The following is a 72,089-nucleotide window of genomic DNA, read 5'->3' as shown; positions in this document are numbered from 1 at the left end:
TCTCGTATGCAAGCAAAAGACATATTACTTTCAGTTTGTTTATTTATCCTCTTGTACAAATAAAATCATGACAAAATCAACAATTTTCACATGAAGGTATTTACAAGAGAACTCTTGCTGCACGCTCAAAAGAGAGGAAATTGGTCGAACAACGTTATTTCAACACTTTCCATACGCTACTCGAAAACATAATATTCAAATAACCACTGTTTTAGTAATCAAGGGATTATGTTAAATAAAATAAAAAATATCGTCTTTACAGGAAATGCTTGACATAATTTTTCCAATTAAGAAGAAAAAAAACAACCTGACGCTCAAGGTCTATAATAAATATGTTTGTTATCAGTGTCTTTGATATTAAGAAAATATCAAGAATATGAGGGTATAATCATAAAAAATAAAAAAAAAAACACGAGGTTGGAAATGACCGTTGAAGGACAGGGAAAATCTGTGAATATAGTGACGTTGCCCATTGCCGTGCTAAAGATTATTTCACAACATAGGACGAAAGAAAAGAAAAGTTTTTTTTTTCTAGGCCTAAATACTACAGGATACGGTTTACTGAGGTAGAGACGATTGTTCGTGGAAAACTTGACAGTATGATATTAAAAAAACTTACTCATACTTCCGGAATTCGTCATTTCAGTCAGCAAATCAGCAAATTTTGATACTTTTCTACCATAGTATGTGGAGCAGTGTCACTTATAACCATTGTACGACAATGTACATAATAGCTGTATAGATTGACACAGGAAAAAAGAGACGACTCTGGAACATGAATAAGGCTTTCAAGTGACATTTTCTTTGCTTTTTTCTTTGTTCTTTTCCAATGAAAAATCTGTCTTTAAAACTAAAGGTCGAGCACTGACATCTTGTGCCAAGCATGTATGCCAGGAGCGTCAACGCGTCAATCTCATCCGACAGACCGCTGCTTGACATCGGGTCGTGTTTGTTACTCTCCAGCTCAAACCTGTGTGCAAGTGCAAGCGGTCTTGTGGCGTTAACTCAATTTTAGGAACAAAAGAGGAAAAAAAGGGGGAGGGTGGGGTAAAATAAAAGGTGAGTCACGGCCGACCCTATAGTCAACACTAAATGGTTTGATTGTCGTCTCTGCAGCATGTTTCTGACATCTGCCGCATACCTATGGAAGTGAAATTACACCAGTAATGCGTCGAGATTTGAGCATTGCTATAAAGCTAAAACTAACTAACTAAATATTTACGAGTAATCTCTTATTGTGCTACATATAGATGTAGGCCAATCCTGGAGGAATAAATTCTCTTCGACCAGTAGCCTAAAACTGACAGGTATAATGACACTATGCCTTGTGACGGATAGAAGGTCATAAAATTCAACTCGCCTGAGTCGACTGATACTACTATTGTAAGAGAGTTTAATCGCACAACGAGTTAACTTCATTCTTGTCAGGTTGAGATATTTGCAATTAAGCTCTTAAACAACAAAATGACAAGATAATTAGGATACCCCATGTTACATCACAGGTGGGGTATCACTAGAAGGGATTTAATTGCTCTTATCTGCTGATGGACTTACTTTAAAATGCTTAGATATGGTTTCTAGCCCATTTTGCAACCAAACTCTTCTTATTCTTTTGCCCCTTAGAGACGGTTCACCAAAACGCACAATGGTGACTATAGCCTTAGCTGCATCATAAACGTGTCCACATCATCAAAAGTAAATAGCATGTGCACTGTGCTGACAATCCATACTGAAAGGGTTAACTATATGAATTGTACGTGCCAAGGCGGTGTTTGAAAGGAAATCGTCTAAGAGGGTAACACGATGGCAACCGGAGGCCCTCCCCCTCATCGCTATATACTTTTCGATCTCCCGCAAGTTGATCTGTAGACACAGCAATATTAAAATCATCGGAAGACCATGTGTCTGTTATTCTGGATCAAAATGAGCAAAGGAAAATATAAAGGAAAAGCAAAGAAAATACTTGTGGGAAACTCAGTGAAAAGAAAGGGAAAACGTTCTGAGGATTTTTTTTTCCTTGCTCACCAATGCGCATAGCAACCTCCAGTCGTCCTAAGTAGTTACCGGATTTTTTTTTTTTTTTTTTTTGGGGGGGGGGGGGGTGATGTTGTATGTTTTTTTTCTTCAATCACGTATTCCATTTGACCACGCATCAATAAGATATTGTTGTAATAACACACGTCTGACGTCGGCGTAACGGAATACTGAGTAAACTGTTGTCCCAATGGGATGATTCCCTTTGCGATGTGATGACCCTAATCATGCACAGACATCAGCGAACGATAGCTACTTGACTGCAATCCTTGCACGGTGCCCCCTCCTTTTTTCCCTTTCTTTCCTTCTTTTTCTTTGAAGAGTATCGACATTCGTTCTACGCCAACGTGGCGAGACGGTATAGGTACTTCAGCGTGTCCTTCAGCTGTATAATGAATGTACAGTCACGACGCGAATAATTAAGAACCGGCTGCACTCTGAATTAAACACGGGTGACCTCAGCATGGCTGTAATGTCTTACTGCGCCGTCTTATTCACGAAATAATGACCCGAACCCGTGTAGGTAATCCGAACTTAAAAGCTTCTATTTACATTCGCTAATCAAGGCAAAAGATTTGCGAAACGGCTTGGATTTTTAAAGCCTCGTTTTAAATGTGACCTGATATTAAGCCTCATTCAGCAGCGGGTCACGTGACTTACGTACCATTTACGAACCATTACAAAAATACAATTAATGAGCAAAGAAGAAGAGCAATATTGCGCTTTAGTCACAGAGGGGTGGAATTTTAAAGGCATTGAATATTTTATCAGCGTATGTGCAAAGCATAATCGCTGTGTTGAGTCACACATCAAAGTAAAACGGATTACTCTATACTTCTTTACTGGAAAGCTGGAAAACCTCATCTGCAAAAGAATCACGAATTATCTTTACCATCGACTCACGGGTAGGCCTTAGTGATGACTTATACGGCGTTTAATAAAATCATGACGTCATAATTATTCAGCTCACAGCTCTTTCACCACAGTCACTCTTAAACTCATATCTTACATGTCTTTTTTTTTTTGGGGGGGGGGAGGGCTTATGTTGTTATTCATGTAAAACAAAATGAGTTGATGTGTATTCATAGGCAAATATGAGAACATAACGTCACACTATCAGCTTCATGTCTTCTTTGACGCAAGGCATGATTATATCTATTATAGCCTATTGATAAAATTCCATATATCATATAGGAGCCTATGCGATTAAAAGAAAAATGAACATGATTATGAACAGACGAGGAAGTGCTAAGGCAGTTGAGGTTGAGGAGGAAGAGAAAGTGAAACAGACTGAAGATGATGTCGATGTTAAGTAATTCCTTAAACAATCTTATTTCGAGACAGGAAAGTACAGACAACAATGGACATAACAACCGCCTGTCAGTGTCACTTGCCCTTTGTCATCAACGCAAATGTTGTTTTATACCCTCGTCGACAATGTAACGTGTCAGTGCCCTATAGGCCTACTTAGACCCCCCCCCCCAAAAAAAAAAAAAAAAATAAAATAAAATAAAATAAAAATAAATAAATAAATAAATAAATAAATAAATAAATAAATAAATAAACTAAAATAAAATAAATAAGTAAATAAATTTAAAAAAAAAATAAAAAAATAAAGGTGGCAATTTATCACCTAACCATGAAGTTTTAACAGTTTCCATTGAAAATAATCATGTTCTACACTTGGAATGACGGCCTGAGAATATCATACATCTGATAATGTAAAGATGTGTTTTCTTTTCTTTTCACGCTGTGTTTTTAGCACCTCGATAGCCATGAGCTGAAATGTGACGCGAGCAATGCTGATACCGAATACTGCCGCCGAGAGGGGGTATACCTAGCGCTAAAAGCCTCACATCTGTTAGTAATTATCCATAGAGGCACGAAAGTAAAAGATACATGAATGAGTCGACGTCTCATATGTTTCACATCTAAATTATTTAAATTAAAATTCCCATTAAAGCCCCAAAGAAAGTGTGCTTAGAGGTTCATAAAGAGGACATGCCCTTGATTATCCCTCATAAAACACATGGAGCCATAATGGCTGTAACCATAATGGTATGGCAGGCCCGTAACTATATGGGGAGGGGTTCAGGGGGACGGGACCCTCCCCCATGGGGAAAATAATGAAAGGGGGCTTGTACTAGTGGCACCAGAAAATTTCTTACACTGAAGCCTTTTTTTCTTTGCATGTCGGCTGATTAAACCCAGAAGTGGTCCACTTTTTCCTCATTCTGAACCCCCACCCCATAAAAATCCTAGTTACTGGTCTGTATGGCATTATCTTTTCACAAGTTTTTCCAAATCTTTTTTAATTGTTTAAAAATTCAACATTTAATTGAAATTAAATCAAATTTGATCAAATCAAAATGTGAATTCTTTTTTATTGTTTTTTTTTTCACCATCTTGATGCAACAAAAAAGAGTGACGGGGTTTCGGTTAGTTTATTAAATTCACAGAATTAGGTTTAGGTGTGAAACCTAAAAGGATCTGGGCTAGTGTTTTGAGGCCGTGTTCGGGTCCGAGTATTACAAATGAAATCCAGCGAATCCCGGAATTCCTTTCCGCACGCCCCAGTGCTAGTAGTATTATGCAGTTAGCCGGGACCTCAGCTGGCTTACCGGCGGGACATCCCGACATACCACCCTACCACCACCCCACCCCCATCTCTATCACGGACGTGGAGTTTTATGGCCTTGCGCTTGCCTTGTTTCGTCTGATGACGGTCAAGGAGGTACTTGGTCTGAACAAGGAGGTACTAGGCCTCCTTGGTCTGAATCTTATACAGCTCATTCTACGTACATTGATCGAAACTCTTGATAGCAATATTATATGAAAGCTTGTCACATCGGACGGGATAAATACTTTCTCATATGTCTCAAGGAGCATTTAAAGTTGTACTTAGTTTTCAAAAGTTTGCTAGAAATATGAGTAGAACTCTTGGTAGAGCTACGACGCATATGAAAATCCAACACGATATAATAGACGGTTAAATTTTCCCTTCTTTTCTCCCTTTTGCAAATCGATATTGTGGAATAGCTAGTATGTAGTAGTGACTAGACGGAACAACATGGATCACAAAACGCACTGCCAATTAAACGAACACACAGTGGATTTAGTCTATGTAGTGGTGGTAGATTACAGAATGTTAAACAGATAAGGGATATCAAAGAAACTCACCAATTCACTTCAGGATCGTTCTCTTTTGATATATTCCTGCGCAGTGATCTTTATGATGGCGTGTATATTCCCCCTTTAGTCCTGTCGTCACAATTACTGTGTTTGTTTTTTCCTTCTATGTTCGACTGACACAATTTTCGTTCTTTTCGAGACACAACCTCCAACACGGAAGCACAGATAACCCGCAAGTGCCAGACGGACTTACTGTTAACAGACTTCGCATGGACTCATAGATCGCCCCGGAGCGAGCAGCAGGCGACGCTTGCAATAGTGGTGGAATGCCGTTTGAGTGAGCAACAAACTCGTGCAGAGAGCGAAAAGATCAAAGAGCAAAATCGAATTGCACTCTACAGTGTTTCATGCACACGCCCACGTTCATCTGTACTGTGCCACCGTTCGTTCGTAGTGTCCTTGTTGGCATTATTCTCCAGGTTTGCAATGAATGGCACTATGGTTGGTGCGCCATCAAGTGGCGGCGTTGGGCCAGGAGTGTTTCTGCTTGTCGGCAAGCTAAAAAATGCGAAAATGATTTTAGTACATATATTGAGAAAATTGTATTCGTGCTTGGAAACGAGCTCATAAGCACATTGCACTATTCAAGGTCATCTGCCTGCTCCTTTTTCATACTGGCATCGATCATTTTACTTTTTCCTCAGGCTCGACCTCTTTTTTTTTTTTTTTCTACCCGCCTTTTTTTCGTTACCCTGAGCTCGTGGTCAATAGTTACAATAATGGTATTCGTGTCAAGGCATTTCCTTGCTTACAAATCTACGTCCAAGGTCAAGAGCCGATCACATACACTAAAAACACCATCATTAACAGCAACAACAATAATAACAACCACAATAACAACAACATGAAATTATGGCATTGCCCAATAAGAGCTCTTATGGTGGGTGTTTAAAGAAAAAAATCCACCCCCAAAATAAATAAACTTCAAAAGAAAGAGAAAAATATTCCCTACAAAATGATACCAAAAAAATGACAAAAGTGTGATAAGAAGTAAGGAAGAAATATTATTATATTTTTAAGTTTCACGGTTTTCTTTTTCAGAAAACATTAAATTTCTTTACCAGTTCTTATGAATATTCAAATGAGCGAGTTGATGATGTTGTATACCCTCACAATTTCAATGTAATTTTTTTTTTTTAAATAAAATTCGGGGGAAAAATTGTAATATTCATTCATTCATTTTTTTTATTTCATTTCCGGCCAAAACATACAATATGACAATTTCATATAGGCAAATTAAGTACAATGTAACTAGTACATTTCCAAATGAAATTTAGATACACGTCATTTGTTTACATGACTCAATAAACATACTAGTTGAAAAAATACATGGGCAAAATGTGACTGAATCATAAGAAAGAAAATATTTTGCTCATACAAGTAAAAGCATGTTCTCATACCAAGGTATGTCGGAGTTAACATTTTGTTCTTATTTATTTGGGTAGTTTTTAAGGCAAGTTTTATATTTATACAGCTGAAATATGAGATTTTTGTCATTTCTGTTTATGAATTGAATAAGAAATTGTGACAGCATGACATTATCAACTTGCTCATTTGAATATTCATAAGCACTCTTCAAGAAATGTTTTCAGAAAAAAATGTGAAATTTCAATATCTTATATCTTCCTTATTTCTTATCCGATTTTCATCATTTTTGCATCATTCTATTAAGAATATTTTTTTCTCTTTCTGGGGTGGATTTCCTCTTTAGATATATTGTTTTACAGATTAGTTGAGTCCACGTTGACATGGTATGAATTAAAGGGAAACACCAATGAACATAATTATGATAAAAGCGACTTTGACGCATGTATCAAGACATCGGTCACAATCACCCATGTAGATTAAATTAGACTGCCTCATTACTATTATGATTAGTAATCAAAATCATTTCATCAGAGATAATATAGGTTGCTTTTGTCAACATTTTAGTAATACGTTCCTCTGCCTTTACAAAAAAAGCCACAATGAGCTAACTCATCACAACTCTCTAGAATAATTTCGTCTTCACTATCACTTGAATTCATGTAAAAATTATTTTGTTGTATATGAACTGAGAAAAGTACCATTTAACATGATTTTTTAGTTATCTTTAATACAAACACTGTCTCATCAAAACATAAGGTTATCATTACGGTAATTATTAAATTTTACTTGTTTTTGAAAAAGTAACGTCATTGAAACCATAATTATTCAGATTAAATGAGGACAATGGCATTTTAATGAAACGCACGGATACTTTCGACTTGTTACTGACATATACTAGTATTATAGGGGAAAATATTTCCTTCTTCCTTCTGAAAGAATAAGTCAACGCCTGGAAGTCAAGTGTTCTTTTACTTTGCTAGAAAAATGAAATTTATGTTGAATTCTTTTTGTAATGATTTTCTTTACATCATTGCCCTACTTTCGGAGCATCACGAGTTATTGTAGTTTTCTTATCCGAGCGAAGCTGACACATGGATTTAACAGATTTTTTTTTCTTTTTTTAAAGAATCTTTAACTTATTAAGAATTTTAAACTTTCGGATGGACTGCTCCATAATTCTCCCCAAGTTTCACTGAGGCGTACTACTATTGTACTAGTATTTTCTTAAAGGACAAGTTCACCTGTGGGTTTTGTGAATGCAGCAATATTAATATAACACATCAGTGAGAGTTTGAGGAAAATCGGACAATCCGTTCAAAAGTTATAAATTTTTGAAGTTTCTGCTCAGTCACGACTGGATGAGAAGACTACTATAGCTTGTGATGTCACATGTGTACAACGACATAAAGAAAGTATAAAGCAAATGCAACAAATTTTTATTTTTCTCGCGTAACAAAAGAACACTCGACTTCTCTCTTTCAGAAGGCAAGGGGAAAAATATTACCCTTAACATACGTCAGTAACAGGTTGAAGAAATGTGCACTTTATTCAAAACGTAAAGTTTTGTGAAATTCTCTTTTTATTTTCCTTATATCGTTGTACGCATGTGACATCATACACTGTGGTAGTCTTCTCATCCAGCAGTGACTGCGCAGATACTTGAATAATTCATAACTTTTGAACGGATTGTCCGATTTTTCCCAAACTTTCACTGATGTGTTCTAATAATATTGCTGCATTCACTCAATCCACATTTTTATAAAGGTGAACTTGTCCTTTAATAAATCCATCATCGTTTTATGTTTGGGTTAAATTTCAATTTGATACCAACAGCGTTCAGGACTGTTGTAACTCTGGCTTTATGCGTCAGTGTGTATGAGTGTGCGTTGTGGGTGTGTGGAAACCTTACACAGTATACAATGTATGTAGGAGTTTGAATGCAAAAATCATATAATATTACGTGTGTGTATGTGTGTGTGTGTGTTTTTTTTGTTTTTGTTTTGTTGGTAAGATTAATTTCATTGTTAATATGGATTTGATATTGATTGAAACTCAAAGAATATTATAAAACAAAAAGTGTGTGTGTGTGTGTGTGTGTGTGTGTGTGTGCGTGTACATGTATATTATAAATATGAAATAGCTGAAATCGTACCATTGTGAACTTCAAAGACACCACAGTCACACCGTGCAGACCCAGAAAGTGATTTTTATATACAAACAGAGGAATGTAAAAGAAAAGAAGAAAGAGTAAATATCACGAAGGAACAACAACCGACAAAGGGATGAAAAGGAAGGACCAAAAAGATAGAGACGAAACAAGAAGGAGAAGAAGACGAAGGTAATAATGAAAAGGAAAAGATACTGAAAAGAAAACGAGGATAAGAGACGAATATTGCCCCAAAAGACTCTACAAGACACGTAATTTAGTAAAAAGTTTACAGTTTAATAAATCTATGATAACATTAATGACATGTGAAGTGCACCAGACATATTTTGCCCTCCAGTCTGTTGAGAATTTACCATCATCATCGTGGAGGGCGCCATGCAGAAATACAACAACACGGTATAGCGCCGCCAGCGCTCATCCTTGTCCGAGCCGCTCGAGGTCTTTTATGACGAGGTTAGATAATCAACATATTCTACAGTTATCGATTCCTCACTTTTCTTTGCACACGATGGATTCCTCAAAGTGTTAAACTGCATGTCACGTAACACTGGCGCATAGTCAGAAAATTTCATCTTATTCGGACAATTTAATCCACATATAAATGATAAAGTATAAAGTTCGGAAACGAAATAATTATATAAAATACATATTGCAAAACTTCGTTTTTCTTTTGCGATCACAGATGAAAGAAAAGTAAAATCTGAGCCAGACAACACAGACAAGTCAAGTCCTCAAAAGATGTTCGCAAAAATAACTCGAGTAACAAAATAACAATTCTGACGTCAACATCAATTTGATACACAAAACAGAAGTATAATTATGGTACTTCTCTTAAATCACAGTACAGTTGTATTAATTCTCTTTAAGAGTTCAATGATCGCATCACTGTTACATAGTCCAAAATTGTCATCGTCTGTCACCTAATTTGCAAGTCCACAGGCACACTCGATATATCAGGAATTTTGAACAATGAGCTATTTAGAGCAAAATGTAGCCATTTTCTTCTCGAGGTGGCATTTGCTGTATAAGTTACTCTTGGCTTCTTCTTTTTTTCAAAGATTAATATCTTCATCATGAAATTATAATATCAAAAATACAACTTTCGATAATGGAATATTTTCCGGCAATGACCTGACAAGTAAATTAATATATTGCATGTTGGCTATGATATGGACATACAATCCCAAACGATAGGAACCTACAGTGTAAGAGAGAGAAATTCTGCGGAAATAGTTTTTCATTAAACCGAGTTCACATGGACGCACAAGATCAGAACATTACGGCGTGGACAGACAATTTCATTTGACATTATCATGATTATAATCCATTTCACAATATTGTTACGGCAACATGAGACTGCCTTTATCAAATGCTAAACGTCACAGAAACGTAGCCAATTTGTGTGTGTGTGTGTGTGTGTGTGTGCGCGCGCGCACGCGCATGTCTGTGTGCATGTCATGTGTCGGTGTGTACCGTAAACGACTAATTACATTTACAATACATGACATAATTACATTATGACCGCTCTGGTATGACAAGGACAATTAGAACATAAATGAAATTAACTGTACACGTATCAACTGACAAGCGGTCTGGGTGTAAACATGAAGACACTTTTTCCCTATGTTTCCAAGATGAGTAATAATATATTTCGCATACTTCATAAAACGGTCACTACCGCAGCTATCTTCCTTTTCAGTATGACTTCTAACATTTTCTCACATCTTCTACAATTGCCATGGAATTTTCTTTTGATAGTGACTACAATAATCTACGGTCATTGTTGACAATAATAATAATAATGGAGAATATTTTTCATGTCGCACACAACAAAATACATGTACGTGAAGATCGATGAAGTCTTGGTAAACTTCGATCATCATTACATGTACTGATCATATTAAAATGTATTTCTTTCCAGGCCAATCACTTCTCAAAGTGGTAAAATTGCACAAAATAAGAAAACACGCATTACATTCAAACACACATATGCATTCAACCTGTAAAACGTTACTCTCCATGCGCAGCAGCTGCCCTGTTTATGTTCTACTAGTGACTATATTGTGAGATTTGGATTGTAAATCGTCGCAGCGAAGTATAACTATAATAATGCACTGATGTACAAAAGAAATAACTAGAACGGAAAATCCGGCTGAATAGATACACGCAATAACAGCTGATTTTTTTTTTTATTACTTACTGGATAAATCTGTTTCTTATTCGCTATCCGAATAACACCTAAACACCAAAAACAGCATAGTCACAACTGCACCAAATAAGACCAACAGCCCGAATTTACAAAGGTATAATCAAAATTTAGTCCACGGACTGACTGAAACAAGCAGGAAATTAAAGGCGTACGGTGCAAATCCGTGCCACAGCCTGCGAGCTGTACACTTCCAATGTGTCAGCTGGCGTATACGCAACGCGACATGGGTACTTAGTACTAACGCGTTTATTCGCAGAATTCATGGACTTATTTTAAATTACCCTTGTGAATGTCGGTCTACTTGACTGTCTTCTTGTGTTTTATTCTCTTTTTTTTTTCTTTTTTTTAACATGACACGCGCTTCGTTAACACATACACCGACTCATAATGGAAGAGCTTCGATTTGAACATCAATATCGCCTCACAGAAAAATCAAACAGTTTGTCAGATGACGGTAAAAAATCAAGGAAGGGAAATATATGGTACTCAACCTACAAGGAGAGCGGGGGTACGATGTGATAGGAGAAAAAACAAAACAAATGAAATCAAAACAAACATAGGACAAACTTGAAGACGCCAGGTCTGAAGATGTTAATTAGGAAAAGTTTCGCATACCTTTTGTGATGCGGTACTCAAATACGCACAGGATACTATTTGCCAGAATAATATTTTAGTATAATGTATACAATGTTTCCCTACATTGGAAAATTGTATTAGCTGCAGAAATGCTGCAATGTACTGGAAATAATCGTTCTTGTTCGGCATGTATTGATAAGTGTAGATGACCATCCCCTCCACATGAAGTCAGCAAATAGTTATACAAACAGACAAAATTTCCAAACCGAATATGAGTGATATGTCCTTCGCGTGACTGTAGTTGTATTCAGTCTTTTCACACTAAATCTTACAGTCATAATGTAAATTAAACAATAGCTAAATATGTGAATTCTTGAATAAGGGAATGACCAGGGCTAACAGCAAAACAACGATAAGGACAGGCACATCGGAAAGGAAGGTTTTACTTTAAAAAAAAAAATCAAACAAACAAACAGCACTTAAAAATGTGCAAATCAAAATCAATTTGATGTTTAAAATCACTTAACTCCGGACAAAGATTCCGATCGTGTACCGGAGAAACAGTTTGTTTAGATCTAGCGACTGTTCTTATCCTCCTATAACAGTTAACACAAAGAAACCCCAATAATAACACAGCACTCACGAAGCGAGTAAGCAAGCTGAAAAGCAAGCAGGACGAAAAAAAAAAATGCGTGCGCATCGTATTATTACGTCATTATGGACGAAGAATAAATAATGTCTTTTTTTTTAACCATAATATGGTAAAAAAAGAATAGAGAATATTATTCTCTATGCTACCCTCGGTGCAGAAAAAAAAGAACCACAAACAAATTGAAATGTACAAGATTTAGATTCGCTTTACAATGAATAGCATACCGTCGCAATCACGTATTCAGCATAGGGGACCTACTCTAGAGAAGAAGTTTTGGTAAGTTCTATAACCTCCCAAATTCTTGCCAGCTGGGCTGATAAAATGACATTGACAGAGATAGCATATGCTGCCTTGATTCTTCTTCTTTCTTTTTTTTTTATAGGTGGGAGGGGGTGTAAATATCATACAGACACTATAAAACATTGAACATAAAAAAGAACGAAATATCAAAATCAATCTCTCTGTTCAGGCGACCCGTTAATACATAAAACAAAAATCATATTTCATAAACATAAAACTTGCTCTTCGAAATGACATCGTGACAATAAATGATGATACAATACGTGCACGTGGTTTACAGACAATTACAGAGAACATACAACAGTGACACATCATCAATCATTGTTCATTTTTTTTTTCGTTTACATGAATAAATATCTTGCATCGCTCACGCAATACACATACTCTTTCCATTACATCTATACAAATAGTACTTTTTTTTTTTGCTTCTAGGCAAGCGACGCTATGTGTCACAGACCGTGCAGAAAAAGATGAAAAAAGAGGAAGAAAGAAAGAAACAACACCAGCTGTCCGCTTGACCGAAAAAATACAATTCAATAATCATTCAAAAATCATTTTTATCTACATGGTGAAACGCTTAATAATTTTAGCCACCGATTTAAATTTTCATCTCATACAAAAATACGAAAGATAACAATATTCAACCTCTAAATTGCCATTTATCTTATTTACCATTTCTTACAAAGCACAAAAAATATCAACTAAATTCTGTCATTGTTGTATGATGATAATATATATATAAAAAAACAAAAAACCAAGCTACCTCCGTGGCTAATTTGATACAAAATATGACGTTAACAGCGTGATTTCCCTCGTATTTACATTGTGTACACTAATACACCGTGGGACAGACACATAGTAGCTGCAACATCAGATCTACAGCCGTAAACACACCTCGTTAGCAAAGATTGGCCATAGTAGTCTTAATTCAGTCGTGCTTGAAGATAAAAAAAAAAATTAAACGCGAGTGAAATGATACTCTTATTTGCTCTTGGCATATCAACAGTCGAAAAGGTTCTCCAGGAATTTCGTAATGTCTTTTTTTTTCACAGTCAATTCCTTCTTAGAAGTATAGTATAGTAAACGTATTATGCCGAAAAAGATTAGCGCCAAGTACATAAAATATAGAAAATTTGGCTCAAAGTCTTTCTCATCAATTTTGCAACTACAGATAAAGCTATGCATGAACCATTGTTTACGATACATCTACATTAATACGAAGACACCATTCGTTCAACCAATGAAGTATCAGGCGAGCTCCTTGGTTCAACTACAAAAGGCAAGACAGATCTCTCACATCAGATTGTTCATGATAAAAATATCCAACCTAGTTGACAGTCTTACATCAATACATCCCATGGCTTTACTCACATGAACGTACAGCAAACAGCTCAACTTGATTCTTCAGCTGTGCTGGGTTGCATACGGCATTGCAGAATGTTAATCGTCTTTTTTGTAGTCAATAAAGCAGATAGTAAATTCGGACATTATCATTCCATCCATTTAGTGGATATATCGCGGACAACAAATCAAAGTCCCTAAAAGTCTGGAATTTTTGCTAGAGTGACTTTTAAGGCAGCTAGTCTAAGCCAGCTTGTGCCGTAAAATAGGCCCAAGATTGCAAATTCGTACTGTTTAGCATTAGTCACCATTTGGCGCATGCGCACACTACGCGACGCACCGACACGGTGTATTAAGTTCGGGCTACCCGTTGAGAACAATATTGGTTCAGCTTTCGGAACACGCGATTGCAGTCCAGTAGGTAAATACAAACTTCATGAAGACGTAGCGTTATTTTCCATAGACAGGATTTGCGAACGTTGTTGTTGACGGTTTGTAGATCGGGTTGTCCATCTGCAAAAAAGCAAACAAGGAGCAAAAAGGTTGTTATGAGTACGTTGAAGTGCAAATTCATTTTAAGTGCTTTCCTGTTGGAATTTATTCTTCATCAAAATGTATTTCATGAATTACCTCATATCTGCATGAGGGGGTTATACAATGTAAGGGAGTATGTGTGTGGAGAATGGACTAACTTGACCACCCGCTTGATGAACATCTAAAATAAACGTTTTTGATAATCGTGACTAGAGACAGATAACGAGATAGACAGATAGACAGATAAATGAATGAATGAATGAATGAATACATAAATAAATAAATAAATAAATAAATAAATAAATAAATAAATAAACAAACAGAGAGATGGAAAAACTAACAGTTGAATGCAGAGATAAATAGGTAGATTGTAATGACTGAATACATGAATAAACATATAAGAGTTAGAAAGGCAAATAAAATTATATGTGTAGATAGACAGATAGATAAATAGATAGAAGTAGATAGAGAGATAGATAGAAGAATAGATGGATGGATAGATAGACAGACAAACACAGAGAGATAGATAGATAGATAGATAGATAGATAGATAGACAGACATTAAAATAGATAAGAGAAAGAGGGAGGGATTGTTCTTCATCTTTTGGTAGTGGTGCTGCTGTTCCGCTTCTGATTTTAAATATCAAAACATCAAGGAGCTGATATTTTTGTTGCTTCTAAGTTTCGTAAGCATTTTTTTTTTCTGTGCCTCAATTCGATGACCCTCTCCTCACCTTATCCCAGTTGGCCTTCTTACACTCCTTCTCCCACTGGGCGAGCTCCTTCCGGTCCTCAAGGTATGTGTAGATCCTCCAGGCGAAGACCAGGATCATGCCGATGAGCACCACGCTGAGGATGATGCCGATGACGATCCAGCGTATCTCCGCCTCGCTCAAGATCTTTTTCCGGCTGGCATCAGCGCATTCTATACACAGCGAGAGAAGAAAAACGACATAACTATGACAGTGACTATACTAAATCAATATATTCTTATTCACTTTTTCACTTCTGCACTCATTCTATTAATAGTATCTACATTCAATATACAACTGGCCACCTGTCTCTCAAAAGTATGCTATTCTTCCGGCTACGCCGGGAAACCAGCATACTTTTGAGAGACAGGCGGTCAGTTGTATCTCGTAGATAAGAGAATCACTTCCGATTCTTCTGATCACATTACTAACGTTCTACTCGATTTTTCTGAACACCTATTTAGATGATTTTAATTTAATCTTTATTAATTTGTCTAATAATTTTGTCATCTACGGAACTGTAATAATTTCAGCTGCCTATCTTGCATTCGTTCTTTCAAAATTCGTCAATCTATTAATTGATTTATTGATTTATTCATTCATTCATTAATAAATTAATTCATTCATTCATTCATTTAGTCATTAGTTCAATCAGTCATTTATTCATTTGCTCATTCCCACTCAAAACAAAGTTATGATAATAATCAAGTGAGTTTTAGTCGTTTTTGTCGTTTTGGACAGTTTGGGGCACGTATTATGGGGTTAGGAAAAAGTGGCTAGGGAGAGTTGGGGATGGGCTTGTTAGTTGCAAATGTAGCATATATCACTTCTTATTGTAATGTTGCTGTATTACATTCATTCCACTTGTTACAATGAAATATGCAATTGCTGTTTCAATCATTTCATTTGTCAATCTCTATTTCCAAAGTGCAAAGTATTACACACTTAAGAAACTGTTTTGTTTATTGTGATCAATTAAGAACATTTGTAAAGTACATGTAATATCAAACTAAATTACCAGCGTTTGGTATTAGCTAAATGGAAGTGAACACTTATTATTATCAAAAAAAGATATTCTACTCACTTTGCTCTGTTTCCACGTATACAGTGAGTGTTTCATTCTCGGAGAATAAGGCAAAGGTGAAGGTACACGTGTTGTTCTCTTCGGGGAACGTGCACGCCTGAATATCCTGAATGACTGCGACAATTTGATACACAAACAGTGTAAACTTACTATACAAGGATTTTTAAAGATATGATTAAAAGAACTACAACAAACCAAGGCTACCACAATGGTCACGGCACTTGGAAATGGATAGTAATAAAAGATTTAGATGTCATAACTTAAATATCTATTCAAAAGCAAATTTTTGTTTTGTTTTTCAAGTTGATGGTGGAAAAAAAAAACATGCTATAGAGCCGAAATCAAAATGGTTGAGGACTGCAACGAGTGTCAGCTAATGCAATTCATTTCATTGTAATTATTAGATTCACGTCATCTTTTCACACTGCTAAAATTATCCCCTCCACACCATATCAGTACTAGAGAGTTACAATGTCTGAAGCGATGTGATTTTAATTATTAAAATCTCCTATTACCAAGAATTTCCCATTCCAGACATTTACACTGTATAGTATTTTTCGCTGTATAGTTGCAGATAGCATCATAAGAGTTAACACTCACAGCATTTAAAACTTGCTGAAGTTTAAACGGAACTCATTGAATGCTAAATAATCTTATGATGAGTGTTCATCGTACTCACATGGCGTGACGTCAGTGACGTTGACGATGTCAATGTTACACATATCGCACTGTTCGTCTGTCAGACGTCCGGTGCCGAACATCTTGCATTGCACGCAGTCTCTGTGAATGTGGCAATCACCCATGGGACAGGTCTAAAGAAGACGTAGAGGGCGGGCAGCAGAATAGAGGAGATTATAAACAATAAACAAAAAACAACAACGACAACAAGAACAACAACACACAAACAGAGAAATAAACAACAAACAAACAAAGTTGGACCCAAAGGGTCAAACAGTCATGTTGTAGCGGACCCTTGATCCTGCATAGCCTCACTTCATAGATTCTCATTCTTTTTTTCTTTCGAGACGAATTGGTTGCATCATAGTCTCACTTAATAATCAAAACAGGAAATGTTTATGTAGATTGTATAATGACGATAATGGTGTGAAAGCACAAATTGACCAAAAAACAAACAAACAACAACAACAACAACAACAACAACAACAACAACAACCCAAAAACAATTAATAATTTAATTGTATTAAACTGCTAACGCCCGTAAGGATGATAATTCAAATAAGAGTAATGGAATTAGGTGTAGTTCTGCTACTTCTACTTCTCCTACTTAACTACTAATACTATTACCGACGATAACGACAGTAATGATACTAAAAATGATAATCAAAGTAATGTCGTGAATGCAGTTATTTTCATGAATTAGCCTACTTAAAATGTGACCGCAGATATCATCAATACCACTACTCTCGCAGTACACTTAACCCTAAAAAGGCCGGGAAGGGGGGGTTGAATCAACACCCCCCCCCCCCCCCTCTCCCCCACCCCGACATTTTCCACGACCATTCTGGCGCGATTTTTTTTTTTTTTTTTTTGACCGCGCCGCTCGCTGACTTTTTACTTTCAAGTCTCGCACATCTTATGACACCATTTTCGCGAAAATCGGACATACCGTTACGACGCTGCACGACCTTTTATACAGGCTTGTCAGACCGAAAATGGCTCAAAAACGTGATTTTGTGTACAAAGTCTATGCAAATAGAGTTTTCTCACTTCATTCCAAAAGATATGATTATTTTCACTTTCAATGGTTGAAATCAATTAATTTTAGCATAATTATGCTTAAAATAGGTTCTGTGATAAATTTTGGGGAAAAAACGAAAAAAAAAAAAGAAGGTCGAAAAATAGAAAATACATAAAAAAAAAATTTAATAAAACAATAGAATACATAACCCTCCCCTGGCCACAGAACAGGCCAAAAAGCCCGGCCTGGTTAGGGTTAATAGCTGTCATAACAACATCAATACAATACTACTTAGAAAAATGTTGTTCGGTATTTCCAACGCAGAGGGCATTTCATGAAGAGTTTTGTCTGATATATTTTTCTGACAAATTTCCTCTCAGCCAATCAGATTTCAAAGATTTCAGTACCTTATAACAGTCTGTCAGAGAAAACATCTGACAAAACGCTTCATGAAATGCCCCCCCCCCCTCCAAATTAGAAGAAGAAAAAGAAAACGAAAAATACACACACAAAAAAAAAAAGCATGGTCAGGTATCACGGGAAACAATAAAACACGTGACTCACGGCGCATTTTTCGCACGTGTTTCCCTGAAACTGCGAGTCCGCGTCGCACTCGCACACACCGCACCTACACTTGCCGTGCGCGTTGCACTCCAACTGAGGAAAGAAGGTAGAGATAAGGAAGAATGAGAAAGTCGTTAACGAAGAAGAAAACAAAATCATACGAAGGTGCTATTTCACAATCTTATAAAGTGAATACGTATTGCTTGACTGGATACAAGAAGGTCGTACAAACTGAAAAAAAAAAAACACGTAAAGATTTCCTTTTACAAAATAACCGTAGTGCATACAAAATAATTTGTGCCCTAGCATGAGCTATACAAGATGGTCGTAAAACAACATTTAAAACTTTAACAATAGGTTTTCTTCTACAACCTAACGCTGTGACTACAAACTGGTGCGCCGTTATTGAACAAGACGACTCGTTTTGGCAGTGTCACAGCCAGAGTTGAACTCATATACATTGTAACTGTAAGTCGTTGAAGGATTAGCAGATTAGTCAGAACTTCATGATCTGTGATGCCACAATATGGTTGGCCATCCATGGGCATAATGAGGAGTGTCGAATGCCCAACCTTGGATATGTTTAATATAGCAATGGAAACCAAACACAGACAATTAAAAAATAAAGATAAACTTGTAACGTCTCTGTTAAGTCTAATTGAAGGCTAAATTGCACTGCACATGACGTGCCAATAAGCTGATCCATCTCCACCAGCCGTCACTCACCCCGTTGCTAGATCGACACGTGTCCGTTCGCGTCGGGCAGTCGCAACTGTCTCCCTCGTACCCTGCCTTACACTGACACTTCGGTTGTCTGCTCGCTACGTCACACACGCACAATCCCCTTTCCGGTCCTGCAGGGTATCAGACAAGAGACAAACATCGCACATTATGGATGTCTTTCAAACTTCAGATATGTCAATGTTGAAGTACTGTTGTCAAACCCTTTAAGTTTTTTTTTTTTAAGAATTATTTATGTATTAAGAGGGACACAACATAAACGAAGAATTTCCCCCGTATCCTTAAATAATTTTTTAAAAACAATATAATTGCAATAATGATGGTGATAATCATAATGACTATGATTATGATAATGACAATTATGATAGTAATAAGAATAAGAACACTAATGATAATAGTAATTAGAATAAGAGAAATCAGACTGTTAAGAGCAAGAAACTCATCAGTATCACTCTCCTCACATTGAACATTAAGATAGTTATAATCGTTATTACTTCATAAGACATATCTCAGGAGCCACTCATAAGACACTAAGGCCTATGTTTTAAAAATCCCTATCCTGCTTGCGCGTTCTGAACGGGGGCGTGTGCACAGCCAGACTAGTACACCCCTAGCCACCCACATATTATCAAACGGGTCATATCCAGGGGCGGATCCAGGAATTCGGTAAAGAGGGGATGCCTTTACAAAATCAAAGTGGGGGGGAGAGGAGGGCACGCACCCCCCCCCCCCATTTTTTCTTTTTATTTCTTTTGATTTAACAAAACATAAAGGGGGAAGCGCGCCCGGTGCGCTCCCCTGGACCCGCCACTGATAGCCGTGAGGAATCTGATCATTGACGTCAATTCATCCCATTCCTAGAGGCTACTTTGGTTCGGACAAGTTCGGTAACTACAGAGTGTAAATTGTAATACCAGCACAATCAACATTTTCTCAGTCCTATCCTGTAGCTCAGTGTGCTTTCTTGATTGAATTCATGCGTGAAGTTTGCTAGAACTAATCTGATGCCATGGCGGTTCTAGGTATGTTCTTTTTAAAGGACGAGAATAAAATATACAGGACGTGATTATGGTCTGTTACTTAGACAATGGATATTCCATGAATCAAGTAGATACGGGGAACTTGACATTGAGACAGGCTTATCAGAACGGATGAAATTGCTTGTATTGATGTGCACCAAATAGTCGATATTACATGGTCATGAATCATTGATTATACTGCTGTCGAATTCTTCAAACCAAACTGATACATCACGTAGTTAAAATTATTCTAACATCCCCCTGTGTAAACGAGAAGCTTTCATTCACTGTGCAGTTGAAACATAAACTTTTCCCTTCTATACGCAACTTAAAGGTATTAGCCCACATTTGTAAACCTGTAGCAATTGGTCTCATAGTTAGCATGGAGTTTGGGTATGATTGCAGTAACACCTGTGCACAATTTCGTTCCAATTAGTCCATTACTTTCATAAAAATAAATGAAAATGCACCGTAATCCGTATGCATGCGTATAACGCTCGCTAGCTCCGGTCCACGTACGTGTTACATGTACAATGTACGTAGCTATAGCCCGCGCTCGTAATTCGATTTTGGGTCGGGTTGACCCGGTTTGAAAATTGATTTTAAAACGATGATTTCTCTCTTTTATCGAATGGTATAGACAAAGAGCGACAGGTGAGGTATGTTACTGTTATAACTTGTACTTGAAGTCATATTGGACCTGTTTTATGCAGTTTTGATTTTCGTGGGTTTGCAAATATGGGCTAGTACCTTTAAAGTACGACAATGAATTAAACCGATTGCAAGGTGATCTGCGGTGGTTTCGTGTAACGCGGGCGGTGGTAGGATTTAGAGGGCGCTTCTCTCGCAATGTTCGCCGTATAATTATAGTTAGGCAGTACAACGTATAATATGATAATTACGAAGGCTCGACGACGATTTCCGCCACACCAGCAACAACCGTGCTATTTGGCCCCGCGTGTAAAATGTAATACAGCAGTCAAACACAACCGATGACAGTCCACCCACCATAATAATAGGGACACACAAAGTATGGTAGAAACCCAAGCGTTCGTTCACAAGCAGTCGGTGCTGCTTCAACAAACGTTTGTGTGGGCAAATCACGCCTGGTTCGCACGCCGGCACGCGCCGTTCAAAATGAAATTATTTTAATACAGGAACATCGGATTGTACGGCCAGCAGGGCGTGCATTATTTTGTAACACTACCACTGCTACATCTCACCCTTCCCCTTCCCCCTTCCCCCTTCCCTTCCTACGAGACCTTAACCCATGACTTACCTCCGCATCGTAGCCCCCTGCTGTATGGACAGTTGAAATTGTCGCACTCGCAGAACAACCCCGAGATTACTTCGTCTTCGTTCTGATAAAAAGAAGACGAAGAAGAAAGAAAGACAACGGTAATTTTGGTGCACTGTTATTCCGAAGTCTAAAAATGGTGTTTTTGTATTCAAAAAGGTTTTTTTTTGTCATGTCTACAAAATAACTGATACTGCTAAAAAAAAAAAAAAGGCATGCCATTTACTATCATTTACACTATGTATTTAAGGTATATGGAAGCAAACATTATTTTGTAAACTCTGCAATGAATAATAAGTTCATTACAATTACATCAAAGACACTTTACATCTTGGTTTCAGGCAAGCCTATAGCTTACGCGACTATGACATATAAGTATGGAACCGGATGTAGTAAATGATATGCAAACCAGCATATGGAAAATCTTTCTATTTACGATTTGTCGGTCTGTTTGTTTTTTTTTACATTACAATGGGGAAATACATGATTGACACCGCGACAGCACATTTTGTTTGTGCGACCATGACATCCGTTTGGCGGTTGGCAGCGTGACCATAAAGAGATCGAATTCAACTGGTCAAAACTAGTCGTACTTCATAAATATTTATCTTTGTCTAGTGTTTAGTGTCTCAGTCTAAAGATTGTCTTACGGTACACCGAAACATAGATACGTTGTCAATCGAGGACCAAACGAAATGACAGATTTGGGGGCAAAGTTTTCTGGGTCTATAGGCGAACAGAAGCACAATGTCATCTCCTGTAGTATGTTATATGGGCCCCACGTGGAGACATTTTTTTTTTTTTTGTTCTTTGAGTTCCCCTATGGAAAAATTTATTGCTGTGAGCTTCCTCGTGGAGACATTTTAGTTAGCAAAGGTTTGAATAAAAACAACGTTTGATCTGCTTATTATAACGTTTGATTTGATATCAGTATCGCATGGGGCAAATTTTTATTCAGTATAGGGCCCCCATGTATTTTTTTTTTATTCAATGAACAACAACAACAACAACGACAACGACATAAGGGAACGAAATGAGAAAGGATGCCCTCACTTACCCCTGTCTTGTCGCACACACACTTGCCGCAGATACACTCGCCGCGGCCGGAGCATATGACTGTAGTGTTATCACTGCATAGGAGTACATTGGGAGATTGGCATTATCTGCACATGACGTAACTGACATACTGAAATTTTTATGACCCATTCTCGAATGACACCATCAACTAGCGGGAAAGTTTGATCTCTCACAAAATGTAACAATTTTCAGGTCGAATTGTTGGTAACCAGCTAGAAAGACTCGGAAAACGAGACGACGTGATAACGAGGATAACATTTCCCTATCATATCAAGCTATTCTTCCTTGGTTTTATTGGTTTACATTAGGAATAAAGTTGCCCTGAACAGAACTGCAAATTTCGAAATGACGTGAAAATGGTCATAAGAAAAGGATTATGCCAGTCTACAGAAACTAAACCGAGCAATATTCAAAGCGTTCATTTTGTTGACACTTGACCATTCTTGTAAAATATTAACCATCACTGAAAGCCGACGTTCAATCATATTCGATTTGTTAAAAATGTAAACGAAATCAGGCGGGGGAGTACAAGGTTAATACTATAACACCGTTACTTGATGTAACATACGAGACACAAATGGATCTACAAATCGAACGTTGATTGGTCGAATGTTTGTTATGACGTTTTATTCATACGCACGTTCTGCATGGCGATTGGTCCGCGCTCTCCGCGTTGATCTCGTTCCCGCTACACTCGCACTTGCTGCCATATCGACCCTCATTGCATGCACACTCGCCACAGACCAGCGTTCCGTTTCCGTTACTGCACGACGTGCTGTTTGCCTCCTAGAATGAACGAATAGGAAAAATGGAAAACAATTCAAATATCGATGTAGTTTTGTATAGAGCAGTTAGTAGACAGCATCACTATTAATACTTTTTGTGTGCTTTTGACATCTATCCCTCATTCCGCAGCTAACAATCTCTCATTTCTTATTGTTATTATGAACAGAGATTTGATTACTGCAGCTGCAAATTGCCTTTATAGTAGAGATACATTAACCCCGGACCTCAATCATTCACCATTTTTTCTTGCATGATATCACACACAAACACAAGCACAAACATATGCAGACACACGTACACGTGAGTCACAGTCAGGGAAAGCTAGCCGCTCAGCATTTCTGAAAAAAAAAATGATAAATCAGGGGTATTCTTGTGTGCTACCTACTTATCAGCGGGGAAAAAAAATCATGGAGGCCGAGTTTAAACTTTTGTTAGGATATGAGCAGATATCTTGATTTTCAGGGAGTCTCCGGCAGAATCAAGAAGATTGACGGCAACTCTGCATGTATTCCTGATATCCTAGCTTCAACCATAATCCTTAGATGACACCGAATTATTCACCTTAGGCAATGTGTCACCGTGACACCTATTTGTCCATCCAATGTGGCGTACTGCCTTATCCCACCTCCTCCACCTATCATACATCAACCCCCCCCCCCCCCCAACAACCTCACATACTACACTCCAACATTCTGACTATACTCCATAAATCACTCTACAAAACTTTCAATGTAACACCAAACACCCTATGCTGAATACACTACACTGAACACATTACACTTACCCCTTGCTCTTGGCAGTCACATGAACACACCACCTCTAGGTGTATGAGAAGTTCCTCGTTGAAGCCGACGGGACCCACGGTGAAACTGACAGACAGAAAAGAAAAACACAAGTGTTGCAAACACTCAACTCACGGTGTAACGAACTAGCAAATGAATTGCTTTTCTATAAATGGGTATTTCGTTGTTATGCAAGGCTCTACTGGCACATATTGAAATCCGATGTATGGAGCATAAGCCTTGAGTATACTCTACTTAAGCATGTCCAGTGTATGTATGGAAGAGACCTAGCAAGCAATTAAAGGAGACCTCCGGATGATTTGAGCTGTCAATTTATGTACTACACAATGTGAAATTATGAAAATCGTCTGGAATGCCCCATTAAGATATGTTTCACAAAAAAACAAAAATACACATATATAATAATGTCACCATTATCAACAAAAATTTGTGTTGTACACTGATAACACTAAACACTGCCATTCTGTCTGCTGGGTATAAATCAACTTATTACGCGCTACCATTGTTGAAAGTGACACGCTGCTCAGTGCATGTGTTCAAACGTTAATTGATTAACCAATACGGTCTTCTTTATCCAGGGAACCCTCTTCAGTGTTGCCACTGCTCTACCAGAGGGCCCTGTCATTTTCATTACCCCAGCGTTTTTCAGGTACCCATTTATACACTTGTGGGTCGAGAGGGAACATGGCAGGTAAAATATCCTGTCTAATAACGTAAGCACTGGACTGGATTTGAACTCGGGTACTCTGATTAAAAGTCAAGAGTCTTACCCACTATGCCATAGTGCCAACACAGTATCATGTGCGACATTTGCAAAGAATGTTGTGCTTAAAACATTTCAGAGGATAAGCAGGCTCCATGCATTCATTCTACCTTGTTTGACCGCCTTCTATACACCGCTCTGCCGTGATTCCGATATCGAACGATACAGTATCGCCGAGTGAGAGTCCCTGACACTCGTTGGAGCCTTCAGTCACCTCGTTGTCGAGGCAATTGGCCGTGAAGGATAACCTGACGTCATCCGGAGCGGTTGACGTCAGCTTCACTTGTGACGTAATAAGCTATTCGAAGGTGTAAGACAGTGGGAAAATAGAAAAAAAAAGATCATGTAGATGAAATAGCGGGACTTAACATCTGAAAACTGGATATACTAATCTGTTATTCTAATTTTCTAATCCTGTTTCACACTTGCAATTACAATACATGAACAGTACATGCATGCATTTTCAATAACTAGTGTAAACGAGAAGCCAAGTGAGAACAAAAATGTCGCATGGTGGCGCTATTTACCTCATAGTTGTCTCTGATCAGGGACACCACGTTGCCCGAGTCGGCATCCAGCTCTCCTACTGTCGCCCCTTCGATGTACGTCTCTAGACTCTAGAGGGCGAATGAATATTGATAAGGATGATGAGTTGATGATAATTGTTGTGATGATAGTGATGGTAATGATAATCATTAGCATCAGGTACTTATAATATTGACAGACTGACCGAAAAAAAAAACAGGTCGTAACTCAATAACAACATTGATCAAGACGCAGGTAGAACAAAATGTAGGCCTGCATATCAATTTTCAGGGAAACAAAGGTATACAGCCACATGCCAACTAAGCAGTCATATATCGGAACCACCCTTAATCTTTGGGAGTTACGTACGCTATTGCTCGTTCAAATCGGAAACGTGAAATAATGTATTTGCTTCGCGTTTAATTCGACTCCTTTTTTATTTCACTTATCATACACTTCTGTGCTGTCCCCGCCACTCCTCTCATTGAGCACTGAAATAATCAATTTCCCTGTATTTAATCCACAATTTTCAGTTCTCGATTTGAAAACCAATTCTACAAAATGTGTTGCACTTTAACATTATGGAGAATTCCGTTACAAATATTTCATCCTCCAGTTGATCTGTACATATCACGCCCAAAATCATAACTTTCATCATTCACACATGAAAATCAGTAAAGGTTCTAACCAGATACCAAGGAGCTAACTATATTTTACTTGAATCTCAGTCCGTCAATAGGCAAACACCATTCTGTAATCAGGAAAGCTCTCGTAGTCTTTTGTGAGGATGAAAAGAAATTATATTTGTTTTCTCCAAAAGGAGCTTCATTAGAATCAAGGAGACTCGGCGGCTCTGCTACCTAGTAAAAAAAAGAAAAGAAAAAAGAAATAGGCACTTGCTATTTCCTCGTGTATGCTACAATTTCCCCTACAAACCGGATTTTCGTAGATGATCGAGTTTTCAAAATGGCGGTAGAATGTCACAACGATGGATCAAACATTGTATGAGCGTCACATCTGAAGCGTATACATCTACGGGCAATTCCTATATAATGACAGATTCTAACAGTTTCCTCAGAATAGAAATCTAGAGGAGGACTTACGGAATATAGAGATGTTTGGTCGCGTGTAACAGCGAAGATTGGAATGACATTGTTTTCTCGTAGCTTGGCACTCAGATGACCAATCGATGGGTAATCCTGTACAAAGGTACAAAGACGATAACAGAGTGACACCATGTGAAATAAGTCGTCTATGTTTGACTAAAGTAATCGACATGGTCATGGGCAGCAGCAACGGTTTCATTCTCTCCGTAGTTTCCATCAACATCGTCATTATAATAATTACCTTTATCATTATCATTATCATCATCATCAACATCATCATCATCATCATCATTATCATCATCATCATCATCATCATCATCATCATCATCATCATAATCATCATCGTCATCATCATCACCATCATCATCATCATGCCTTCATTCATCCATTCATTATGACTTTTATCATCATCATTATTGCCGTTTATAGTATCGGCTTCTTCATCGCCTATATCATTCTCATCATCATCATAATTATCGTCGGCATTATTCTTATCCCATCGTCATCTTTATCATCGTATTCATCATGGACATCCATAGTAATAGGCGAACACACTGATAAAATAATTGAAAACTGACAACACGATTAGAGGCATATGATATGCTACCACTACAGGTAAGAGTAAGTTATCTTCAGCGTGATCATCATGAATTCAGAATCAGCTTGTCTATCGTAAAGTAAAGCATAACAGGTATTAATTTTGTGATTGGTAATTATTTGTTTGTTGCCAAGTATCTTCAGTAATTAGTTCTCGCAAGCTTTATTGTGCTTCTCATGTACAATTATGTTCTGAAACGTATAAAGCTCAATGTGGTAAAAAATATATTTTTACTTTGAGTGCTTTGAGTGTAAATGCAAATGTCATGTGAACAAATGGGGACACTGTGGTCAAGTGGTAAGGGCTGTGGACACAGAAGCAAATAGATCATAGGTTCAAATCCTTCTTGGTGCAAAGATACTACATTTACGCACCATGTCCCTCCTAACCCAGGTGCTCAAATGGATGACAAGCATATAAAAGGGTAATAATGATCATATTATGAAGAGAACAGTACTAGATCAGAAGATGCTACCCTTGTTGATAAGACAATGTTGTCATTACTTTTTGGTTATGATTGCATCGTGGTTGTCGGAGGAAAGTTTTACCTGAAGTGTGCTCCATGTGTACAGGTTGGTAACAGGGTCCATATGGCACTGGCCATCGTTGGGCTCAACGATACCTCCCAGCTATATCGCATTCAGGAAAAGTAAATATAAAACGTAAAACAAACATGAGATCAAGATTTCTCCCTGAGACATCAGCCTCACTTTACATCCATTCACATCGTTGACAAGCTTTCATAAATATCATTCCATATTGAAAACACCACGCTCTCGAGAATGATCCATAGAGATAGCAGCTTTTAATGACAACAATTTATTGGTGATGAAGCAAAATGTAGCAGCAGGCAAAGATTTCAACGACGTTTACATCGGTCAAGTGAAACATTTAAATTTATGGACATTTATTTCCCTTAGGGACCTAGTACACTGCAAAAACATTGGTGTTAGATTTAACACCACGGGTGTTACATCTAACACCGATCAAGTGTCAATAGAGGACCACACCCACAGGTGTAGAAAGTATTTTGTGATGTTGTTGAAAAATGTTCACCTGGCACTTCATGGTGTTAATTTGACACTGCAGCTGGTGATATTTTTGACACTGCGCTGGTGTTAATTCAGCAATGACACCGCATGGTGTTGATTTGATATTGCTGGTGTTAATATCAATGGTGTAACACCCTGCCAGCTTCAATAGGAGGCCACACCAACTGGTGTTACTGTGGTGTAAATGTGTTCACACCTTTTTATCAAAAATCAAGTACTTAATCGGAAAATTCTTGATTGTCTTGTTGAAGTTCAAAATCAACAAGAAAAACAGTAATTAAGAAACTATTCAAAAAACAATTCTATATTTTCAAGTGACACCCGGAGGTGTTGATCTAACACCACAAATGAGCACCGAAAATTTAACACCAGCTCGGTGTTTCATATTTAACACCGGACTTTTTGCAGTGTATTGACCTTTTAAAGTCACCTCTTCCTCTGGAAAGAAATATCATTCAATACCAGACTGAATACTGAGAATCCACTTTACACGCATGAGTTTTGATATTTCATTTCATTTCATTTCGTCGTATTTAATTTTCAACACATATTTCGGGTAAGCCACACACAAATTGTCTGGTAGTCAGGATTACCCATTTATATCAAAGAGGTATGCATGAGATTATATAGTATTTTTAGGGAATTGCCAGTCCTACTGAGGAAAGAAACCTAAACAGATAGGATGTTGAGGTGAAACGCTTACCCTGCCATCCCCGGCGAAGTGGAAGGAAGCATCGGTGGTGAAGATGACGAGATGCCGGGCCTTCGGCCGCCACCCGATGTCTTGCTGTCGTGGGAGTAAAAATCATAGCGTGTTCAAATTTTGTGCAATTTTGTGCAATCTAGTTTCTTAGAATAACACTAACAACAATGAAGAAGAACCATGTAATGAAAGTTTGCTAGCTTTCTTTTTGTTTCTGCTTAAATGAGGGGTAGCCGTGCGCATTCCGTGCATGACAACAAGTGTACCTTCTTCAAATGTCCAATTCAATCACACATTTTCTTGTCCAATGATTGCAAAGAACTTTTTATGTCGTTAACGTCTCTACACATTCTTTTTGTGAGCTGCCAGTACACGTGTTTGTTTGTTTGTTTGTTCATTTACCATCTGAGAAGATGGCTGGATAGCCCATATTCAGCTATGCGAAGCTGGTCTTCCATGGGGTCCAGTTGGATGTGAGGCAGGACCACTTCACCGGGTTAAACACCCTGCTCTTTGCGATGAATGAATGAAGCGGGATCTTTTACGTGCATGAGTTGTTACTCTCTCTTACACGAGACCTCCATTTTATGTCCTATCCGAGGGACAGAGTGTTTTGCCTCTTGCTAGAGGGGACGGTATGATTACACACAACATTGCTCAGTCCAGACTCGGGCTCGAACCCGGGTCGCTTGGGTCGGAGGCAGACGCGCTACTGACTGAGCCAACTCACCGTGTACCTTTGCATAGCTAAGTTGTTGACAAGCCAAGGCAGCCAATAAGGCAACTTTTATACTAGCGTTTTGCGATCGTCTTGATAACGTTATTGAGAAAACACCATGCCTTCAATATGTATACACAGTGCTACAACTGTGAGGTGTACCACATTTTGTAATGTACTGTGAATAATCTCTGAAGTTAGGCAGCAGAGTAATTGTTTTGAGAGACAGGGGAGGTTATTCAAAATTGAACTGACACTCCCACCTTTCTTATCGATATTTACGTGGATATATATCTAATATAAATATTTTTCATGTTTAGCTTATGCAATATATCAATAACCTGTAGACAAGGCTCTTCATTCTACACGAGGTATTTCGTGTACATGCCTATGCCAATTCAGAAGACTAGTGAAACATGAATTATTCTTCTCACCTTGTGCTAGCGTACTACTATTCTAGTATTAACTTAAAATTTAATCAGCATTTGACGGCAGAATCGTGATGTAGCGCACTCAACAGGCAAGAACAGGTCTTCACGTCGTGTGTGTGTGTGTCTGTGTGTCTGTCTGTCTGTGTGCTTGTGTGTGAAAGATAGAGGGGGCAAGAAGGTCTCGAATAATATCTTGGCAATACATGGTATTGAATAACGCGGCGAAACAAGCTCTTATAAATAATATTCATCATTTTGATTTCGCGTATGGACTCATGCTGTCTTTGGCGAAAGGAGCAGACAATCTCTCTCATTGGAGGGAAAAAAGAGAAAATACACTTCACCATGACAACGCCAATTTGGGAAGAATTGGACGACGACAAGAGATAGCGTTTGCTGAAAATCCATATTCAATATCCTCACATGATCACAGCTGAGCACGCCTGGCGGGAGTCGAGGGAAACGGTTTACAGAGAGTCAACAGATATGATGCTCTCCCAACAAATTCAGCTATTTCTGCGCGCGATAGTGTAGCAGTAAAAGAGAAAAAACAGCCGTCTAGCCACGTGGGCTTACAAAACAACCTTAGAGCTGTTTATAATACACGTCTATGCACACAACCATGGTAACAACTCGCATGCAGACAGCTCACCTGGGGGATTTTTTCCTACTGATCACATTGTCTGACAAACATGTTTCGAGAGACCTGACGTATTTGTCGCCATGGCAACGACGAAATGGTGGTTGTTGGTGTTTTTGATAGATCTTGTAACAACCCTCTATCTCGTATATCCAAGTATAGCATTTCAAGAGCTGAGGAAGCGGCATGTATGTGGAGAATGTGGAGCAAGCCGCTGGCTGTCATGTGTGGTAATGTAATCGGAATAACTCAATAGAAAGGGAAAAATGAATAAAATTTATTTTCGTCGTCGCTCACCTTTTGCATCTCTGTTTTCTCTTCAGCGTACTCATAGAGTTGCATGCAAGATACACTATTGTTATAGTATAGATATTCTACACAGGAGGAGGGGGGGGGGGGCAAAAAGGGCAGCTGCACCCCATCCTTCCCGTCCGAGATTTCTATGTAATACTGTTTAATGACTCAAATACTGTACGATTTCAGAAAGAGATTAATTATAGATAGGACACAAAGTAATCTATGTAAAAAAAAAGTCAAAACAAAATAACATATTGAAGATGGAAGTGCGGTGCTTTGAAAGTTCAAAGCATGATGGACAAGGTATCTTGATTCCCTCCCTCCACACATATTACATATATTAGGAAAACATTCTGCGACCTTGTTTAGAAATTTCAGGAGGGAGGAGGAGGAGGAGGACGAGTACGAGTAGGAGGAGGAGGAGGAAAAGGAGTAGAATGTGTTATGAGTAACGCCAACTCACCTGACACACAGCGATCTGCATGAGAGCGTCGAAGCCTCCTTCGGGGGTGTCCAGGTTCCCCGATACGATGGTGTCATTCAGCTTGGACTGGTAGAAAAAAAAGGATGAGAGGTAACCAGGGGTTAATGGTAGACACAACAATGGAGAGTGAGAGATGGGGAGGGGGAGAGAAACGAAATGATGGTGAAGAAGAAGAAGACAGGAGAAACATTTAAAGAAGCGAGAGGAGAACAGAAAATAGGAGCACAAGAAGATGAAGGAGAAGGAAAAGAAAAAAAAGAGGAAACAACAAAACTACCGAAGAAGGATGAGGATGAGGAGATAGAGCAGGGGGAAAGCATAAGAGTAATAAGAATTATGATAAAAAAAAAACACGGAATCGATGATTAAGGACAATAAAAGAGGAGGCGTGAGTGACATTACATATAATTACAGTAACAATGATAATGGTAATTATCATCGTCATCATCGTCATCAGCAAAAGAAGATTGATAAGAATGAGAATAATTATAATAAGAACGATAGTAATAGTGATGACTGTCATCATATCATAATTATCATTGTTGTTATCATTATCATCGTTATTACTAACTTTCTTATTGCCATAACTCTCAAAACTGTAACGGAAGAGCAAAAGGGAACGTGAAATTACCGCGAAAAGAGTGGGATCCTCGTTGAGCGGCAAGGCGTTGTGAAAGCCATGAGGTTTGGCACAACCGGAGCACGGTGATAGCAACCTGCAAGGAAAAAAAAAATTAGAGGAAATTATGATTTCAGATCTTTCGAAATGTTATGCCTCAAAGGTCATTAGCCTACGTCAGTTGCACGTAACAGTAACGACGACAATTCAATGAGTCAACTGCCCGCTTGCGCTCTCTCTCACACACATCTCGTCCATCCATGATTAGACTTGCACACAAGTTTGTATTGTGTGTGTGGGTGTGTGTGTGTGTGTGTGTGTGTGTGTGTGTGGTGCTTTTTTTTTTTGGGGGGGGGGGGTTCTGCTGGTATCAGACTTCAATCTGACAGACTGACATAGATTGAAGAACGTGAACCATTATAATGTTATATAATGTTATAAAAAGATAATGTGAAGTTACTAAATCCAAACTGTACTTTAATTCTCATTTGCTGACAAGTAAGCCTGATTCTGCTCAAGTAAGAAATATAGCGATACTCTTACTTTTTAGTTGCCATCACAGTTGTCATTGTCAACGGCTGAACCGTGTCAAAATGAACCCAATAAGATGATAGACTCAACTTGATGACACAACGAGGACAATGGATGTCTTACATTATTGCCCCTGCCAGTTTAGACACTGAAGAAGTATCATCCCCAAAAGAGAACGACACGACAAACAAACTCTTTCAGGATTAGGATTTTCGTTATTTTAAAGTCCCAAGGTTTGCCCTCTGAATGTTACAAAAGCTCTCGCATTGGAAATCCGTGAAAATTCAGGTTCATGGAGAGCCGAAAGCGGAGCTGATTGAAAGCGAGGAAAGCTACGACTTGATGTAAGGAAAAAATACACATCACCATCATCAACAACAATGGGATCAAGTCGGGAACTTACTTGGCTGGAACTGTACTGACGTATGGAAGAACAGTCTTATCGACGAAGGACCCGAATCCAAGCCGGTAGTCTCGGGTGATTCCTCCAAGAGCCTCCGCTACAAGGACGGCAGAACAAAAATCTTGTAAGTAATGTTGATTGCGACAATCGAATGGTCATCTTTTTGTTTTGGTAGGCGCACTTCGAGTTAACATAGCTTTGTTATTCGAAAGCGGCAATTTTGTCTCGGGAGAGTGGAGACGTTTTTACCCCAGTTAGAAATAATTTTCAATTCACGACCAAAACAGATTAACCTTTCAGAATTGCAGCAAATCGCCTCACTTGAACTTGTACCCGCCCCTCTGTCTTCATTTTCACTGTAACAGTCAAACAACAACAAATGCTACTACTACAGCCAAAGCCAATCAGCTTTCAGAATTTCATTACGTCGATGTGATACTAGTAATCTAAATCCTCCTTTTTTCGCACTGTTACTATAGGGCTTTATGTACACCTTACTGCCAATGAACGTATCATGACAGACGTGGTGTGGATCCGTGACGTCATCATCCAGGCGACATTTTTTTTTTTTTTTAAGGGGAAAAAAAGATTGGGACTACCTTTAGACTTCAACAAATAATATCAGTTAAACAAGCACATCTGATGAAAATCATCATCACGAACGGAGGCCGGCCGAGCCGGCTGTTAGTCCATATTTGGACGCATGAGACTTCCATGTCTCCATAATGTTGTTTTTGGTATTTCTTGATTTCTGTTTTCCCCAGGGTCTAGAGCCTAAAAAGCAGATATTTCAGTCGAATCGGATGTGGAGAGGAGATTCAATCCGGCTATGATAACCTTGGTCTACTTGTTAAGTTTCATTCTCATTTCTCGGATGGTGGTCTTCAAGAGAGGAAGCCCACTCTGCGATTCAAAACCAAATAATCAAATCCGACGCTGTATTTTGAGGCTTCAGGTTTCCTTATTCATTAAGGCTGATACAACAAGATTCCGAATTACACCCGGAAAGACCGTGTCCTTAATTTTGTATCTGTTTTTATTTTGTCTTTATCACAGAGAGAGAGAGAGAGAGAGGGTGGGGAGGGATAGAGAGTTATCCATCCTATCTCAGAGCGTCTGTGTCATTTCCTTTCAATGGCGGAATGTTTATTCCGTAATTCAGACCATCTTGGAATTATGAAACCGGAAGAAGATCGCTAACAGCTTGCTTGCAAACACCGACTTGGAACATGAACACAACGTATGAGTGGACAACAATACAAAGAAAATATAAAGGATATTCAACAAAAATTCACTTTTCTAGAACTATGAAAGAGCAGTGGACCAACCGCTTTCAGAAAGCAGGGGGAATAATTGCTACCCTTAACATATGTCAATATCAAGTTGATGGAATTTGTAATTTTCATGAAAAATGAATTTTTGTAGTATTTTCTTTATATTTTCTTGATATTGTAGTCCACTCATACGTCATAACCTCTAGTAGTCTCCTTATCCAGCGGTTCCAACACCAAAACTTTAAAAATTCATAACTTTTGCATCGATTGTCCGATTTTCTTCAAACTTTCACTGATGTGTTCTACTAATGTTGCTGCTTTCACTCAATCCACATTGTTCTTGGGGTTTATATTCCCTTTAAGACAATAGTGACGCAAGGAGAAAGACAGCACAAAGAACGAAGAACAGAAAAGGAAGATGGAGAATGTGACAGGAAAGCGCAGAAAAGTATAGGCAGCAACAGATTTTGATAATGACGCAGAAAATAGGTGGAGGAGGAAATGGAAGAAAATAACGAGAGAAGAAAATTGGCAGAAAGAGGGCACTGCAATGAAGAACAGAAATTTTAAAGAAGAACCGACGGAGAGAAAGAAAAGGGAGGAGAAAAAACGGGAGGACAAGATGAAGATGAGGAGAAGGAGAAGAAGAAACAGGAGAAGAAGAAGATGAGGAGGAGGAGGAGGAGGAGACAAAGAATAAGGCGATGACACCAATGTCCGTGACGAGTGCTGACGAATCTATACCTACCCAGGGTACTGCCGAGTTCCTTTAGCTTGCCCAGATCGTCGCTCATGGAATGACTGAGATCCATAGTGTAGTAGAGGTCCACCGGGTAGTCCTCGGCCTGACGAACATACAGCTTGATGGTCGTCTTCTCCGCTGTCGAAGCAAAGAGGAAAATTGTATACAATTCATCAATTTCTATACATGTCAAAGATATCAGACCCGAGTTACATGAGGTAAATGACTGTCTTTCTTTTCTTAAGCAAGTCCGCCAAAATTTAGACATAATTCGCCTACATACGGCACACACTATAAATATGACATAATCTAAACAATCTGTATTATATAAAGAGAATACTACTTCGATGTCTTCCTACTCCCTGTTGACTTCCCATAGCGTCTTGTGGTAACCCTTGAAAGAGAGGTGCCCACTTTGATACGGCAGATTACCATGTAACATCCCTATACCTATGTTCTTGTGATACGTCCTAAAACTTAAGTTCATGAAGTTACGGCCATTCAGTTATGATCGAGACCTCCGACAACTGTTGGCATTGGAGCTTTGGTGCATCATCTTTCTGACTTGGTACATCACCTACGCCGTTGTGGTATTTTTTCAACTTCCTCCAGAAAACAAGCACTTAGAAATGAGGAAACAAAAACTTGGATTAAAAAAGAACAGGAACAGCACAAACACACATGAACTCTGCCCACAGTAACAGTCTGAACAAAGCCGCGCATACGAGTATATCATTGTCCATTCAAAAGTAGTAAGACAAGCAAGGTGAAACCAAAACCGAACGAAACCAAACAAACAAAGACCCCAAATTTACTGTTCTGTTATTATTCCCTGATAATATTCTGAATGAAACTGTACCAACACTTCCTCATTTCCAACAACCAGTGGGGGAATTCACTTTTCCTTACAGTGCATAAAAGTGTTTTCGTTTTGGGTACATTATTGGTATTATCGCTTTTGTTTCACTCTATCTCAGCGTACTTCTGCCTTCTAATAAGGTAGCTCAAAAAGTAATGGATTTATACGTTAACCCTTTCCGCTATAGATATTGCTATATGTCCAATAAAGTCCATACATGATACGTTTGGTTCCAGTAAGCAATGGTTAAAATTGCTTTGTAGGTACTACTCTCCGTTTCAATTTTGTTCTGGACGTTTCTTTGCCATTGGTTGTTTTTACAAATAAAGATTTCCTTATACTTTTGACTAGTCGCGAGTGAATTTGAGAATTTTGGGCGGATGTACAAGAAAATCAAACGTCTTGATCACTGCCGAAAGAGCGCTCTTTCAATCGTTTTGCTGGAGGCATTGCCTTCATCTCATCGCCTTAATCACCTCGACTGGAGGCCGGAAGAGATAAGGGAGCTACACGCTCTGCCTTCGCCTCGCTTCACTGCTATAGCAAGGTTTCCGGTAATCCGAATAGGGGTGGGGAAGGAGGAGGGGGGGGGGGGGAGGAGGGAGGTGGGGACCCTGGGACATCGAAGGAACGTCGATGGATCGCTGGGTCGTGACAGATCCGCGCAACTATACCTATAGTGGGAGCAATCTCCCATCGATTTGAACGTTACCATGGAGATCTTGTGTAGCAGTTGATAAGGAGCAAGTATTCAACAAATATTCAAGCACCATGTTCATTTTACTCTACTCAGTTTGCCATACTAGAAACACCTATAATTCAGTCTGATAGCAAACACGCGGCTTTCCTTGCCTCAATCTTCCCTCCCCCTCACACACAAAAGTGATTACTAAATTGGTCGTAAATCAACATTTTACACCCATCATAGTTGCCTTTAGTCATTTGTTTCGGCGCAGACCGAGAACTTTGCACGACTCAATGCTCATCACGTCTGCCATATTACTCAGGATTTAACTCAGTCAGACACGAAGGCTACAAAAGATAGATGAGATAATCTAAAATTTATAAAGCGCAAACACAATGATTCCGATGCGTTGCAAATGGCTTCTGATATGCTTGAAGCAATACAAGTCCCCCTGTCTGCTTATACAAAATGATATGTGTCTGGACCTTTAAAGATTAAAACATGCTCAAGGATGTTAACTTTCTTATTTATAACAATAAGGGTTAGCTATTCCACAACGGGCTACACCTGGGCATACAAATGTCTGACCTAACTTTATTTACTCTAGAAATACGAAAGCCATTGCAGCTGCAATATCAAAGTGGGCATTAAAAACACATGAAGCAACGACCCCCTAAGCCTAATAATTTTCAGGCTATAGGATCACGATAAATAAGAGATCTCATTTTTATTTCCTCTTCACCATAGTTACTCCATGAAAGCAGTACGTATGCATGCTCATGTAACTTTGATATTTTGTGCTGATAACTTCGTGGTAATTAGCGGAGACAGCGTGTTGTAAGTAATAGTAAGTGTCGCGTTCATAGCCCGTCCACTGATTTACACAAGAGAACCACTATAATATTATTTTAGTGTCCAACAGCTGCGGTTAAATAGCGCCCTCATTACGAATCGCACACTTTGATCTCCGGACTTGAGGTTATATTCTATGATCCCACCAAAACCCTGTTCAATTGTCCCTATTCAGACGTGCGTATTGCAATCAATATCAGACATTATTACCCATACGAGGGAGTTTTGCCAGGCAATTCCGGTTGTTATTTTGCAGGGTTAAAGGTCAGGAGTTGTTATTTTGCAGGGTTAAAGGTCAGCAGTCAATATGCTTTTCGCCACGTCGCTGCGTAACAGCACTACCTCCATGGTAACAGTAACAGTATGTGCAAACAGTGCAATCTTCCGGTTTGGGGAGATGGGAAGAGAAAGAGTGGAATCTCTCTCCCCACCTCCCTAAGAAAACATTCCAGGACGTCCAGGGTGTCAGTTACACGCACCGCAGAAGAACGCTGATAAATCAGCTTATACAAGGTCGACCACTTACAGCAGCACTAGGCACTAGTCCATTTGTGATCAGTGATTGCACAGTAATCATCAGTTTTACAACTCTCAAACTTTAAACAGAAAAGTAAAAATAAAGTGTAAGAACGTTCAGAAGTTTGAAGTTTGCCTGTTACAACTACATGTATCTTGTTGGAGTTGAATGATACATTGATGAACAATTTTGCAATTATTCAACATGTTGATGGTGTACAGGTAGTCAAATGTGGCTTGATCTGTATCATATAATAGTGTATAGCCGTATTTACATATTTTCTTAATTTACCTAGGTAATAATTATGATATTGACTGGCCTTTCTTTCGGGAGGTACCAGATAAATATTGCCCGCACTGAAAACATATTGCTCTCGTCTTCGACTCGGGCAATATGCTTTCAGTTTGGGCAATATTTTCTGGTACCTCCCTCAGGGCCAGTCAATATTATATAAATATTTTCACTCATTTGTTTCACACGTTTCATGAAGTGTATTTATCACACATCGTGACGTGATTTTGTTTGTACATTAGCGTACCAAATCAAAGTATCTTCGTTTCTATTATTCTGCTCTTGTAACGATACACCAAAAATGGTAAAATATTTGACAAACTCAATATTAAGACAGCTGCGTTTTTATCTGTTGGTTTCATTTTTAAAGGGAAAGTAAACCCAAAGAGCAATGTCGATTGAGTGAAAGCAGTAATATTAGTAGAACACATCAGTGAAAGTTTGAGGAAAATCGGGCAATCGATGCAAAAGTTATGAATTTTTTAAGTTTTGGTGTTGCAACTGCTGGGTAAGGAGACTACTAAAGGTTATGACGTATGAGTGGACTACAATATAAAGAAAATAAAAAGGGAATTCAATAAAAATTCATTTTTCATGAAAATTACACATTCCATCAACTTGATACTGACATATGTTAGGGGTAGCACTTATTCCCCCTGCTTTCTGAAAGCGGTTAGTCAAGAACTCTTTCATTTTGCTAAAAAAGTGAATTTTTGTGGAATTCCTTTTATATTTTCTTTATATCGTGGTCCTCTCATACGTCATAACCTCTAGTAGTCTCCTCATCCAGCGGTTCCAACATCAAACTTTCACTGATGTGTTCTACTAATGTTACTGCTTTTACTCAATCCACATTGCTCTTTGGGTTTGTGTTCCCTTTAATCTTAATCCATCCGTTTACTGGTATCTTTCTCCCAGTGTGACTTCAAATTTTGTTTTACTTGAATAATCATAATTATCTCGCGACCCACGAGAGTTTATTCAAGTAAATGACATTTGATTTCATAATATTATTGCTTAAGTGCTGAACAGTAACTGCGGCTATGGTGGAGAAAACAAACAAGGATATTAACGTTCTAATGCATTCTGCAAGCCAGCAGAAAACCATGTCATTTGTTATTCAGAATAACCTACTCTAGCGGTCTGTATCGACCGCGACTTACTTGGTCTGACTTTGATTCGCATCTCTTGAGGCTTGACCTGGACGATCTCATCCAGCGGCGCTCCGGTGTTACTCAACGGGAGATCCTGCGGGAAGATACAGTGAGAGAAGAGCGATTGGAATCAGTGTTAGGGCTTGCGTCGTCTTGAAGAAGTAAAAGAATAATAGGGAGCTTTAGATTTTCAAGACGCGGACGTTCACAGGATAAAAACAAAACAAAAACACCTGTTCTGAGCATGCGCACAATTGCTTAACAAAGTCCATCTCCCGTCGTCTGAGTTTTCACTACGCGTTCTGGGCTATTTTTACGTCCGCGCAAATTCACGACGCAGCTTTTTGATGCACTGATCATATTGGGACGCCATTTTACTTTTTACAGGTTGCGTCCTCGCGTAATCTATCAACAAAGCTACTTTACAGCACGACGCAGGGAGAGAGGAGAACGTCCAACGCAATCGTCTCAAGCGTCCGCGTCGCAAATCTAAAGCTCCCTATAAGAAGACGACGACGACGACGACTTCGGCAAATGGGTTAGCTTCTCGAAGCACACCGCCATTCGTCGAAAAGATGCCCTTTTTGCAGTCATGCATACACAACCTCAAAGCGACAATTCAAACAAACACATGGTCGCACACAGAGACACAGACACACACAGACAGTACAGTATGTGCCAAATCATAGGATATCGTTTGTGCGTGAGCCGAAATTGCACGAAGCATTCATCGATGCATTCTTTTTTTTTTACTGTTAAAACAACGGAACATCTCTTATGGAAATTTCAGCGAAAAGGTAATTCGTATATTACCTTTAATAAACACAATAAAAGAGGCAAGGATCGCATAAGAGGACAAGTGAGGGAAGAATGAAGAAGGAGCGGGTATGTAGGCAGGCGCTACATCATAATTACTGTTAGCTTTCGCAGAAAGTCGAATTGGCTAAAACATTAGCAGCACTGACGTACATTGTATCATTCCCAAGACTAACGACTAACAGTCAGCAATCACATGGATTGAGTTAGAAGAGAGAGTTATCAAATTTGAGAGGGGTGGTTAGCATCTGAAGAAAAATTGACGTAATCAAAGACGGAATATTACATTTTCATCTGTTGCGGTACTACCATAAGAAGTGATATAAACTGAGGCACAAAGAATGATCATTACGTTGAGATGGAGAACGGAGAAAATGAGGGAAATTAGAGAGAGGGATCTAAAATGTGGAGGAAGGAAAGAGAAAGAGGGAGAGATAAATAGGTGGGTAGGTAGGTAGATAGGTAGATAGATATATAAAATAGAAAGATAGATAGATAGATAGATAGATAGATAGATAGATAGATAGATAGATAGATAGATAGATAGATAGATAGATAAATAAATAGAACGAGTGAGTGTGAACAAACAAAGAAACGGAGAGAAAGGGAAAGAGCAGTACAAAGAGAAAGAGGAGGAGAAGGAGAGAGAGAGAGGAGGGTAGATATTGCCACAATGACAACGAACAAACGACGATAATTTTCTTGGAGAGCCAAAAGACAAGCGCCTCGCAGCAATACGAAAGATACGAATCTACGAACAACGTCGGATACACAAACAGGGCCGCTACCGCGCTAGTATTCCATATAGTCGAAGCAAACACAGCATATGGAATCGGGCATTTCGTGATCAACACAATGCATGCACACAGGGATGAATGCATCCGAGGATGTAGTTGTCATAGTAACGGGAGACTGCATCTTGTAGCTGATTGCACAGACCCTTTTTTTTTTTTTTTTTTTTTTTTTTTTAATAGGGAAAGACTTACGGCGGGAAAGGTCGGACAAAGGAAAGCGTACACTCGATGCTACGGTTGAGAATGACGTACACGGCAAACATGCAACAAATTGCTATTCTGATACGAATTTCATGAAGGTGAAATTGGCGGGAATGCACTAGGATCGTTCGCGGCGTCGCAATACAAGAATCAGGCATTGTTCTTTTGTTTGACGCGACATGATTCATAATAAGTCATCGCATAGATGCGCTGCAAGATAAAGACTAACATTATTGCTCAATGTTAGTTTAAGGGACAGAAGATATTGCAAATCATTCTGCCTTGTACAATGCTCTTGTTTGATGCGAAGGGATTGTTTAGATTAAGAAAAATGACAGTGATTACATATTGCGAACGTAGTTCTGCAAATGCCGCCTCAGTTTAATGAGCTGATTAGCTCGATTCTCTTGGGCGCATTGAGAATACTGCACTCTTAAAGGTCCAGTTTACCTTTGGGAGCAGTGATTTCAAAAATGTTCCAGATATCACATTTGATGCATATGTGTAGGTCTGTTGTATCATAAAACATCCTACCATATGAAATATTTGCAATAAAACCTAAAATATAAGGAGATATCAGGGTTTTTCTCAATAAACCGTAACTGTATACGGTTTAGTCTGGAAACATTTTTATTATAACTATTGTTCACATTTTGTGTATTTAACAACACTTAACATCGATTATACGGATTCAAATTTCGACAGTGGTTGTTTCTATCCCTAACTCACATTTTAGAACTATTTTAAAGCACTAATGCTTTCATCTGCAAATGGTAAATTATGCCTTTAAATTCTGCCCTGAAACACCAAAAATAGATAGAAAATCAGATTCGCTTCATCTTGTAATAATGAGGAGGAGGAGGAATCCTATATCGCCTCCTCCCCGCCCCCCCCCCCCGATTCTCTTCTTGTCTCCTTCATTTTTAATGCACACGAACAGGTGCATAGAGATATGCACATACGATGTACTGTGCGTTTCGGAAGAGATGTGCGTATACCTAAGACCGCAATCGAAAACAAAAACCAGATCAATCCCCACACCCGCACGTGGTGCACATCCTGCGGGCATCTCTTGAACACAATGAAAGATTATCACATATTAAGCAGCCCCCCCCCCCCCTCCCCTTTTCCACCGCAACTGTGTGTGTGCTGAGAGGAAAAACAAACCTTAAGCCAACATTTCCAAGGAAGTTTGGCCTTTTCGCTTCCTCCCTTTTTGTTTCCATTTTGTTTTTGTATTATTCTTTCGATCGAGGTCGCATCACATTTTTCAAAGCATTCTCCTACATCATAGCAACCCTCTCACCCCTCCAGTGTCCCCCATTTGCCAATCGGATCCCCCCTCCGCAACACGCTGCTGTCCAAACAACCAGCAACCACCCCGCATATCGTCGCCATCACGTCGTATAACTGGGTGAGATCTTGCTCAACTATCGTCAGCTGTAACAGGTCGCACTGTTATCCCCGTGCTGCGAAAACATATCGTTGACGTTGGCCCGTGATGGCGGAACTTCGTCGCAATGTTTGTTTTCCACCCACCCCCCTCTAAAAATGGCATGATTGACCTTTTCTACACTTTACACTCTCTGTTTTGCAATGTGAATGGCTTTCACGTAAGATGAGGAAAAACCGTAGCGTGTTTAATTCCCACATTATTAGCATCCATTGTAACAAAATAATATCTGCGCTCAATACAATTATAGGTGTTATGATTATGGAGCGTTGATCGCGATAGGTTTTAGTGTTGTACTGTCGCAGTACAGTAGCAGCAGCAGCAGCAGCAGCAGCAGCAGCAGCAGCAGCAGCAGCAGCAGCAGCAGCAGCAGTAGTAGTAGTAGTAGTAGTAGTAGTAGCATTAATAGTTAATGAAGTAGTAGGATATAGTAATACATGTACAGTGGCATCAGCAGCAGAAGTAGAAGTAGTAGGCCTTGCAGTAGCAGTAAGAGTAGTCGAAATAGTAAAACAATGTAAGCAAGGAGATACAAGGCGAGACTCGCCTACTAGGCCTACCTCCTTGGTATAAGCAGTATTAGGTGCATTATGGCCAGGAGACATTGTAGCAGTATCTGATTATTTCTTTGCTTCTCAGATTTCATCTCGTATTTATCTTCCATTTCAATAGCACACGCGCTCTTTCTTTCACGACGGACTCTGTTTATACCTCGAGGATTTATTCGCATTAGCCGTGGGCTGGCTATGCCTTCGTTTCGTTGCATACTGAATATCCGAGCATATCCGAGTGTTCTTATAGTCTCAAGAAGGACTCGCAAGCTCCGTGCTCAGGAAGCGCTCGTTCGGGACGGCATCTTTATCTTCTTCCCTCACACCTGCGTCTCTTTCGCAGGGGTTTGACGCTCGAGCTGCGTGGATTAATCCATCACCGACGGAGGTATATTTTTTGCCGCGCCAAACCGAGGAGCCAATATCAGCGACCATCTATCAGCCGTAAGAGACGAGACAAAAAAATAAAAACAAAAAAAAAAACAAAAAACACTCTGGTTGTCGTCGCTATCACTGGATCTTCGAGAGTTTGTCACATGCAGTTATCTTCCCTCTGCGTTATTGTTGCTTTTCGTTCTTTCTCCACCCTTTTCTCTCTCCCCTATCTATCTATCTATCTATCTATCTATCCATCTATCTATCTATATATCCATCTATCTATCTATCTATCTATCCATCTATCTATCTATGTATATATCCATCCATCTATTTATCTATCTATCTATCCATCTATCTATCTATCTATCTATCTATATCTATCTATCTATCTATCTATCTATCTATCTATCTATCTCTGTTTACCTATTTCTCTCCTCTCTCTCACTCACACAAACACACACACAAACACAAATACAGATATACTCGTCTATCTATCATATCCATCTATCTCTCTGTATATCTATATTTAATCTAAACATTATATGCATATATATATATATATAGATAAATAGAGAGAGAGAGAGAGAGAGAGAGAGAGGGAGAGACAGCATGAGACAGACGGAGAGTTAAAGGAAGAAAGGGCGAAAGAGAAATTCAATCTCGCTAAAAACATAGTGCCACTTGAGTGAAAGCTTACTAGCGCTTTCGATGTGTTGAGCGTCCAACAATAATCACTTGCCCGTTCATTGGCATACTTGGGTCAAGTGCTACTTTTGTGGAGGCATGAATGTGTTTTTAGCATATTCTTCTGCACACGCTTTAGATCACTCGATTTATCAACAAAAGTCTTGCCTCTTCGTACGTGATACCAACGTGTCCTCCTGCTGTGTAAATTCCTTAGATTGGAAATCGATCTATATGATTGTGGTCATAGTGGTGAGGGACCAATCCAAAAATTACAATGGGAAAATGCCTGACTTCTAAATCTACTAGATTGAGATTTTTCAGTATAATTTGGGATTTATCTCTAATCTCAATCTAAAGAATTTAGAGAGTGCTTGCAAGTCTGTCCTGTTTTCAGTGAGGAAAGCTAAGCAGCCACGGAATGGAGTATACTTCCTTAAAGGGACTGTACAGTACTGGTTGAGGTAAGGGATTCATGTTTTGAACATTTCTAAGTGAGATAATGAGAAACCTCTTATGAAATTTGAAAGAGCATGTAATTTTAAGAAGGATTCAAAATTTATTTGATGAAAGTTGGTTTTGAATTGGCTGAGATATCAAAAAAAAAGTGACAATAATAAAAGGCGACAGGCCACAACTTTATTAGGATCTCTTTGTTTCACCTTGTTTTTGGATATCTCAGCCATTTCAAAACCGATTTTCATCAAATAAACTTTTGATACCCTTTAGAATTGCATGCTCTTTGACATCTCATAGAGTGGTTTCTGAATATCTCGCAAAACGTTAAAAGCTAAATCCTCACCTCGACCAGAACTGTACACACCCTTTAAACTCGTGTAACGCTATACAGCAAGTTAACAAGACCAAGACCTTAAAGGGATGGCATAGTTTTTATTTTTGTGAGATAATGGGAAACCTCTTATGAAATATGAAAGAGCATGTAATTTCAAAGAAATCCAATGTTCATTTAAAGAAAATTTGTTTTGAGACGGCTGAGGTAACTAAAACAAGCGATAATAATAAGAGATGGGACCCACCTTTTATTAGTATCTCTTTGATTAACTTCATTTGTGGATATCTCAGCCATTACAAAACCGATTTTCATCAAATAAACTTTGAATTTCTCTCAGAATGGTATGCTCTGTAATATTTCATAAGCAGGTTTTCAGTTTAATAATTTCAATAATAATAATTATAATAATAATAACAATGGTAATAATAATACCAATAATAATAACAATAATAATACCAACAATAATAATCATAATAATCATAATCATAATCATAATAGCAATAATAATAATAATAATAATAATAATACCAATAATCATCGTCATCATCATTATCATAACATCACTAGTAAAATCAATGACAGCAACGATAACGTTACCCCTGGAGTTTCTTTAACGGTTTCTGGGTTCGTTATATTTGTGCATCCTCCACTTTGCAACTGTTGAAGCGTATCGCACCGGCGACCAGTGAAGACCTGCAATAAGTAAAATGAAACAGAGAGAAGAGATAATTTGGGTTACCATGGTTACATAAACAGGTGCCTACTGATATCTGATAATTAATATGTGGCTTCCGTGCGCTTTGTCAGTGCCCATTTACTGCTGATTTCTGTCGACAATGTAAAATTTCTTCATCTTGAATCAGACTACGAATCTTGACGATTATGTCGTACTGTTATGTTGGTAGAAAGCACATTGCAATCATGGTATTTGTTTGTTTGTTCGTTCGTTTTGTTTAGCGAACAATGAATCATCGATATCAATGCCAGCATCAAATTGATTATAAACATCAATTATAGTGCCTATAGTAAATAGTAATAGGCATTATAATCATAATTACTATATCAACACCAAAATCAATAATCTGAGAACATGAATTATTGACTACATTAATCGTGGGAAGTTTGTGTTAACCAGCTATCAAGGAACAATCTCTGGCAGCCGTTGTCATATCAGTCATCACAATATCTATTACGAATGATTAGCACAGTGAAATTACCACCAAAAAATCAAAAACTAAAGGACCGTGGTATCTATTCTCCAATTATTATCATCTAAATGTTTGAAAACAATTATTATATATGAAAGTATATATTTTCTATGTAGAGAACTGTAAAGACAGTACTTGAAGTTGAGAGAAGTTTGTTTGTTCTTTGTTTTAATTTTCCATCTGACAAGATGGCTGTACAGCTCATATTCAGCTGCATTAGCTGGTCTTCCATGGGGTCCATTTTTTCGGGGGTGAGGGTGTGTGTGTGTGTGTGTGTGTGCGCGCGCGCGCGCGTGAAGACAAACTCAAACACACACACACACACACACATCAAAACACACTCACACGCACATAACCATGCATACATAATAAATATTGTATATATATATATATATATATATATATATATATATATATATATATTAAAACAACAACAACAAATCTGCCCCAACATTCCGTTGTATAGAAATAAGAAATAATGACATACAACATACACAATTATTTCTGGCAGCTTAGTAATCATGATAAGGAAGAAACCGCAGAACAAGGAAGTAATCTCAACAAGGCTCTGTCATGACAGTTGAGTGTAATGCAGAGGACTGGAGTAGGACTTCCTCTCAACATTCTCCTATACATAATCATAGTCGGAACATAATGCGCTTTGGTTTAATGGTTAATTCCTGGAGCGTTGGAACTATGGACAAACGATGTCTTAGGCTGTACACTTCAAAGTGTGCACTGATCTCGTTACATAATTTCCGACACAGTGATAATTCTGAAGGGACCTGTGTAATATGATTCGTGGAAAAGTTCGTGCGTCATATGCCGTGTTCTATTTCAACCGTGTCCAATCCCTCACTCACTTAGTTTACGCAATCAAACAAATTAATGACAGGACGACATTAACAATGAAATTATCCGTATCCAGTAGATTAGAAGGACGGATGTACGCCGAGAAAAAAAAAATCAAACCAACGACTGCTTTACATATCAACAGAAGCTGGGCGCAGCTGGTGATACGTAGACGTTCTAAATACTTATGCGTTTATTCATAAACAAAAATATGAAGAGTTTGGCTGCAAAACGTGTTAAGTGTCGTTCTTAGAAATAGTCGATCTGATGCCTCACTTGCCACATAACAAGGCACATTCTTGAAATTATGGAGTAAAATATTTCATATCTTCTCATTATTTGCCTTGTTTTTTGTCAGCTTCAATAAAAAATATCTCCAATTAATAAGAATGGAGTTAACCCTTTTGTCATCAAAATCTTTATATCGATTTATCTATTTATTGTCCCATTTATTTTCGTGCTAGAAGTGGTAGAAACAGAAAGACAGAGAGGGAGAGATCTTTTACTTGTTGCTCCTATTCATACAAACAAATCGTTCCCCTGTCACCTAAGAAAGGTATACATAATAAAAACTACTTGCTTTACAGAAGATTGGTGTGTGTTGTACGTGTGTATGTAACTGTGTGTAGGGTGGGTGGGGAATGGATGGAAGTAGATTGACAACGTGAACGTGGTGACGTCGTGTTGCAGTCATGAACACAAAGTGGTTTAACCCTAACTAGGCCGGGCTCTTTAGGTAGTTGATAGAGCCGGGGGGGGGGGGGGGGGGGGCTCCCAGGCCCCCCCCCCCCCCCTCCAGATCTCGGCCGTCGACCTTGCGATCGCGACGAAAATTGGCACACACATTGCCTATGATGTAATCTAAAATACCTTGAAGTTAATTTTTCAAAAAATTGCTAATTTATGCATAATGATGCATAAATTATGCTAATTTATGCATAATGATGCATGAAATCAGACTATTTGGTATAAATCACAAAATAAAGCTCAAAACAGGCACATTTTTTGTGTAAATATTCTTTTCAGTGTCCTTAGCAAATGTAATAAAAAAAATTGTGACATCAGAAAAAATTCTTAAGTATTTTATTGTGTTTTTTTTGGAATTTCTTATATATTTCTTTGTTTTTTGACTTTATGTTTTCCATTGTTTTTTTTTTGATGAAATTTGTCCGCGACATCGCTCCGAACAAGAAAATATGTTATTCATTGATTTTAGTCAATAAAACACCAAAATAATCATGCTTTTATGAAATTTGCCTGCAAGCGCAGTTTGCATTGAAATTGTACACGAATTCACGTTTTTGAGCAATTTTTGGTCTGACATGCATGTACATATTTATGCGTAATTTCAGAACCACGCGCCCGGGCGTCGCAAATTTGGTGTCAAAAGATGCGGGAGACTCGAAAGAAAAAAGTCATGAAATGTCGCGGCGATAGCTATTTGCGATTGCGATACATCGCGCGGAACGTCGAGGGGGGGGGGGGCCTCGGAGCCCCCCCCCCCCCCCCCCGGCCTAGTTAGGGTTAACTTCCCTGAAGGAAAAAAAAAAAAAACCGCCGTGAAAGTGATTGACACTTTCCTTTTACTGTCTGCCTAGTATATATATCGATCACTCGTTGAGTTGATCAGTTCTGTCGCCGAAGATGTTACGACTAGCCTGACGTCCAGACTTGTTTACCTTCTTATTTTTGCTTTCTTTTCTGTCCCTTCTCAAATCTGTTACGTCAAACTGCAAAATATTACTTGATGTGATTACAGGATGTGTAACTGACAGTCTTCCGAAAAAAAAAAAACACGAACCGCTGCACATACATGAGACGCGTTTGTTGCAGATGCCGAAGTAACGGGAATTTTTCAAAAGAAAAACAATAAAAACGGACAAGAAAGGCAACGTCTTGAACAAAGATTATGGTGAGGCGGCCAGACGAGTGGGTGATCACCGATCGACATCGACGAGAGTGCAAACACAGCGGCGAAGAGGGAGCGAGCGTGGGACGTCAACGGAGTGACAAGAGGAGCAGTGACACAATATTAGCCCAACAGATGATGCGAACACGGATGCATTTAACTTCAGTAAACTCATCCGGCACGAGAAAAATCATGAAGTTGACTGTTTGAAGTTGTCACTGTGATGCTGGCCCCTCGATGGTAATGGACAGATCCGAACTCAGCGGGTAGACGCCCGCGTCGTAAACTTTGCGTCCCTCCAGACTTAAGACGACGACTATACCACGGGTACATTTTGAAGTTTTATACGAAGACATTTTAGAATCTCGCCTCCTAACTTAGCTCACCACACATGTCCTCCATAATTCTATTGTCGTTGTTTTTTCCTTAAACCGGTCCCTTCTTCGATCACGACTTCCGACATTATTCCTTTGCATTAAACTAAAAAAAAAAAAAAAAAAAACAGAAAGTTTGAGGAAAAGCCGGCGATCCATTGACAAGCTACACGGATTTTTAAAGTTTGGCAAATCTATACACCGTCCTCGATGGATATGAATTCTACAGCAGTTCGTAAAGTTACAGTAATAGCATGATGTTGAGAAAATAAAAAGAAAATTCCACATATTTTTTTTTCTTTTAGTGTTTAACATGATGTGACTGACCTCCTTCGGAAGGAAGGGGTGAAATATGTCACCATAAACATATATATGGAAACAAGTAGATGACTGTGTATTTCTAATTAAAACAAACAAACAAACAAACAAACAAACAAGCAAGCAAAAACTCGGAAGGGAACAAGGAAACCAAAGCCAAAATACAGATGTGGATTGAGTGAAACAACAATTTTAGCATAGAAAAAAAAAATCACTGAAAGTTTGAGAAAAATCGGGCAATATTGATTCAAAAGTTATGCATTTTTAAAGTATCGGTGCAGTCATCACTGGATAAGGAGACCACTACACGACATGACGTAACTTTTGGACAACATTAGAAAACATAAGGAGAATTCCCCAAATTTTAATTTCTCTTGAAAAGTACATATTTCTTCTACTTGTTACTGACATATTATGTTAAGGAAAATATAATTCTCCCTGCTTTTTGAAAGAAGTAAATCAAGGAGGTGGAACACAGTCTGTCTTCCACCTCCCTGTGTAAATCAAACGCTTTTTAATTTTGCTAGATAAGTGAAAATATGTAGAATTTTCTTGATATTCCCCTGCTAGAATTAGGCAAAATTTCTTCTAGAGCGGTAAAAAGGCGGTGCTTTAAAGTCATTTTACGTTATTTATCTGCGAGAGGCGCAGATATTCCCTGCGTTCGTGTCTAGCCATCGTATTCAAATATTGAACAGCTTGCCCTATGATGGCATACAGCCTTTGATGAGTGTCACTTTGTCAAACAAAATGGCGTTGGAAAGGAAGACTATGGTCACGATGTAAAGGTTAATTGCTACTGCGATTTCAGCTCTATAAATTAAAGACAGATCAAAAGACCGCAGTAGTGAAACATTTACATCAACTCTCATCTCTATTATGCCCCTCTCCCTTCACTCCTTTTGAGAGAGAAGGGTGTGAAGTTGGCGCCAAATCCAATCGGCAAACGATGCCTCTCGACCATGCGAAGAGGATATTGCCGTTAAGACGGGCCACCTGTTTCTCGCCAAGTGTCCTCCATTACGATCAATCCACCCCCTGGAAACCAATCTGTGGATATGGATTTGCCCCCTTTCAACAGCCTTTGGGCATTGAACACCCCACATATCCTCTCACACCGCCTCTTCATCTGACTTCTCAAGAACTTCTGCTTTTCTGAGAGGGACAGGGAGAGGCGGAGAGTGAGAGATGGAGAGGGAGAGGGCATTGGAGGGAGAGGGAGAAATGGGCGTCTATTCATGATTGAAAAATGTCCCTAGCGTCATCCGTTACCATGGAAACATCGAACGATGGACGAATGGATATACCAGGCTTTTGAGAAGCAATACGAAGTGCATTAAGGATATAAATCTCCCGCCCCCCTTTTTTTTTTCTTCCTTTCCTCTCCATCTCGCCGCTGAAGGGTACAGAAAAATAACCCAGCTGAGTTTATTTCCGTTTGTGGAATCTTCAGCATAGCTGATCAACAAAATATGTCATCTTCTCGCGATACTCTAAACCCACCGAGAGCAACATATCACAATGGTATGGTGTCTGACTGTATAGAGATTGGCCTTCATAAAATGATACGTGTGAACTGATGACGGTTAAGGGGATGGTATAGTCTTGGTTGGGGTAAAAATTCAGCTTTTAAATTTTTGCAAAATACTTAGAAACCACTTCAGAAAAAAAAAAATCTAAAAAGCATACAATTCTAAGAGGAATTAAAAGTATATTTGATGAAAATTGGTTATGAAATGGCTGAGATATCCAAAACAAAGTAAAACAAAGCGCTCCTAATGAACGCTGGGTCCCACCTTTTATTAGGAGCGCTTTGTTTTGAATATCTCAGCCTGTTCAAAACCGATTTTGGTCAAATAAACTTTGAATTCCACTTAGAATTACATTCTCTTTCATATTCCAAAAGGCGTTTCTCATTATCTTAAAAAAAAAAAAAAAAAAATCATAAAAAAATGTAGGAAACCTCAATACCCATCTCAACCAAAACTGTACCATTCCTTGATGCACGCCAGGTCCTTAGCAAGTCGTTTGTATGACGAGATGGAGGATAAGTGTGGTAAGATGGACTCACGGGAAGATATGTATCTATAGTATGATTACTCCTCGCATTCACTTCCATGGGAGGTGAGGTAGTTTAACCAAGGAGGTATGGCATACCTCCTTGGTTTAACAAGTCAACGCTGCGGAGTTCAATCAAGGAGGTATACCTCCTTGGTTCAATAGCATTGTCCCCAGCCACTGATACGCGCATGAGCTCTATGTACAGCAATCGCAAGTGAACGTCCAATCATGGCGTGATATGACACCTGACGTGTACGCAAAAACGGCAGGTTGTCACTTTCCGCTGTTAACTACAGTGACATGGGTTATTCATTCAATAGCATTCCCGTGTGCACTTAATGTCAAAAGCTATCAAAACACTGACAGGAAGCATCCGTGATGACGCTGGAGGTTGTATCATCACTTTGACAGTGCTACGATATCCTATCCCGGATGTATAGCGAGAATGCATTAGAAGCTGAGTACGCGGAAGTGTTGGCAAACGATAGGAATGACAGTTGGGTACACGAGGGACGAAGAGAGAGAAAAAAATCGCATTCACGTTTTAAGCCCATCGCACACTATACGACTTTCGGTCGCACGACTGACCAACTTTGGATCCGAAATAAATCACAAAATCGCCTCAGAATACGCTTGTTTATTTCTGATCCAAAGTCGGTAAGTCGTGCGACGGAATAACTCGTATAGTGTGCGGTGGCCTCAAGAATGAACCAAGCAACAAGCAACCAGCACAAAAAGCGAATGTTGCGCATCTCAGTGACGACAGCAACCCACTTCTTGGAAAGTGACGCGAGACAATGAATTATTTTAAGAAAATGTCAGGGTATCGTTTATAACTACGACGTGAAACCACAAGCTGACTTACAGAATACAGCCAGTGAGTCTGACTGTTGTTTCGTCGTGAACCTCTAATTGCCAATTTGTGTGTGTGCATGTGTGTGTGTGTGTGTGGGGGGTGTATACACACATATAAATGCAATTATTCAAATCGGTTTGAGTACCTATTCTTTTGTTTATATTATGACTGCGACTGTTTCAGTTTTGGCTTGGTATCGCTATGGGATGTAGCTTGTAATCCACAAGGGTGGTATGGCGGAAGTAGTGTGTAACGGAATGCGGTGTCATTGTCATTTACAGTATACAAATAATGACTGCTCTGAGGGGCACAGTTAAAATTATGGGCCCAAGGTGATGTGAAAACCGTAACTATGCCCGAAGCGAAGCTGATGGCATAGTTATGGTTTTCACATCACCGAAGGCCTACATAATTTCAACTGTGCCCCGAATATCAAGCTGTCATTATTTGTTTTATATACCGAAAATATAGATTCCGAAATATAGATACCGAAAATATAGATTCTAGTCTCTCTTACAGCACTCGTAATCAACGCCGATCGACAGCGCGGCGGTCGTATCATTAGTGCGTACATTATGAGTGATCTATGTGTACAAGGTTGCGACTGTCTCCAAACCTATTTACTACAGGGCACAGTTGATTCTATGCCCCGGGCACAATAAATTATGACGTCATTTTGATCAAAAATGGAGCACAGCTATTTTCATGACTCCACTTTTAGCCAATCAGATGAGAGGAATCTACATATGAGGTATACAATACACTCTCTTCCCTTCGCCGTTCTTTTACAAATATTGTACAACATACTGCACATCCTTCATGTCGGGTGGGGTGGTGCTATCATATCCACAGCATACGTTTAATATGCTTCTTTTTTTTAATCATCTCTCCGTCGTTGCTGAAGTAAGTCAAGAAGTTAGTCAAGAATTCATTCCCATCTAACGCGATAGAGTAGCCAGTGGTAGTTAAAGACATGATATGCGCAGGTTGCCGTTGGGTTCAGCGACCCCGCTCACTCAAACGCTGCGACTCCTCTTACCATTATGCACTGTTTTAGGCCTAGGAATATACATTTATAGTCACGAGCATTCTGTTCAATATCGTCCCCCGTGTAGGATCTCATTGCACATCCGAGATTTTTTTTTTCTTTTTTGTCTTCCCATTCGTATTTCCACCACGATCATGGCCATTCAGACGTTGAAAATGTCAAGTATGACGTCCCCCCGGATAATGTTGCCGCCTTCGCCGAGCGCGATGGCGTACATTCCTCTATACATTTCGTGTGGTACATAATGTGGAGAGAAACAACAGCGTGGCACCAAGCCATACCATAATTTTCCTATGATGATAATACATGAACTGATGCTGCTGCTGCTAATGATGATAATAATAATCGTTTGTTTGTTTGTTTTTAATCCAGGGTAGCCTCTTCGGCGTTGCCAATGCTCAACCAGATTTTTGTTGGCTAAGCACTTGTCACGTAAAAGAAATCCAAACTCAAATCCAACATCAACAAGAACATACTCACAATAACACAATCTCTATCCCACTTCTCTTCCCATCCACTGCACCCCCCCCCCCCAAACAAAAAAAAAAAAACAACAACAACAAAGACGGTTATACAATAACAAATGAACAGCAAGAAATTAGTCGAACTGATCACAGAGAATAAGTAATGTTCTCTATGATTGTAATATTGAACAAAACCTAGAATTGGCATGCTAGGAGAAAGTGAGAGCTGTTATGTGACCTTTTCCGCAAATCAAACCCGGTACGAGGCTGATAACTAGCTGTATCGATTCCGGAAGAAGAAGGGGAAAAGTACCAGAAATATACAGAAAGTACCAGAGTACAATATAACAGAGAGAGAAAAATAACAGACCACAAAGTATTTACTCACGTCTGTCGTACACCAAGCACAGTTTGGGTTGACTGAAATGCAGGCCCCGCAGTCTTGAGCTCCTTGGCAGATGGAACTGAGCTCTTCTGCCGCTGTAGAAAGGAAGGGGAAACCAAAAAGGAGAATTAAGAGACATACTGAAGTATTTAAACATGATGCCATAACTATAATCCAAAAATATCAAACAAGCTACTGCATTGGCTTATTGCAATTAGGTGGTGAATACACAAAGGTAATGCTGCACGGAAGTTCCAGTCCACACCATCTTTGATATCAAGATACAAATACATCATACCTCAGCCATCGCTTGATAGTGGAATATATCATATGTGTGCACCAAGTACTAGTATATTGTTTGCTAATATGTCCACAACACCATGTTCTCTCATGGAATATCAGCATTTTGTAATCACAAACGATACCAAACGCCAATAATAACCATGCGACGACCGATAATTTGTGGACTCCAGGCTCAGATGAGTTAAAGTCACAAGCTGAGTGTATGTGTTCTCTCTCCCCTCCCTGATACATACATACAGACATACATACACACACACACACATACATACATACATACATACATACATACATACATACATACATACATACATACACACATACATACATATATGCCTACTCTGACAGTTGTTGGAAGGTTCGAGCTTCATGATAGTTTGAAAAGCTTTGTGACGAGTAAAGGTTTCGAGTGGATCAATGTCCCGTCGGGACAAATAACCTCACTCCTTCACTCCTTCAATCATTATCATGCCAGTATAATCTCCTGATGGAATATCCAATGTCTTCTGTGCTCCGCCAGCCAGTCTATACCATGATGTACAAATATGTCATTCGTGCCGCTGATATCCATTATCAGCTTTGATGTCGTGCAGAAGTAAAGTTATCTCCTTATGGACTGTTTACTTGATAAGTTGTTTGGTTTTTTTAAATTTATAAATGCCCTGCTGTTCATTTTGTTTTTGCTGTCAAATCTTTAAAACCTTCAAAACTAAAACAACAACAACAACAACAACCCATGCAACAGACGTCAGACTCACGTCACACCTCACCCGACGAATTAAGGAAATCATCAATCTAAGTTCTGCTCGGAGTGAGGTCAGTCGGAGCTTGGTCATTTGGCAATTAGATCGATTGGCCCTTGCTTCTCAATAATGTCTAATCCAAGCCGTCCTCCTCGCTTGTCCGAAATGAAGTCAGTCCTGCAACTGTTATATTATTTTCTCCCCGGACCTAGACCGAGTCAAGATGGACTCAAGTATATTCCTGAGGTTGATCGTTTGCGCTTAACATCCTCACTACAGAGTAAAGAGTTACTCTTTTGTCATTTCACCGATTTAAATATTAGCAAGTTTATAGCGACTTTACGTATATAAAGTGAATTTATCATTTTTCATTGAACATACAAGTAGATTTAAACAAAATGTCATCACACTGTCAGTCTATGAGCATAAGTACATGTAAATTTAAATAGAACTTCAAGGCAAGGGCATATCGAAAGAAAAAAAAAACGCGATCTAGACAAATGAGAGTACGTGCATAATCGATATATGCTATCTAGTTGAAAATCATGAAGAATAATTATATTTTCAAAGATTTCCACGCTCAAAAATTAGGATTCTGTCGACAAAAGCTGCCGCGCCAGACCTTCATCACTGATACACAGCACGCCATTCTTCCCATAAACTGAGCAAGAAAGAGACTTGGCGATATATTCACCACATGCAACTCTCAGCCATCGCAATCTTCATTCCAAATGGGAAGTATACATACACTGCGGTCTACTTTATGTTGCTAATTGATATGGAGTGTACATGGGTGCATGAGTGAAATAACAAACAACCAAACGAATAAACAAAACAAAAAATAAACAAGCAAACACGATGCAGCTAGATATTTAAAACTAGATTTCTTTTCTTCACAATCTATTCCCAATTTTTTGTATGATATGCTTTGTAACTTATTCGCATCGATGAAAATGAAAATGAATAAAGAAATGAAAAAAAAAACATACTTGATTATGGGCGGGCCTCTTGAGGGAAAAAAAAATCTACAACCTACAAACCACTTTAGAAGAAGAGATTAAAAACATCTATTGAGTCTTGTTTCCGTAACTGTGAACTACTAAATAAGGTTATCCGCAAGTGGCGACACTATTGTGTCACCAAAACAATATTCAAGAATGTATTCTATCAAAGTCAATACGTAATTTGACACACTTAGAGTACAAGCTTCGGTTTAATTACTTTGACACAATTTACTTTTTCTTTCGGTCAAACTTTCGCTAATCTCATTTGTATCTTGCAATCAGTCTCTTGGAATGTATCCCCAAACAAGTGACCCTTTCAAGTGATAACCACGTTCATCCTTTTACGAAAAATTCTAAAACCACTTTCCCTTTTTACAGCTAAATATCAAATAGAGGAATCAAAACAAACATCCCGAAACCCATCCACGAAGTTTGTCCATTTTTTTTTTCTTTTTAAATCAAGGCACTTGATAGTAAAACTATAACTGATACCCCTACAAGGAAATGGAAAGTTCCGACTGGGCACGTATGAATGAAGTAAGTAATAGATGGGGATTAATGGGTCCGAAAATGAGTGTGTCGTGTCCCTCATGGACTTCATGATGCGCCGTTGATCATCCTAGATGACTCAGCAAATGAAGGGGTCATCTTTTCTCCTTTTTCTGTATACTGTGACAAGCTCCCCGTATCCCATCAACACAATATTCTGTCCCGTGTGCACTGTATCTTCTCGCAAAAGGAGAACCACTTACCCCCACCCTCATCCTTAAAAAAAAGGGTGGATGGGAAATAAAGATAAAGCTCTAAAACTCAAATCAAAGGATGTGTCTTTCGTCGATCCGGCCTCCCATCTTGTTCCCCCCAGTCAGGCGTTCCTTTACTACTACACTGCATGTATTTGCATGCATGACGGCCCCGTCAGCCATCATCCACCAGTTCAAGGTTGAGTGATGCTTGAGATTATCTGCGCCACCTTTTCGGCGCTCACGCGCGGAGCTAGGAGGAGGATAGTTTTCGTATAGGTCACACTACCTGTGATAAACAACCAGCAACTTTCCGGTTACTGTTTTTTACACCCCTCTTCCGCTTCTTCCCTTCTTTTTCCTATTATTCCCTTCATACGCTTTATTTACGTCTGGCTTTGCAGTTTGTTTGTTTTTTTTTCAGGATATATGAGCTAACCACTCTTTGCTGTTAATATTACGTTCGACCACCATACATATCATTGTTACACAAACTGCATGGTGAGCAGTAGCATAAAGGATGAATTATAATGTAGGGTATTTATTTGTATCGTCGAAAAATGTTTTACACTCTGTGTATATGATTTTTCAAAATGATGAAGAGAGTGGTAATAGACTCAGTCAAGTCTAACTCAACTCAACTTATTGCCGAATTCCCTCAGTAAAACACACATATACAAGTCAACCCCATCCATTATACCCCACCAGTAAAGAAATTCTAACAAACAAGATGGACCTAATGCTTAATGATTAGACTTTTGAGGGTCATATATCTGTCTTCATCTAATGGTAATAATACACAGTAACAATAAGTGTGTAATCAAAATAAAGATAAGTAATTTTAAGCCAGTTATCAGTCAACGGGTCATTTTTGGTAGATGAAAAACGAGTCTTCTCATTTTCTTTCAACACAAACCTATCCCCCACGATACAATGCATCCTTTATATAGATATACAGTGCGTTGTCGCTTCGCAAAAGTAATGTGCAATTTTTGGTAACGTTGCGTTGGATGAACCACATGCTCTCAGGCAATATACTTTGAAAAAAAAGTCTAGCTATCAGCTTTTTCCTCCTTCTTGATACTTCCTCGTTCCTGTCTAAGAAAGCCATATTAACATCCCGTTGTATAATAATTATGTAGTCAAAGCTTTTGAAAACGAATATGAATGTAGGCCTGCACGTTGCCCGTATTACCAGGGAGGTGGAACCACCTCCCTGGTATTACGTAGAACTTGTGTTACTTATCCTTGAAATGTATATCCCTGTGGCTGGTAAACAACCAAAGGCCACACCAATGATATAGCAAGGCAGTTTACTTGATGAAAATCTGTTTGCAATGGCTTAGATATATACACACAAAGGTAAAACAGAAGCGACCCTGATAACAGGATCCGTTGGGTCCCACTTGTAATTACGATCGCTTTGTTTTGGATAGTTCAGCCATTTCAAAACCAATTTTCATCAAATAAACTTTGAATTTCTCTTAGAATCCTTATCATGTTCTTCCATAATATATCAGAAGGGGTTTCTCATTGCCTAAAAAAAAAAAAAAAAAAAAATCATAAAAAAAAAGTTGGGAATCTTTAACAACGTTGCGTTGGCGTGCACGAGGTAAGCACGATCATGGAGCTATCTCCATGTATTGATTATGGCAAAGCAGTCCACGGAGTTGGAAAGGATTCTAATTTTAGTTGAATAAACAGTGCACCGGACTGCAGAACTGTTATACGTGCGTTTAGACACGAACGCGTTACATACTTACATGTTTGAAAAGCTTTCTATGTTTTTGTTCAGGCTTTCATAAGCAGGGAGGTGTATTAAGCTGCGAGGATTCACACAGGAAGCTAAACAAAGCAGGATTACGAACTAGTTCGAGTTCCGCTGGGAGATCTATTGCAAAAGGTCACAGTTAAGCGTCAGGTTGGATATTCACGACTGTAGAGGGTCTAAGTGTCACTTTAAAGCGCAGCAAAACTCAATGAACGCAGTTCAAGGACACGTCAGCAAAGTGGAAAAAAGGGTTTGACATCCGCCGGAAGTAAGAGTGTCGATGTGACCTCACAGGTAACACGACTGGAAAGTCTCTGCAGCGGTTACAATAGCTTGCAACATGGCTGGGTCTTCTGTACAGTCCTCGTCCCACAGAATCTATGACGTACTACGGATTCACTCACTGCCCCTTTCCCCTTGATGTTCTTTTTAGATTTCATATGCTCGATTAAGCATGTTATTATATATGAATATAATATCAATATATCAATATATAAATGTATGTATATGATGCCTTATCATTTCATTTACAATACGAAAGCGAAATGTATCCAATACACATACAAGAACGTATATATATAATATACATATATATATATATATATATATATATATATATATATATATATATATATATATATATATACATATATATATACATATATGTAATATATGTATATAATCATTATATATTATGTATGCATATGAAATATTTTCATATTTAAAACATACTAAAAGAGCAGCTGACATACTTCCTTCGGAATGCAGCGGGGACGTTTACTTTTTTACAAAATAAATTGTTAGAATTCTCTGACCATATCACAACTTGTGGAAGTATTCCTATTCAGCAAAGAACTCACACTGATTCAGAAAAAAAAACTTTAAATATTCGTAATTTCCTGAAATATTTTCTTGAAACTACACTCATGTGTTCGTCTCACAATTTTGCATTCACTGAGTCGATGTATAGCTATAGTTGGAGGAAATATATACCCATAGGCCCTAATGGTTTTTACATATAACAGGTGGGTTACAACTAAATATTTTGCGAGTATGTCCTGTACACTGGGTTTAGAAAGTTGGCATCAGTTCTTCTATATGAAACCATACTCGAGAGACAGAAATCGCTCTTCCAGTTAAACTTTCAAATCCTGGTTGCAAATGAGAGTGTGGTGCACTAATTGTTCATTGTTTGTTTGTTCTTTTGTCTTTTTTTACACTCTTCTCCCTGCTGGAGAAGGTATATTATGAAGTATTTATATCATACTTTATTGCAGGCACAATCGTATTTATGTTACTTCTTTGTTCCATTGTCTTCTTTGAGACACCTTCGTACCACAATAATGATCATGAACATTTGTGTTTATTACGTAGTGCCTATACTGTAGTTTGTAATGTGCAATCCAAACACGTGGTTATATACATACAAATGGTTAAAATAAAATACTCAATTGTATTCTTATTTTCTTTCACCAGATCAAACTTTGATGAAGATCGTGGACATTATGAAATAACAATATTGAGGAAATATTTGTAATTGAACATAAAGTGTTGATCGCAGTGTTGGCCGAAAAACTGATACAGAATAAGAAAAAAAAAAAGAAGGAGAGAGAGATGAGCAAAAAAAAAAATGTACGAGAGAAAGAGATTGTGCTCTATCGCTTTTTACATCGAGTGTGTGATTGAGACCGGGCGAGCCCGATGGCGAAGAACCGATCTTTGGGTCAAATCCCATTAGCGCCACGGTGGCAAGTTACGTGTTTCATCGTTCTGTGAAACTTCGTTCCGAAATTCGAACTCTAATTTGAGCGGACGTACGTGTATGGTGGCGTGTAAAAGTCTGATTTAGCCCGTGGGGTGCATGTTTCCTCACCTGGAATACGTAAAACTAGTAGCAATGCTGAGCGTATGCGATCAGCTCATGTCCTGGTAATCAACCCTCTGCGACACAAATACCACCAGGACAATTTCCCCTGACAAACAATCGAATTCCACTTCCTCATTAAAAAAAAAAAAAAAAAAAAAAAAAAAAAAAGTTGTTCCGGAGCTGAGATGCATATGGAGTTAACAGTGCGATATGAAAACTTAATGTTACCAAAATTAATGACCCTTCAATATACAATCAAAATACAGACCTACATGGTGGCGTGTAAAAGTCTAATCTTGCCTATATGGAGTGCTTGTTTTCTCATCTGGACAGTGTGAAACTAGTCGTACATACGATCAGCTCATATCCGGGTACTTAACCCTTCGCGACAAATCTACCATGACCAGTATCAACAGGAAAATTTCCCTTGACAAACAATATTTCCTCGAATTCCACTTCCTCATAAATATAATGTGTGTTCCGGAGCTGAGGTGTATATGGAGTTAACAGAGCGATATGAAAACTTAATGTTACCGAATGACCCTTCAATAAACAGTCAAATAGAGACCTACAAAGGATATTCTACTCACTGAAATATCTACATTCACGATTTCTTTAAAAAAAATGAAAATAAATGTGGTAAATTTGTTCTTACTTTGTGCATTAGCTGTGGGTACAATGGACAAGCTGAGAGCACACACCGCTAGGAAGGCTGTCCACGAGTACCCTGTCCTGTGGGGCATCCTGACCGAAAACACCTCCCGCATCTTGGTGAGATGGAAAAGCAAAAATTCAGCTGTCTGCTGCAACTGTAGTTAAGTGAATAGGCCTACCCTCCTCCGGCTAGGTAGCGTGGACCCGTGCGTCCCGCTGCCCCTTGAAAGCTCGAGCACAGGCAGTAGCCGTCTTCTGCGTTCCCCAGTAAGTATCTGCAGAAAAAAAAAACACAAGCAAGAAACAACATTGTGAAAACATTTAACATGGGGGGGGGGGGGGCAACGTGTAGTCCAGCTGTCGTCGGTTAAAATGTTATTTCGCAAACGATATACTACCCACCCCCACCCCCTCAGGCGGTCAATCATACACATACTTGTATGCTTGTTCCAGATTCCTAGCCCTTTTAGGGATGGAAGTGGGTCACGATTGTGACCCCCTACGACAGGATTTTGGAAGGGAAGTTGTAGAAACAAATCAGCCCTTAAATGAAGGAAGAGTTCCGATGTGAAGAGCGTCCACAATTTCACTCCTTGCGTGAACAAAAACTGTCCTCTACAAGCATCGACATAAACAATATCATTATATGATAGCGAAACGCAGGACACAAGCTAAAGGAAGACAAACGTGCGTCTCATTACATTACGCTGATTGGATTTCATGTCCAAAAAAACTCATAGTCATCAAGCCACGCCTTGTATCTTATGCATCATCAATTCGTTCCCTTTTTTGTATAAAAGTACAGATACGCTTTTTCTATATTTTCCTCATTCGACCTTGGCGAAACCCTGTAAAACAACTTCTGTAGCAGACGAAGCCAGACGGACTTTTTTTTTTTTTTTTGGCCTGTGCAGATCTGTATTTTCGTGAAGAATCAAATTACACGAGCGCAACGGTTTCGAAACTAGTGTTTGTTTGTTTGTTTTGTTTTGTTTTTATTTTACAAGAACTGGAACCTGGTCCAAGTACGAACAATTCCGATAGCTTTGATTTTTCCTATGTGCATACACAGAAACATATAATGCACAGACACATATACTATCTCATACTCTGGGTAAGACTAATGAAGAATCGAATTTTCTGCACCTGAAGCAACGTGTGAGAAGCTCACGAGAAGAACCCTGCTCTCTGGACAGTTACAAGGTTGGTTCCATAGATGCAGTTGTTTGGAAGCCACAGCTAAAACAAGTAAATCCAGCTACGTTGAAATAAGGCACCCGTATCTTCGCTCGTAGATCCTGCCCTTTTCTGAATCACAACACGGCCTACTCATCAGCGATGATACACGATCGGCTAGCGATGGAAATAGATCCTCCCTAAATTTAGCGAAACCTTTAATCAAACCGAGTCAGAGCGGGCTTGTTATCCGGAGCCTGCGCAGGTCTGTAAGAATCTGTGGCTCTACAATGATCAACACCTTCCGCGTTAGACAAGGATCGCTGAGTGAGGGGAATCCCGGAAGTAAAGGAATGTGCAGAGGGGGAGAAAGAGAGGGAGGGGAGTGGGCGAAAGAGATAGGGAGAAAGGAAGGGATGGTGGGGGGGGGGGGGAGAGAAGATACCTTAGGAGGAGAGCCAACTGACGGGAGGGGGAAACTTGAAGACACTCTACATAATATTATGATGTTCGAGTTCGAGGAGGCATCAGAAGAAGCTAACTGCAATGGTAGGCGGAGGACACTTTCGCCGTGATGCTACCACTTGGCTACATTCCCTTTCTAACTCTGCCACGTGGTTTGCGGAGTAAGGTGGCTGTCGGAACATACGTCCAATAAAATGAGACAATTCCGTGCGGAGATAATCAGCTATTGCATCATCAAAAGTTACATCAAAATCGTACGAAGGAAATATTATGATTATAAAGTGATGGAATTCGGAAAGTCGCACGTTTCTACGGAACGGTTGCAACCACCATGTCCAAGTATTATAGGTGAAGTAATAACGATGTCATATCACAGGTACACAAGTGACCTTCAAACCAATATTCCCATAATGTCCTTCTTGTTTCTTCCATGAAATCTATAAAGAAACACCTGTAGCCTTCATGTTGACTTAATGTTGGGTTGTAATAATCCAATGACGACTTTAAGCGCAGAAGACGCAGCTGTAGATCCTTAATCATCAACCAAGACATGATTTCTATCATATTCTCACGAAAACATCACTGTGAAAGCTGTCGGGTGAAGAGACAATCATCTCATCTTTTGCACAAAATTTGCTGGCGACTAAAAAAAAAAAAAAAAAAAAAAAAAAAGGTATATCCTGTACTTTCATGAAAATAATTATAAGCTGTCCAATTTCTTAACTTGCTTATTTCATATCTGATGATGATGAACCGTAAACTACAATGCCTGTTCGATTTTACGCAGTGTTTTCACAGTTAATCTAAGCATGGCAGCGCGGGGGGGGGGGCAAATTTCAGCTCCTTGTGTGTCTTCATTCGCAGAGAACGAAAGAAGTACTTTTACCTCCAGAGTCACGTGACCACATGTTAATGGGTTAAATTAAATAAGTGAAGTTGGATACCTTTATTTCCTGATAAGAAGCGGCCTTGAACAACGTTATCGGATAAGAAGAAGTATAAAGCTGCAAACCAAACTTTCATTTTCTAAATTATCCACACAGTTTATACAATGTTTACCTGATCCAAAGTGGCTTCCTCAGATTGTATTTCAAGGAAATGAATACAATTTGAAAAAGAAAATGAAATAAATATGTACTTTCTGAATCAACTGTTAGCAAACATCGGAGGTAGTAGGGAAAACACCGTAGCCTCTTGTTGACTCCTGTTTCCTCGAAAACTGCACACCACACACGAATGAAAACTACTGGCTTTATCATGTTCCTTGTGAAAATGCTTACTCTTGCGATCACGAACAGACAATAATGACGGAAACGTAACGAGAGTAGATTGTATCAAATTAGTTACAAATAAAGTGAAAGGACGAATATCAGTTTACCCCTAGCTCCCAACCAATACTTTTTTTTTTAATCTATCGATTAATGATTGATTTCATTTTTGCGGTGGGTTCACACGCTAAATCCTGGTTTCAATCATTTCCACCCAGTATATAATGATTAATCGTTATTTTGAAATAGCGGTCAGGACTATAGCATTTTGTTTTACACTTCATTATGCAGAACATTAAATTTTGACTTTCGTCAAAGTTTGCAAACGATAAATGAAAAACAAAATGTAAGGTGATGTGGCCATTCGGTTCACTTTATTGCATATTCATTTTAACTGTTCAAAAAGTGTATATAAAATATAAGAATATAAAACCTGAGCACTATCAATTGGACTATCATGAAAAACTGTACTCGCCATGATGTTTACATTGAAATCAGTTCATTTTTATGAGGGATGTTGTAGTTTTGATTGAGATGGGGGTTCAGGTTTAATTCATTTTTGCCAGATAATCAGAAACCACTTATATGAAATACTAAAACGCATTTAATTATATGAGGAATTGTGATGAAAATCGGTTTTTGAAATGGATGAGGTATGCTAGTACGAAGCAAAACAAAGTGGTCCTATATAATGAAAGGTGGGGTCCTTCTTTTATTAAGACTTTGGATATCTGCAGCCATTTTAAAACCGATTTTCATCAAATACACTTTGAATTCCTCTTAGCACTGAAAGTGGTTTCTATAATCTCGCAGAGAGTTAAAACCTGAAGCCCCATCTCCATCAAAAATACACCATCCCCATCCGTTTAAAGGTAGGGGATACCTTTTACAGAACTCCCAAAATGCAGCAAAACATTAAATATGAACCTCAGGGGACTTGTTTAGGCCACTGCTGAGAAATTTGGAAGTCAACAGGTATCTACAATTTGAATAATGCACAAAACTCAACTACTCAGTAGTTCTGTTGGTCAGCCACACTTAAGCCTTTTTGTTGCAGTCTTCTGTATTTTTTATTTATAAACACAAATCTAAAAGTATAAGAGCTGATGTAATAACATATAGAGTGTGTGGCAAGAATGTATATAGAAATGTTTGTAAGTTTTGATGAACTTTATTCACAAAATATACATGATGGGCACACATGCAGTGCATGGGTCTGCAAAGGTAGCCTAGTAATGTACTGGAATTTACGGTGAGCCCCCCAAAAAAATTCAATTCAAAATCTAACGGTCAATAAAAATGTACTAAATGTTACCTTCCACTTTCAATACTTTGTGGGAGTTTCTAAAATGATACTCTCTTCAACATACCACTGTGTTTATACAACTCTTCATTTAAGGCATGCAAATAGGATTCCCTACCTTTAACCACAGCGTTATCACACACACACACACACTGGGACACACACACACACACACACACACACACACACACATACACACACACACACGCACACACACACAAACACACACACACACACACACCCCTACTACGTTGTGCTAGAGTGATTTATTTGTGGAGCGAACAAAATATATCTTATTGAAGGGCGCTCTATAATTAGACTGACTTTCAAATCGCGCACGAGAAATGAGATGCTTTCCTGAATATATTACTCTAAATTTCCTCCATTAACTGCAGGAAACAGACAGATAGTCTCCGAAGGTATGAAATCGAGACGGGGTCGTTGCCTTTTAAATCAAGGAAGGCACACCGCATTCATTTTAATCGATTTGTCCAGTTGCTACTAAAATATGCCAATAATTAGCTGCGTTTAACAACAGTGCACCAACGGACTATCCGTCGACTGACTATAATAAAAAGTCTATATAGTTTACCACTGTTTCCTCGAAGCAGGGAGGTCACCTCCCTGCTCGAAGCTATTAACCCTTCGTGTGCATTGACTGCCGTGTGGAACAGAAAATCCCATAGCGTTGCTGCACACACTGTCTCAATTTTCTAGCACGGCAGTGCAATGAATTATGAAATACATACTGTCATTGCCTAAAGGATATGACATGACGGAACATGGTAAGGTCAATTAATGCTCTCGTATTTCTTTCTCCTGTCAAAGTTATAACTTCTTTGCGTGCAAGATCACAGAGTTCCTCCCTCATCTCAGGTAATGCCCCCTTCCTCCTCCTGTTCCTCCTTATACCATCAACCTCTTTAATATCAGTAATGATAACAGCAAGTGCAAAGATAAAAATTATCAGCATAATCAATATAACAACAAGTGCAATAATAATAATCATCATCATTACCAAAATAACAATAATGATAGCTATGATAATTATTATGAAAACAGTGTTAGCAGTTATCAATTAAACAATGACGCCTGCAAAAATAAAGGAAAGTGTTACACTGTACTGTGATTGTTCTTTAAGCAGCAGTTTATACTCTGGAAAGAGCTGCGATGCTCAGTTTCGGCCACACAAGTACAAAGCAAAGTTACCTTTTCAGTACCTTATCCTAACAAGCAGAGAGACTCACAAATAAACCAACACACACATAAACAGCCAAACAAACAAACAAACAAACGAACGACAATCCAATGCAGGCGGGTAGAATTTTAGTCAACGCATTTTCTTATTATTTTGTGCACATGTGTCTTATTGTGTGCATCGCACACCCTTTAAAGGTAGGGGATACCTTTTACAGACCTCCCAAAATGCAGCAAAACATTAAATATGAACCTCAGGGGACTTGTTTAGGCCACTGCTGAGAAATTTGGAAGTCAACAGTTATCTACAATTTGAATAATGCACAAAACTCAACTACTCAGTAGTTCTGTGTGTCAGCCACACTTAAGCCTTTTTGTTGCAGTCTTCTGTATTTTTTTTTTTTTTATCTATAAACACAAATCTAAAAGTATAAGAGCTGATGTAATAACATATAGAGTGTGTGGCAAGAATGTATATAGAAATGTTTGTAAGTTTTGATGAACTTTCTTCACAAAATATACATGATGGACACACATGCAGTGCATGGGTCTGCAAAGGTAGCCTAGTACACACTAAAAAATAGGAGAGCAAATATGTACCCCTAGAGGTACAGATGCTTGTCCCTATACAAGGAACCCTAGCGGCACTTATATGTACCCCATACAGGGGTACATATAAGTACCCCTACCTGGGGTACAGATATGTTCCCTATGGAGTACTTATTTGTATGTTTAAGGGTACTCATTTGTATCATCATAGGTACTTATATGTTCCCTTAGGTGGTACTTATATGTTCCTCTGTATGGGGTACATATAAGTACCCCTGTATGGGGTACAGATGAGTACTTCTAGGGTTCCTTGTATAGGGACAAGCATATGTACCACTAGGGGTACATATTTGTACTCCTATTTTTGGTATGTGACTGCCTAAGTAAACAATATGACACACACACAAACACGCACACAAACACATGCATGCAATCTATGAGAGTAAGTTCACAGCATACAAATGTATGTATAAGACATGCTAAGGTGTTTTTCCTTGATATACAATGTACAAATTATATGCTTTATTTACTGGAAACTTATAACAAAGCAAAAGCATCCACGTGTTGAAATTGCACTACAAACACAGAGGGCTATACATACGAATAAGGTTGTTGCATTTAAAAATATACATGTACACGATGTAGTAGTGCATTGTACCAAATAAGTTGCCATTTTTGTGAATTTGTGAATCATTTTTGGTTGGCAAATTTACCAAGCAAAATTCTCACCAAGCGCTACTGAGGTATAATATTTAGTGCATTTAAGATGGTCTCAGTGTCAATTCACGAAAATAAGATCTTGTGACAATTCCTGTGACCTTCTCATTCACAAAAATATTTATGTAAGCAAAGACGAACAGCTTATGCAGTACAGGTAGTTGAGACTGCTTATCTTTGGCACAATGTACAACAGTGTAGGTACCTACAGGAATACATAACAATTGCACAACAAAGAAATATGTCATAATATACACTCAAATATTGAGATTACACAGCCATGAAATCCATACATGCTCAAAATTCACATTTCCATAATTTCTCATGAATCATAAGTTGGCTTGAAGAACATCTTTCACTTGTCCACACATTGAACATCCTACACAATCATATCAAATGAAATATCACTTGATTTAATTTGTTTGTAAATCACTTCAGTTAAAATTATAGAAACAGCTGTTCATAATCTTTAAATCAAAGGTAAAATCTTTGACAGAAAAACACTGTGGCACTTATAGGTAAATATGGAACGAAATTTGGCATCAAAAGGGCAAAATGAAACAAGTATATCAGAATTGCTCTGAATTAAGAAGGGTTTTGTTTTTGAAATGGCCTTTTTAAACCTTTACCTTTGAATTTCAAGAGAAATGGAAAACATGTAAAACTAGAAATATTGCTATGGTAAGTGGTATACATCCACCATAATGCACGCTTCTCCCAATAGGTCTATGTTATGTCTTGATGTGTGACGACAGTTTCACATAAGTGGCACAATAGTAAAATGAAAAATGTTACAAGTGTCACAAATGTGTTGAGTGTTTACTTTCCTTGAACTAATTTTAATTGGATAATAGCTAAGAGAGAGTCTTATAGTCTAAGAAAGCAGGTATTTGGGGATCGAGGAAAGTTCTTTGCTTTCATAATGCACATGAACAGATTTTATGTCCCATGTGTATATCCACTTCTTCGCAGTAATAGATACTTACTGTCAATACACTGTTAATGTCTGTCTACCTGTGCTTATCAAAATTCCTCTTACTCTGTCACGAAGAAAACTACATTCAACTTGACGCATTATAAGACAATGTACAGTGAGTTTTGATTAAACCAAAGTGATACCCCTTGCTCTTCACACAAGAAACACATTTGTATCTCAGAAAAAAAGTAAACAGATTATGCACCATTAAGAAATGGGTAGGCCACAGATATGAATTGGATGGCGGTAGTAGACATACTGCATGTACATGTATTATTATCGCACTGTTTGTCACCATCAATTATATTTTAAAGTACAATATTTCTTCCTATAGAACACAATTTTATATACTTGCGCATTTAGTGAAAGAGATTTGTATCTTCATTATGTAACTGCACACTGGTCATATCATAATGTAGTATCAAATCCATGTAGTGAGTGCTTGTTTTGCACGCTGCGTAAATACAGCCTTATATCCGACTGGAGAGAAGTCATGACCCCCCCCCCCAAAAAAAAAAAAAAAAAAAAAAAAATGACGATGTGTGAACCCGCTGAAAAGTCATGAGTATACTGAGGCAAATGTCTATGGGAAATGTGTGTTGTAGCAAAATCAAACCGTCCTCAATGGGTTAACACGGTCTTCTCTATCAGTTCACCACTGAACAGTAACTTTTGGATGAGGATCACATTTCTATAAGTAAGTTTTGACCATCAGGCTAAATCTAATGGCAATCTCCTTACAGTTCTCCCATCTGTTGAGGTAATCTCACTTTGCACAACACTGCCCACTGGCACTGGTAAAACAGTCCAGGACCAGTGAAAATCACCGTTGGACCAGTAACTGTTCAGGAATGGACCATTAAAGATGGACAAACTGGGTACCTACTGGTCAAACAGATGGGTATGGCCAGTAAAAAAAAAAAAAAAAAGATGGGTTAGTGTGCAGCCATGTCATGCAAACCATTCAATTGTCTGCCCATGTCTCGTACACCGCAGGTACTACTGTATATCAATCTGTTCGAACATACTACAACACACTGCTCAAATGTAGTGAATGCTCTCAAGGAAATAAATAACTTAACTGAATATCGCTAGATCTACGCAAGGTCAACTTAAGCAAGGTTGATTGCACTTCATATTCATTCTAAATAAGAAAATATAGATTTAGAAACGGCAGTGGCAATGACAGGAATCTTCATGAAAGTAAAGCTCATGCTCATGTATTTTTTTCAGATTACTGGGAAACACGTAAGATCCTATTGTACATAGAAGCTATGTTGAAGTTTGTGTTTTGCTTTTGTGTGAGCTTGGAGATTTAACTTCAATATAAGTAAAGAGAGGGCAGGTATATGATTCAAAGTGACCAAATCCTCACCCTGTTACTCGCAATGTAAAAACCTCAAGAGTGATTTAGTTTTCCACTACCATCTGAACCTTTAGAAATTCTTGACTCTCCTTTGGCTGTAAAAATATACACTGCAGTCAACCTATATTTGTATGGTCAGCACTTGGGATTAGTATCATTTTGGTGAACTGCTTCAGTTGCCAATATTCCTGTATCAAGTTAGTAGGCTCCGCCTGCAAAGAATATGTACACTACAAACACATTTTATAACAGATTTTTCAATTGATACTGCATCTGGTGCATGTGTACATAGAGTACCTCAAACGGGGAAGGCAACCTTTACTATGATTTGCAATGAATTCAAGCAACATGAAAAGATTTCCTTGCTCATAACTATGATGGAAATCACACTTTAAACTCAGTGTTAAGAGGCCAGAGACATACAATCATTGTAAGCAGCAAAACAAGAATTGTATAAGGATATTCTTTTAAATTCAAGTTAACATACTTGAGACATTAAAGCTCCAAATGAGAATTTGTTGCCTAAATTCAGCGGAGGTAAAAGGTTTCTGTCCTATCAATGGGCCAGAAGAAGTAAAACCACCATGAATTTATTGGGATATAACGTTAATCAACTTTCCTATCTTAAAGAACGAATTGCTGGAAATATTCAAAGCAATTTCCAGAATCGACCTGAATCTACTGGGATATTTAAGTTGATCAATCTCTGTACCTGGAATGGTAATTACTTGTAATATATCCTAATCTTGTGAGACAGGGTTGGATGAAATATTGGTGCACTCTTCGTGTTGGGATATTCCAGCCCAAATGTGCACTACACAGCCAAAGTTGAAGCAACCCCTGCAGAAATGTTGGTGCAGGTGCAGACGCGAGAACTGTTCCTTCCACCTCCATGAGAAGGCCATCTGGTGCAAAAGGAATCCCACATATTACTAATAGGGACTTTCTGATTGTGTGGACATGGCCATCTTTCTTGTACAAGAGTGGTTCCAGATTGCTACAGTTCGTTTGTCACATCTGGGATGATATTGCCCATTTTGATTTCCAGTGCACGTCGTTCACTACGTACTGCTACGACGTCATGGCTCCCTTCCCTCCAACAAGCTGGCGAGTGGTTGCACTAAGTGATGACATCACTCGTGTTCTGAATATAGGTGGCCATGAGATCCTTGGCAGATGCGTTTGCGATTCAGGCGTTGGGATGTACTGGAGAACATGGAGTATGCACAGTTCCTTAAAACGACGTCATTACTTCGACGTCGACATTCAGGAGGGGAAATCGAAAAGTCCCTATCGTTGGATGTGGTCCCGCAGGTTTCTGGACAAATAGTGAGGAATGAATTCACAACAAATTTGTTAATAACAACAAACAAACTTTTATTCACATTTTATTAACTGCAATCAAA

At 38.6% G+C, this 72,089-nt stretch overlaps 1 protein-coding gene across 1 annotated transcript; it reads right to left on the bottom strand.

Moving 5' to 3' along the window:
• Positions 1-13,268: 13,268 nt before the first annotated feature.
• Positions 13,269-61,810, bottom strand: LOC140243249 (integrin beta-1-like). Its single transcript, XM_072322920.1, has 23 exons — positions 61,668-61,810; positions 54,588-54,679; positions 45,707-45,802; positions 39,449-39,533; positions 35,088-35,219; positions 33,066-33,162; positions 32,144-32,228; positions 31,492-31,578; positions 28,943-29,026; positions 27,736-27,816; positions 26,587-26,682; positions 25,486-25,575; positions 25,069-25,256; positions 24,177-24,261; positions 23,247-23,392; positions 22,587-22,659; positions 21,512-21,593; positions 19,199-19,326; positions 18,473-18,565; positions 16,889-17,021; positions 16,210-16,323; positions 15,108-15,298; positions 13,269-14,352 (listed from the first exon to the last, which is right to left on the bottom strand). Exons 1-23 carry the CDS (start codon positions 61,777-61,779, stop codon positions 14,290-14,292), a joined length of 2,433 nt encoding a protein of 810 aa, XP_072179021.1. The 5' UTR covers positions 61,780-61,810; the 3' UTR covers positions 13,269-14,289.
• Positions 61,811-72,089: the final 10,279 nt, after the last annotated feature.

The sequence above is a fragment of the Diadema setosum genome, chromosome 20 (genome assembly GCF_964275005.1).
Source record: "Diadema setosum chromosome 20, eeDiaSeto1, whole genome shotgun sequence".
NCBI lineage: Eukaryota > Metazoa > Echinodermata > Echinoidea > Diadematoida > Diadematidae > Diadema > Diadema setosum.
Note: the sequence above shows the minus strand (reverse complement) of the source record. Positions and strands in the feature narration are given on the sequence as shown.

Excerpts from the sequence above, each read along its gene's own strand:
- LOC140243249 (XM_072322920.1), bottom strand. The coding sequence starts at position 61,779 with ATGCGGGAGGTGTTTTCGGTCAGGATGCCCCACAGGACAGGGTACTCG. Across the intron at positions 32,229-33,065 it reads GTCAGTACAGTTCCAGCCAA|GTTGCTATCACCGTGCTCCG; the intron begins GTAAGTTCCCGA and ends TTTTCCTTGCAG. Across the intron at positions 22,660-23,246 it reads GACCAATCGCCATGCAGAAC|TGATAACACTACAGTCATAT; the intron begins GTGCGTATGAAT and ends ACTCCTATGCAG.